At 39.2% G+C, this 72,089-nt stretch overlaps 1 protein-coding gene across 2 annotated transcripts; it reads right to left on the reverse strand.

The window, feature by feature from the left end:
- Nucleotides 1-5,786: 5,786 nt before the first annotated feature.
- SYK (spleen associated tyrosine kinase) lies at nucleotides 5,787-54,754 on the reverse strand. 2 transcript variants are annotated; one of them, XM_027721970.2, is made up of 14 exons: nucleotides 54,377-54,754; nucleotides 35,720-36,165; nucleotides 34,103-34,263; nucleotides 25,820-25,958; nucleotides 24,202-24,283; nucleotides 23,004-23,053; nucleotides 20,654-20,722; nucleotides 14,243-14,333; nucleotides 13,442-13,619; nucleotides 12,039-12,248; nucleotides 11,435-11,624; nucleotides 9,964-10,104; nucleotides 9,632-9,744; nucleotides 5,787-8,045 (listed from the first exon to the last, which is right to left on the reverse strand). In XM_027721970.2, the coding sequence occupies exons 2-14, from the start codon at nucleotides 36,131-36,133 to the stop codon at nucleotides 7,973-7,975; spliced, it is 1,911 nt and encodes a 636-aa protein (XP_027577771.1). In that variant the 5' UTR covers nucleotides 36,134-36,165; nucleotides 54,377-54,754; the 3' UTR covers nucleotides 5,787-7,972. The 2 variants fall into 2 exon arrangements, with proteins under 2 accessions (XP_027577771.1, XP_027577772.1); XM_027721971.2 differs by lacking the exon at nucleotides 20,654-20,722 and having other exon boundaries at nucleotides 54,377-54,676.
- Nucleotides 54,755-72,089: the final 17,335 nt, after the last annotated feature.

Raw genomic sequence — 72,089 nt, forward strand, 5'->3', positions numbered from 1 at the left:
ACCTTGTCTTTTGGGTCAGAGAGAGGTTGGATGAGGCCACCTGTTTGGACCATTCAGATCTACACGTGTGTGCCCCAACTTTAAAAAAGTAATTTGCTGTAACTAAAAGGGGGGAAAAGTTCAGTTCAAAAAATACACTCTGCCACAGAAAAGAGACACCTTTCCAGAATACAGGAAATAAGCCCCAACCACGGACATGTATTTGCTCTGCATATTCATTGTCCCTGTGATTACATCTAGAGCCTCATTTCTTCCCCCGATTTACTTGCACAGACAGGGAAACTGGCATTCCCGCTGGTACAGCCCCACAAGAGGTCATCTGAAATATGGAAAGAGGAAGCCATACACCGGCCTGATCAGCACTTGCCTAAAAGACAGAAAGAGCACTGCTACCAATGCTTTGTCTGAGGTTTACATTGGCATCCTCAGTCTCTGCCCCCGGCTCACCAGTGGCACTGCAGAACGGCTGTGCTGCACAGCTGTGATGCTGCTGTCACCTCAGTGAGACAGGATTCCAGATCCTGCTCCCCAGCAGTGGCAGAAGGTGGTACCGGGTGTTTTCTTGCCGTTTCACCCTGGTCTGGAGCATTTTCCCACAGCAGACTCTCAAGGCAGACAGCTGTCCAGTGCCCTTCGCACAACAACCTGCCAAAGGTCAAAGGAGTTTCTCTGGTGGCAGAGGAATTGGTGATGAGTTATGGTCAGCCAACAGGAATACAGAAGGCCATGGAGAAACGCAGGAGCAGTGAGCATGGAGAGTATCTGCAAGCTTTTCCTCCTTGAAACAGGTACAACTTGGACAAGTTTGTCCTGCTGCTGTGGGCTTGCCGCAACCAACAGCAAGATTGGAAAATGCCTGTTAATTAGTGGTGAATAATGTTTATGAAGCAAGGCGTATTTACACATGGTTCCATGTTGCTAAGCACAGCTTAAGGAGAATAAATAAATCAGCCAACGGAGGCACATGAATTTAATCTTGCATGGTCATAATTTTTACAAGATGAAATGCCTTTTTTAACAGCACGCTATCACAGTGCCTCTACAAACATGGTGCAGCTTGCTAGAGTGCAAGTTGAGCCTCATTGGTGGCCTGAATGTCCCAGACCCAATTTCCCCCTAGTTTAAGTTTCTTAGCTTATGAGTGGACAAGTGCATTTCTTAGATTTTCTTGCAAGTGTGTTGTGTCTCTCCCGCTTCCCATCCCATCCTGTCTTTTTAGAGTTATTGATTGCCTGGTGACCCCCAAAGGTGTGCAGGCACATTTCCTAGCTAGGGGACAAGCATGCTGGCAGCAGATCAGCTCCTTGGAGAAGAAGGAGCAAGGACTGACTGCATTTACTAGTTACAGGGATAAACACCACTTCCCCTTGAAACACCACATCACATTTTCAGGGTGTGATGCTCATGTTAGGTGAAGAGGGTGCAGTATTTGGGTTTTTATTCCACAAATGCTTATTTATATACAATGTGCAGTAATCAGCAAGGTCCTGCCTAGGCTTGGTGGCCCAGCAGTGAGACATGCTGGCTTCATGTGCCTGGCAGCATACCTCCACCAAATAAGGCAGTTTTCAAGCAAAACATGTAGGTCCCAGCAGTCTCACAGCTGTATCAGGGTCCAGTTTTGGTGTGCCATCTCATGTATTCATTCCTTTTAGCTGCACTTCAAACGTATTGGGACCTTTTTCTTTTTGGGGGAAAGAAAGATAGAGACTGTTGCCAACCCAAGCAAACCTTGAGTGCATTTCTTTGTTTAGGCCTCAGCTTCCTTGTAATTAAATGACTCATAAAATTGCTCACATACAGTTCTGCAAACAAACACAAGAATGTGTTATATTAATAGTCTTGTTGGGTTTTGGTGTTTGTTTTGGTTTTTATTTTTGTGGGGTTCTTTTTTTGTTGTTTTATATAGCTGGCATGGAAAAAGCTGTGGGAGCTTTGGAAACAAACTGTGAGCTCTGTACTTGTGTAGTGTGAGTTCTGGTTTGCATTAACTTGGTACAATGTGACACTGGAGGGTGAATTTCTGAGACATGATTCAATCTGTACTTTTTCCTGTAATCTAAATTGTGTAGGACTCCAGCACTGACAAGAATCACTACTTGTCCTGCCTATTCCTTATAAGTAAAAACCACAAAAAGATGAGGAATGCTGTGCTCACTCCCTATGGCAGCTACAGAGTGGAATGAAAAAGGAAGTCATGGCTGATTGAAGAGCTTAAAAATAGTGCCTCATTACTGTATGCCCCTGGCAAAGCAGTAAGAACAGTGGATATAACATTTTAAAATAGCCAGAGATGCATATATTGATGACAGAGTCAACAACATATTTATAAAAGGGGAAAAAGAAAAAAGGGTTTATGCTCTAGTTCTTTAGAAGCCTGCAAAAAATGAGGTGGCTCCTCAGTGCAAGGTGTGTGTGTGTGGGTCCTGTTATACCAATGTAATCTGACAATAAATATCTGTACCATTTTTTATTTTTTGTCTTAAAGGGGTCTATGTTGTCTAAAAAAAACCAGACATGCTGGGAGAAGGAGACTGGGAGCCTTCCTCTTGGAGGTGACTGAACTTTATAGTGCATTGCTTCTCTGCATTGTTCTTTGCCTGTCAGAGAGAGCACGAGGGCAGTTTGCTGGTGCTCCTGTTGTAACTTAAGCGTGTGTTTGCACACTAGTCAGGAGAATGAGGCCCATGGAAGCTGCTAGAACACCATCCCCCTAGTTTGAGGGATTTACTGGCAACAGTGGAAATCTTTCTGAAACAAAATGACATTGATAATCTAGGTGTTTGTACCCAAGTATGGCTAAGATGTGTCATTACTAGGGAAAAATAAGGAAGGATTGGTGCTAAATATGTGTGTTTTGGGAAAAGAAATATCTAACCAAATTAAACAGTCAGTTTACAACTGCTCCAAAGTAGAGAGGAAAAAATACCCTTAAGTGCTGCTCTTTGACAAGCTCAGTGAGTTCGCTTCTCTTGTGCATCTCTTGATGTATCCCTGCTCCCCACAGACATTCTCTTCCATCTATCATCTATCTTTCAGCTGTCTTCTAGAGATACCACTGATAACCAGTGTTAGTAATTCTTTGCCAGCTGGCCACTGCTTTAGGTTACTGGAGGTGGGACTTGATGCACCAGTCAGACTGAAAGCATTTAACAATGCTGATGAAATCTGTACATAAATCAGAACAAGACATGAAGATACAGCTACAGTGATTGTGAACCGAAAACTGAGGACAGGGCACTATTGGACTCAGGTAGCAAAGGATGACAATAAACTGCATGCACATATACGTGCATATGTGTGTAATGTTTTCAAAGAAAAGTCTTCAAGCTGTGCAAAAGGCAGCTATACATGTTTTCTGCTACCTGTCCTGCTGTTTGGTCATGAAATTATATTCTTGGTACTCTTGTTGTTGCCGCAACTGGCACAATTGCACTTTATCAAAGCAGGAAGGAGAAAGAACAGATGATGTCAATGGAGTCACTGACTGGTGGCAATGTAACAGGACAGTGTCATCGAACTGTTCTTCGCAATTTTTTAATTTTTTTCTTTTTTTTTTTTTGTTTTGTTTGTTAGTTTGTTTGTTTGTTGTATGTTGCATTTCTAACATGACAGAGGCACAAGATGCCTGGCCCTTAACTTACCAAACCACTGTCACGTGGAGCGTGACAGGTGGGCAGCTGTAGCTGTGGGTGCATGGCTGTGGGACTCCTCCACAAGCAGTTTGACACAAGTTAAGCAAGGCCTGGACCTAATGGTTTCTTACCCTGACAATTTAAGGCATTTGAGATGGTGGACGGATGAGGGGAGTTAGGGATCTGTGTGCATTTATATTGGACTGGCCACTCAGGTGCTATTTGCATTCAAAGTCACGAATTTTCATGGACAGCAATTAATGCTTTCCCCAGCTGCCTCTTGTTTCCTCTCTTCTTTGGTTATCAAGAAATGTGAACATCTTCACTGCCTCAGGGAAGCAGTGATCAGACTTTGTGCCAAGGAACCTGGTGGGCCTTCGTCTCAACTAACACATATATGACAGAAAAGAAAAAGTACCTGTTGGAGATAGATGCATACTGCTAGCCTTGCTTCAGAGAACTCTGAGGAGTTGGAGGACTGTCGACCTCAGCTGAATTTGTGTTACATCACTCTGACTGTTGTTTCACAGTAATCCATTGTGTAATACAATTCTGAAGGAAGATGGTAATTCCATAGGCTTGTCTCATTTTTCCATCACTATTAATAGGGGACAATACACACTTTGCCTCTCTGATATTTGTTTCATGCTCCACCCTCCTTCCTCCCCTCCTTTTCCAGCTGTAAGCCTTTGCAGGTTACCTGGTGGCCCCAGTAAAGGTACAGTTACAGCAGGAGGCATTTGGCTGTTAAGTCTTTCCCGTCAGCCCTACAATCCCTTCTTACTACCCCTGGGACAATGATCCATCCCTGCAGGGAGAACTGGGCCCCAGTGTGGCTGTGCCACTGTCTCCCACTGCACCATGGTGACACGCTCCTGGGGAATGGTGGTACTGAGTCTTGAAGTGGCTCTTTTCCATCTGAGTCTGGGATTGCTTTAAGTCTGCTGCTGTGTTTTTTTGCTGTCAATAAATCAGATGGTGTATTTTTTCTCCTTTTTTTTTTTCTTCTTCTGCATGACTTGCATTCTTTCTGTTCTCACTAAACTTAGAGCTCGTAATCAAAATTGCTGGCTTAATGTTTTTCTGTATTATTCAACCCAGATGCCACTCTCACTCCCTTCTGTGCCCGTGTGGGACATAGTCTGCATCTTTGTGCGTGCAGTCTCTTGCTGCTGGTATCACTTAAAAGACAAGGAGACACAGACTCTCAGAAGTCTTCTGTTTTCCTTGAGTGTTATCACCTGCTCCTTCTTCTCCACCAGCATCTTACTACATGCTGCAATTTTCTAACCCTTAACTCTATCATGATAATTACTTGTGGGCCTACACCACCAAGTGGCATTTCTGATACAAGCCAACCTAAAAATAAAGACAACTAAATCCAGACAGCCAGTAGATGACAGCCCCTTCATATCAGTTGATGGTGCAGTCCCACAAATGCGAAGGTGCGAAAATTAGGACAGATTTGCTACCCAGGAAAACAATCACAGCAGAGCAGTGTAAGCCAGTCACTGGCTGATGCACCTCTAAGGTATGTACCTGCTTGAAGAGTTGTCAACCTTTCTGCCTTTGTTATTAATTATTCAAATTCACATTCAGACCCATCCAGCCTCTGCTTTCCTGAGAACTTGGGCATGCAGCAAAAGCTAAATGAAAGACTAAGGTATCACTGTTTTTATATTTCAGAATGCCTAGAACAGTTGTGTGCGCCTATGAGGGAGCTCCATGGTCGTAAACATGACTTAAATCCTGCACAGCTGACACCTGTAAGGCAGAAGTTCTTGGTTATCTGATACACTGCACTGACTCCTGACACCTCTAACCTTCCAGATCCAGCACTGTATTGTGGTAAAACACCATCTTGAAAAGAGTTAGTTGTAGTAACAACATGCATATTTTGGGAGTTTCCTACTAGCTCTGTCTTCAGCCCAGACTTCACTGGGCTTCTCTGTCCTGTCACATACCTTTCAGTGTCAATAGGAGAATCTCAGTCTTCCACAACAGTCACACTCCTGTGTGACTGTGCATATACACACTCTGCACACTCTGCACAGCACCAGCATTTTCTAGAAAGCATACAAATATTAAAGGATTCCTTTAAAAAACAACACAATTTGTAAAAATGTCTTTAATTTAAATTTTAAAACCTAATCCATTTATTTCACAATTCTTTATATTCTCAGTGTAAACTTTTATTACGTAACAGTGAAGTTAAAAATAATCAAGTAACACTGGAAAGTGATGTTGACATTCACTCAGAAGAGAGGACATGAAATAATCCTCCAATTTTGTTGTATCGGACATCGTTTTTAAAGAGAGTGAGAGATACAGAGAGATATATCTCTCACTCAGGGAAATTGAGTACTGTCACTTGCTGGTTAATAGAGATTTGTGCGATCTGTGCAATTTTTTATAACTAATATCCCCATAAATATACTAATTGCACATGTAGAAATAGCAATTTCTCTGCAACACAACTAAAGTGACGAAATACCCACGTGTAACAATGGCTAACTTCTACTCAAGCTGGTCTTGTACAAAATGTTTCTTAAAAACAAAACAAAAAATAAATCATCTTCAGTATAAGTCACATTTGGTCACATTTGAAACATGATCTATTACACTTAATCTTTTTCAGTAGTATGTGGTTTCTGAAGTAACTTGCAATGGACACTCAAGACTGAACTACCAAAAGTAATCAGGTATTATTTAACAAATAGATCACAACCTTAGTAAAAAGAAAAAAATTCAGTAAATCCTACATTTGTTTGTAGTCCTATCTGTTTCTAAAATTATTTCACACTTTCTCACTTTTTCACATAATATCTTTTCTAGAGAAAAAAATATCACTCCATCTCTAAGAATATCCTGTTCACACGAAAATGAAAGACATATACTCTAACCAGACATATGCAATAAATATATCTAACTCTAAATCTTATCCTTTATATTCTTCTAAAATCTCTTTATCTAACAGATGTAAGGTTATGTAGACTCCTGAGATATGTGTAAATGACAACAGAGTAGCTGCTTGTGAGTAATAAGTGACAGAAATTTTGATATTGATAATATTTAAAATGAGATTGGACAAGCAAAGCATAAGGGTAAAAACAATCAGGAGTAGATTATACTATTTGTAATTACTATTACTAAACTTCCAATTTAATGGGGATACACCCTAAATTACAGAAGAGTGATAATAAAAATACCCTTTCCTGAGATAGCCACAGTGATAGATAGCAGGACAAATACTAAGATTTTGGAACAGACAAAAGTAATCTTGAGGTCGACATGCCTATTTTAAAGAATTTGTGCTAGAGGTGAAATTTAACTTCAGAGGTGATAAGGTGTGGTGAAATTCTGACACATGCTTTTCAATAAAGATTTGAGAAAAAGGCAAAAATGATTGCTGCTCAAAACACAAAACAAGGGGCTTTGGTAAACCCAAACAGATACATGGAAAAGGTATGTCTGGAGAAGGATGAAACAGCATACAGAAAACTAGGTGCTGCTCCATCACAGGTGTATTTTCAGGAATGCAGTGGCGGAGTTTATGTTAAAATCCAGAATCATTCTCTTAGGTGCTGGTATGTTTTCTTCAAAGATGAGAGCAAACCCCTGAGTTCCCAGGTTTCACCAGGAAAAAGAATAACTCCCTGAGGAACAGCTGGGCTGCACACATTATATGAGGAACAAGAGAAGCTGGTCGCATTTGAAGGAGGTGATGATGTTAGAAAGTCAAAACTTCCAGTTCTCCTCTGCCCGCTTTACCACTGAGAAGAATATAACCTGATTTTAAAGGGGCTCGGTGATAAAATCAAACACACCGTCAGTCAAAGCGACTGACACACTTTCACAGTGAATTTCCTTCAGAGTGAGAAATGTTTATGCTATTCTTTCTTGAGGAGCAGGAAAGCTGGAAAAACTAAATACATTTGAGGACTAAGAATATTACTAGGAACATCTAAATTCCAATTCGCATTCCAGTACAGGAGAGGAAGGAAGTTCGAAGTCATTAAATGGTTTTCACAGGACTGCAAAGGTAATGAAAATGAAGCTGTAAATAAAATGAAATTGGATGTAGCAAAAGTCTAAGCATCTGCTCTCTGAGAGCCTTGCTGCTCACTTTGAGTCCTCTACACTTTCAACACTCTCTTTCTGTGCTTGGATATTGTGCAGAAGGCAAGAAAAGGCAACCTTACAGACCACAAGGCTCAGCTCTGCGCTTTGCAGGGTGAAAATGGAAGTACAGAAGCCAAAGTTGCTTGGTTTTGGAAATCGAATTGCTTCTCAGAGGGTGCTGGCTGGAGGCAAGGAAGCTGCTGTTCTTCAGGCTGTTAGTGGGAAATGTCGTAATAGTAGTTACGCAGTCTCAGCTCGACCGCGACAAATCCTGGTCGGTCATCAACGCTGTGGAAAGACGACAAGTATCACTGCACAGGAAGAAGAAAGCTGTAAGGGTGCATGGGCCTTATAATGCTTGGGACTCTACCTCAGTGACAGCTCACTTAAAGCTGCTCACAATATTTGGAGGCTACCAAAATGAGGTTAAAAATTAATGCCAAGTGGCAAATGTCGCTACAGAGCATCCAGTGAGTGGCTTTACTATCATGCGTGTTACTCTATGGTCGGTGAAAGTGCTAGAAGAAAGAAATAGCAAATCAGCTCCATTTAATTTTCTACTTCATTTACTTTAGTAATAATCTAGAGAAAAGAGTATTTGAGGTGTAATATCTGCCTTATAATTGGCACTGCAGTCACACAGAGAGGCTTAGAACCACTGAGAGGAGCCTACCCACACACTATGACTGGATGGTCTTTCTTCTATATCTGCAACTATTTCTTTATTTGGAGAACACAATTAAACTGACAAGCCCCTACAATATTACATTACATATTGAGATAGTTACTCTGCCTGACTTGAACTTTTCTTTTTGAATTTTTCTTCTTTCCAACAATAAAGATCTTTGAGTACAAAAAATAATAATGAGCCTGGTTTATGATACATTTATTCATCCTAACAAAACCTGATCCATTTCACTGTAGAACTGTTACAGCATTCTTTGAGTCCAACAAAAAGGCAGGAATTATTGTATGGCTGCACATTTATTCTAGAGTACAAGGTGTAACAAAACTAATAAAGAAGCAAGGTACCTAAAAGTGAAGTACCACAGCTCCTTAAATGTAGATCTTTGTTGGACATTCATATTCTCTAGATGATGAACTGGAATAATAAGTGACATTACAGTCACTTTGGGTACTTCTTGGAGCCTTCCTATAGCTAAAGGTAACTTCAACAATATAGTTTAAAATGATAAATCATAAAATAGTTTTAAAAAATTTTTGCAATATACTATTTTAAAAAAATCAGGTAGGCTTTATTTTTTTTCTTCTGTATTTCATAATTCTAACTTCTGAATTGTCAACCAGAAAAAAAGTTTTTGACATATGAAGTATGATCTGAAAAGGAAAAGATGTTTAGCCTCTGACTGGTTGGAGGTCAGTGTGGGAGCCAATCTGAGTATGTACAGAAATGAGAGAAGAGAAAATAAGTCAAACCATTTAACTATTGAAGAATGGAATAAATATTTTGGTAATACGACTTTGAAATTTCAGTAAAGATAAAGACTTGGAAATGAAGATTAAACAAAATGCAATCCAAAATGAAACAAAATTATTTGCTTAATTTCAAACGTTCTTTTCAAAATATATTAGACTGACCTTTGTGTGGAATTACGTGGTTTTTATGATACCCTATATTTTTTATATAGCTGTTACAGCAAACTCTGTTTTGCAGAATCAGCTTCTTGTAGTGCACTGTATAACTCAAATAATTTTCACCTTAAAGGGCAACTGACTCCTTAGTTTGGAGGATGGTTGTAATGGAAAAAGGGCTAAAAAATTGCATTTTGAAATAATCCTCTCATCCCCTTTCTGGCTACTAACCATGTAGATTAAAATATACTTCTATTAAAAGACCATCGCGTCACACTCACTTGTATGTCCAACACAATTTCATTAGACTGTAGACTTCTGTTGGACAGACCTCAGGACGTTCCATTCGTTCTCCTCTTTCAATCATCTGTGCAACTTCACCACCTTTCATTCCCTGGAACAGGGTGACCAGAACAGTCAGTCATCCAAGTTGCAAATACTTACAGTATGTGTGCCAGTATGAATCAAACAGAGGCCCAGAACTGATTTTTGAGCTAAACCTTTGACTCATTTGCTGCAACGACTCTTTTTAGGTAGGAGAAGGCACTGGTTCAAATTTGCTCTGAATTTTTACAGGGTGAAAAAAGAAAAATGACCAGGTGTAATCACTCACCTTATATGGCTTTTGCCCATAAGAGAAAGCTTCCCACATTAAGACTCCAAAGCTCCAGACGTCGCTTTTGCTAGAAAATTTGTAGAAATTCATGCATTCCGGAGCATACCACTTGACTGGCCATTTTCCATGACTTTGTGCCTAAATACGTCATAACAGAAAGGGAAAAAAGCAGGCTAGAGACAATGATAAGTACTAAACACCACCAGGTTAACTTAGATCTGCACACATTTGTGCTAAGTACCATTACATTTCTGATGTAGCTAGCTTTAGAGAGAATGGGTAACAGCCACTTCAGAAGTGTTACAAAATTGTTCTTAATCTTCCACTTTCAAAATAATGCACTGAAAGGAAACCTGCAGTAAAGCAAAGCTCAGTTAAATGACACGGAGTAATTTTTTAGTGGCATTTAGTTTAAAGGTACTCTTTAAAATTAGTTTGTTTTTTTTTTTTTTTAATTTAGGCTCTCCACAGAGGGTAAGAGATGCATACCCTGATACTTGAAGTTGAGGCTCTATTTCAAAGCAAAGTGACTGCTTTGTGGCAAACCACAGTTTGATTAAATTATGCCGCAGCACTGCATTGCAGCCACTCAAGCCTCAGTCTACCCTAGCAGAGTGCTAAGATCTAGTGATAAGACACCATCCTGTGGAATTGTAAAGAGAACAGACCTTTGATATTAATTCTCAAGCCTCTGAGGGTTGAGATTGACAAGCATCTCTGGGCAGGCTAGTGGCAGTGATTTCAGATGCCTTTTCTGGCAGTAGTTATTATTCCTGTAAGAAGGTCATCAGAAGGGAGCATGTGCTTGCTCCTCCTCTGCAGTGTTTCATGGTCTGGCTTATTAGCTTTAAACAGCTGATGAAAGGGAATAAGCAGAAGGAACAAATAATTTGAACTGCAAGAGTTATATATCAGAAAAAAAAAGGGTGCAGACATAACTACAGCCTTTGTCTTCCACCCTTTAAATGTGGCAATTATTTTACCCCCTTAGCTGTACAGATGTCCTATGAATTTAAAACAAACTAAACAAATTCAGCTTACGTTAATTTATAATTTACCAATGGTATTCTTTCAAAAACCTTCCCTAATTCAGTTCTATTAGTCAATAATACAGTGCATTAGCCTGTGTTTTCCGTGGACATGGTGAGAACTGGTCTGCAACAAACACATTTTCCCCCTGTTATATAAGGAAGTATCTCATTTCCACCATCATTTTCAACCTTCTAATGACAAGTTTACCAAAAGTAAATGAAAGTAGGCAAGGAAAAGAAAGAGCTTTTTCCTCCCTACACATCTCTTAATGTTAATAACCAATTTTGAAAATTGGTAACCTAATATCAGGCTATAAAATAGTGGATGATACGTAATATTTTTAATTTTCAACTTGCAAAACAAACTACATTTCCACTGAAAATAACCTTATTAAGCTATGTTACTATGCAGCTTTCATGTCTTGTTAAAAACTTACCTTATAATAATTTTCGTCTGCACTAAGAGCTTTGGAAAGTCCAAAGTCACTAATTTTGGCATAATGTTGGGTGACTAATAGCACATTCCTTGCAGCCAGATCCCTATGAACAAAGTTATTCTCCTCCAGGTATTTCATCCCCATGGAAACCTGGTGCACCAGCTCTGTTATGTTCTTCTCTGTGACATGTCTGAAAATCATAATTGAATTTTAAAGAGGTCAATAGTTCATTTTTATGACTCTTCATGGAGTTCAAACACAAATCTTTACTATGAACTTGCCCATATCACGCTGTGAACCTGATGCACTTACATTTAGCTAAGCTTTAATTGGAAAAGGCAGCCTAGGCTACCTGTCCTGGGCAAGATGGTGTGTGATCACATCAATAAATGAGCAATTGAAGGATATGTGAAAATTCTTTCATTTATTTAAAATACACTATTTTGGCAGAAATGTTTGACACACGCAAGATAATAATTTCCAATGGAGAGTAACTAGAATCATTAATTATTACATTAATGACATGTTAATTTATAATTGCCCTTAAAGAAAAAAATAGAAGAAAGGACCTGTACGCTATGAAATGGAATCAAGGCTTACATACCTATTTTTTTGCAAAAATCTGTTCAATGGCCCAAGCTCAGCCATTTCCATTACTAACATCCAGGCCTCAGCTTCACATATGCCTATCATTCGGACAATATATGGGTTATCCAGTTGCTGCATTACATTTGCTTCTCTCAGCAATTCATCCTTTATGGCTGGATCATTACTCTCGTTCTTAAGAATTTTTACAGCCACTGGTTTGGCACCCCTGCAAAAAAAAAAAAAAAAAAAAAAAAATCCAGTTCTGGGACAAGCTGCTGAAAAAGCTGTGTGCTGATGCACAGAAGCTTTGTCTGATGGTTCTGTGCACACGGTACAAATCGTGACAAAAGACAGAATTGACATTCAGAGGAGAAAAAACCCAACCACAACAGGAACACTGCTCTGTCCAAAGCTCGGAAGACAGTTAAGCAAAAGAGGGAGAATGAAAAGAACCCGAGAAAATTAAAAATTGTCACCAAAAAAATATCTTAAGAAGCCTGAAAACAAATGTACTGGACACAATTTTCATGCCCATTCTGGCAAGGATGGCATTTTCTTGTCAGAAAAGCTATAAAGAGCTTTCTAAGCACTAAGATGTTTCAGGGGGTGAGACTAGAACAGCATTGCAGGACCCTAGGGCAGTGCTCTGAAATCCTGAGAAATTAAGCCTACTTCTGCAACTTTCAGTTCATACAGCTACCTGAAAGAGTGACTGATGACACTGACACACCTCAAGTGTGAAGCAGGATTAAAAACACACGAGCTGAGATGAGAGCCCTTCAAATCACTACAGACTATACTAGAAAAATAAAAATCTCTCCTGCCTCTGAAAACCTCGGTCAAAGAAATGACCCCAGCTTCAAATGATGAGTGTATACATAAGCAGTCCATGCACATAAACAACATAAAATAACATTTTCCTATGAAAATGCATGAACAGTCAGGTAGGAACAGGGTTTGTTCCTATCGACATGATGTGATAAAAGAGGTTACAACACATTCTGTCTTCTTGAAAATCAACACTCCAGCTTCATGGAGCTGGTATTTATCATACTTATTTTAGGCAAAAAAAATCTCTTTGATACAGGTAAACTGTCCACGGGGCTCTACACTATTTCTGAAATAGATTTTGTGCAGATGGGAAACATTGCATAACACAACGGCCCACACAAACTGTGGAGGAAGGCAGTGGACTTCCCCACCAGGAAAGAAAATAGTCATAAGGAGCACTTCCCTGCTTTACTAACAAAAATGAGTGCATTATGTGTAAGAACAATGAAAGAAACTGGTGAATATTAGCCCAAATTACTTAGGTACAGTCTGTCACCCAAATGACACACAAAGATTACTGCTGCTCCAAACAGTGAAGGCTAGAGCTTTTACATATTAGACACCATGAAAACAGAAGGAAACACTTACTTTTTCATCCTATAGAGCCCTTTCTTTACAGTACCAAAGTTGCCAGAGCCAAGTTCACCTTCCTCCAAGGTTAACAATTTCCTGTCAAGAGTGACATTTTTTGGTTTAATTTCATCTGGATCAGCATACGGACTTTCATAGACCTCAGTATCCATGGGTAAGGCCTCTCTCTGATCACCTGCAATTCAAACAATGAAAAAATTGGACATGATTTTAGACATTTTTTGCTGCCATAGAGATAATATATTCACCTTTTCTATGTTCAAGACCGTCAGTGTGTTTGACTTATAAGGGCGTTATAAAGAGATCACATACAGCCCCTCTATATGCACTTCAGAACATCCCAAAAGACAGTGACTTCCTCCTGGTGACATGCTTTAACTACTGGACATTTGTGCAATGTGAAACCAGGACGTTCCTTGACAGAAGGATTAAAGAAGGGTTAAATTTTGGCCCTTCTCCTTACTACTTCTCACTAGTTACCTCAGACAATTCTTCACTCAGAATGTTGCCTTATGTGTGCTTCATTCTCAGGCACCCTACTTTAATTGCATTATACTTGGCACTGTGGATGCAACAGGGCAGAATTCTTTCTATGAAGCACAAGGATATAGCTTTTTAGAGTCAGGGAAGTAGGTGGTAACATCTGGCAGTTTCAGCTACCGGGCTTGAGTTATGGCACTGGCTGCACCAACACATAACAGGGTGTGAAATACTTGCAACAAAAAAAAAATACGGGTTGAGAGAGATCTCTGCCATAAAGAAGAAAACTGTATTAATTATATAAATTACTCTGCCTACCTCTTTCTTCTTCTGTAGAACCTCTCTTTCTCTGCAGCACATAAGGATTAAAAGGTGCTTCTTCGAGTGAGTGGCCAATAGTTGACTGAAGCTACAGCACACAAATAGAGTTTTTTTGTTTAACAATGAATTGGTAAGTTAAAAGCACTTTTCTCCCCCAAGAATTAAGGCATAATGGTTGCAAGAGGCACATAGGTGAGAATCAGAAAGTAAGAAAGGGATACAAAAGAGTTTACTTCATTCTGAAGGTTATTGCTAAAGCAAATATCCAGGTCAAATGAAACATACACTGCTAAAGCACAAAAATATATCCAAAATATTTCAGAGCACTAGATACGAGAGAATTAACTGTACTGGGTCATGCACAAATCTTATTCTGCAGATATTAAACTTACATGATCTTTTCAAATCTGCCTTGTAATACAAGTAGTCATAAGGATTTCTCTTTAATCTGTCCTTTCTCCCTGTCCAAGTTATCTCTCCCCTTACCTAGGCCATGGGGAAATTGCTAGCACAAATGAAAACAAAAAACAATTCCCTTTTTTTCCTGTAGATATTACAGAGTGACTCCACTTAAAAGAAGTGGAACAAACTGGAGTAAAAAGTTATTATTTTAATAGAGTTGTGTAACATCAGGGACAAATATAATTGACCAGATACTAGGCCAGTCTGTCTCTTCTGAGAGGGGAGAAAATGCTTTAATTAATTGAGCATAAAGTATACATGCTCTATTCTGTCTTTGAGCATGGAATTACAGAATATGAAATTACAGAACTTATTTCTGCAGTTTAGTCCCTTTTCTTTCTCAGTGTAGATTTTACTCTACTTATTAATTACCTCGCACTCCTAAGAGAGTGTTTTAAAATGAAGAATTCAAACGTCTTTGCAAGTTTGCTCAGTTCAAATAGGAAAAAAAAAGTATATTGCACTTGAAAAATACTGGATAGGGTTATTTTGAAAATATTTGAGTATATAGGTCTTCTTTTTAATAACTGAAGCTTTCAGTGTCATAAGTTCCTTCCAGAAACTTTGCAGTAAAGAGAAAGAAAGCTCTAGTTTTGTTTCTCTAGGCTGATACACCTTGCCAGCTTTGCAAGGAGGAACTCTGTTTCCAAGACCTGTGTCACTCTACTTCACACAGGTAATTCACTAAGCCAAATACCCCAGTAGGATTTGAACTCAATCATAAACCTCTCAATTTGGGCTGGTAGTTTCACTGTGAATACTTAGGGCAGTTTTTTCCTACACTGTAGGTATATATAGGGAAATGCTTCTGTTCAGTCAAAATTATTAATCAAATTTTGCTTTGCAAAGAATTATACTTACTGATTCCACAGTGATTTTATCTTGTGTGTTTCACAGATCCTGAATTGCTTCAGAATGCATCAAGAACACTTAAGGGGTTTTATCTTGTTGCTAGTTACTATGACCCACTCAGTATTACTACCAAGAAGTGATTGTAATCCCACTGGACAGCTTCCTGGATGTATTCTTGGTTCCTACATTAACAGTATTTATACTTTGAAAGGGAGATCATTTTACATTCCAGAAGTCATTTGTAGTCAATTAACCGAGTGGATACAAAGCAATTTGGACTGCCAACAATACCTGTTGTTAGACAGATACAAGTGCAATGCAGACAGGTACAGCTTGCCACATTGCATAGATTTCATGGAAGTCTCTGAAGTCTTGGAATGTCCCATAGTATATACCTCGCCTAAAACACCACAGAAACCTTTTCTGTAGTCACAACTAGGTAAAGGCATACAGGTGTACCTGTAGCTCCAAGCTAGTTAAATATTCCTGACCCTAAGTCTCAATTTATAAATTGATCTGCTTTGAACTGGCCAAACATAATGTACATCAAACTCATACACCTCAAGAATCTATTCACCAGTGAAGAACAGTTGGTGAAAATACAGCTCTGGTCAAGACATAGCTGAGTCCTTAGGTGGAACATACAGAGATGTTTCTGCCCTTTGCAATTCAAGAACAAAATAAAAGAATCAGAAAGTATTGGATGCTCTTGTTCAGGAAATGCATTGAAAAAAAGGAGCACATCAGTTCTGTGCTTGTAAATAAAGCGCTGTAACTGTGAATTGGAAATCACACATCGACACCAAATAAAGTGGGTTCTCTTTCTCAGAGATCTCCTCATTTTTGAAAAGGATATCTTATGTATCATTAGTGTTAGCTTGGTAACTAATATAAATGTATGCATGGAATGTTACTTCTGATTGTTGCAGATTGACTAAATAGCTTAATAATGTCTTTTTCATTTATATTGCTTCCTTCTTCTCTGGAAGGAAACGGGAGACCTGGCTACCCTGAACAAAGAAAAGGCTGAGGTTCTCAATTACTTCCATGCCTCAATCTTCAATGGCAAGTGCTCTCCAGGCACGCTGCCCAAGTTGAGAAAAACAAATGCAGGGACTGGGAGAATGTGCACAAGTCCATGGGAACTGATGAGATTCATCCAAGGGTCTTCAGGGATCTGGCAGACAAAGTTGCTAAGCCACTATCCATAATTTTTGAAAAACTGTGGCAGTCAGGTCAAGTCCATGATGACTGGAAAAAGGTCAATATAACCCCCCATTTTTTAAAAATGGGAATTCAGAAGACCTGGGGAACTAGAGATCAGTCAGTCTCTCTTCTGGGCCAGGCAGGACCATGGAGCAGACTTTCCTGGAAACTATGCTAAGGCACATGCAAAAAAAAAGAGGTGATTTGCAACAGGTAACATGGCTTTACCAAGGGAAAATCATGCCTGACCTTCTATAACAGGGCTGCAGCATTTGGTGGATGGGACAGAGCAACCGATGCAGTTTATCTGGACTTACACACAGAGCGTTTGACACATCCTTGTCTCAAAATTGGAGAGACATGGATTTGATGGATGGACCACCCAGTGCATAAAGAACTGGATGGATGTCTGCATGCAAATAGTTGTGGTCAGTGGCTCACTGTCCCCACGGAGAGCAGTGACGGGCGGTGTCTGTCAGCGATCGGTGTTGGGGCCGATGCTGTTCAGTGACGGGGACAGCGGGATCGAGGGCACCCCCAGCAAGTTTGCTGATGACACCGAGCCCTGTGTGCAGTTGCCATGCTGGAGGAAAGGGATGCCATCCAGAGGGACCTTGACACAGCTGAGAGATGTGCTTGTGTGAACCTCATGGAGTTCAACAAAGCGAAGCGCAAGGTGCTGCACCTGGGTCAGGGCAATCCCAGGCACAGCTAAAGGTTGGGTGGAGAAGTGGTTGAGAGCAGCCCTGTGGAGAAGGATTTGGGGCTGATGGTTGACGAAAAACTCAACATGAGCTGGCAGTGTGTGGTCACAGCCCAGAAATCCAACTGCATCCTGGGTTGCACCCACAGCAGCATGGCCAGCAGGGCGAGAGAGGGGGTTCTGCCCCTCTCTGCTGCTCTTGTCAGATCCCCTGCAGCATCTGTACAGTTCTGTTGCCCCCCAACATGAGAAGGACGTGGAACTGTTGGGGTAAGTCCAGAGAAGGGTTGCAAAGTTGCTAAGAGGACTGGAGCACCTCTCCTATGAAGGCAGGCTGAGAAAGTTGGGGCTGTTCAGCCTGGAGAAGTTTGTGTAGAGACCTCATGGCAACCTTCCAGTGTCGGAAGGGGCCTACAGGGAAGCCAGAGAGGGATCCTTGGTCAGGAACTGTAGTGACAGCACAAGGAGTAATGGGTACAAACTGAAAGAGGGGAAATTAGGTTAGATATTAAGAAGAAATTCTTCGCTATGAGTGTGGTGAAACACTGGAACAGGCTTCCCAGAGAAGCTGTGGATGCCCCATCCCTGGCAGTGTTCAAGGCCAGGTGGGAGAAGGCTTTGAGCAACCTGATCTGGTGGGATGTGTCCCCCCCCAGTGACAGAGGGGGCTGGGACTAGATGATCCTTAAGCTCCCTTCCAACACCTCCAACACAGAATTCTATGATTCTGTGATTTCTGGTTGAACTGCAATTTAATATTTCACAGGCACATTCTCAGCTCATAATAGTAACTTGGGAATGTTGTGCAGTACTCAGAAAACCTCAAACATTTTTCTTTAGTTCTGCCACTCATGTAGTCATGGCATGTAGCACCCTGCATGCCTTTGAATAAGATTGTCTACCAGGAATTGGATTTTCTACCAGGAGATGGAATTTCTTCTCTTGCAGTCAAGCAAGGCTGATTACAAATTATGAAGGAGGTATGAACCATTGAATGTACAGTGATCTAGGTAATAGTACAATAAAATTTCCTTCTATTTAACTATCATTTAAACCCAGAGTCCTTTCTGCCCTACACTTTTAAAACATCAAGTTTAATTCTACAGATCTTTTTTAGATAAAGGGAACTTTATCTTAGTACAACCAAGACACAGGATAAAAGATTGCTTCTTCTATTCTTACATGAAACAAAAAATTGGCAAAATGACCATGGATTTCTTCAATCAGTAAAAAGGAATACAAGAAAGGAGTCCACTAGAGGAGTCTGTTAAAAATGTCACATATTAATGAAATGGCTCCAATTACTCTAAATCTGACTTTTACAGTAAAGATTATAACTTCATATAAATAATATAGTAATATTCTTATAAAGGCAATCCGTACAGCAAGAGTAATTTGTTTTCAGGTTAATAATTCTGATTTGAAAAAATGTAGACTTATATGTAGGATCATAAAGTCGTCTTACTTTGCTAAACCAAACTGAACACCGAAAACTGCATAACAAAGATCACATTACCCAAATCCTCAATGAGCTTTGGCTAAGACATCTCAGTTGCCACTAGGTGGCACGAGTTCATTTAAATTGTCTAAATTACCAATCTTAACACTAGTAAAACAGCTTGAGAAATTTTGATCTGGATTATTTATATATAATTTTAGTATTCAGGTGAAAATTTGAGTTTGTGAAATTAAAAAAAGAATTCCAAATAATGAGTAAATATAATATTAAAAATAAGTGGCTTTTTTAATTTACTCTCTGAAAGTTTTTGACATAGGAGAAGTAACTGCCTAATTAACCAGGTGGAAAGTAAACTCTCCATGTTAGGGTTAATGAATGGTAAATCTTGGAATTGTTCAGAGCAGGGCTTTTGCCCAGAGTCTAAAATCTGACAGTATGATGAAACTTGTGGGTCTGAGTATTCAGGGTTAAGTACACGTAAATGGTGATCAAATCAGATTTCTGAAATTATGTTTTTAAATGATTGGTCCTTCTCTGCCAATATGCTTCAGGCTGTACTCTGTGTCTGTTGCCCAGAAGGGAGGAAACAGGTATTTGACAGCGGGAAGTGACCAGGGTGAGTCACAGGTTTTACCAGGTGAACAGACAGCAGTGTAACCAAAGCCATGTCTACTGAATTCAAAACCCACACTCACTTTTCTGAATGAAACCAAAATGTGTGAGAGTATGGGATGGTATTTCAGACGGTTTGGAGCAGGTCCTGACACTGCATATATATTTGTACAAGATAAATGCACACTGAAAAAGAGATGTGAGTCCTGTAAGGATATACAGATGACAACAGCTATTGGTACTTCAGTATAAAAGTGAACCAAAGCAGTAGAAAAAGAATAATTGTTATTTATCAGGATTATCAACTACAGTACAAATCAAATACAGTTTTTCACTCTGAACAGTAGCACACCTCTAGGGCTTTTCATGCCTGATCATTTTTGTTGAAGAGCAACCAGAAATAAATAAATAAACATATACTCATGGATCAAACAGGGACGTACATGTTATTCTCAGTATGCAAACAAGCTCCTAACTGTGTGCTTCAGAGCTACACCAATTACTGGACAGCACAATTTTCTGGACATGCAACAGCATTTTCACTAAGACAGGGCTGGGCTCCCCTCGACTCCCTGATATCACCTTTCCCATTCTGCTTGGTCTCGTGACATCTTACACTTGCCTACATGTAATTCAGTGCATAACAAGATTTGTGCACATAGGTTATGTAAGAATATATTTTATTAACAAATTGTTCTGCAAGTGTGCTAAGTAATAAAATAATTATGTAAATAAGACAATTTTCTGATCAAGAGGGATAGTTCAGAGTAGAAATATAATTTTGTTCTTCTGTAAGTGAGTGGTTTTGAAAAACATTTTATCATTTACATTTAACTTGCAGACATGTTGAGATCTCCACAAATATTTTGTGAGAAATTACTTAAAAATAGTCCCTCTATTTTTAAAACTTCTTCAAACCCATTGCTTTGCTTATAAAATCAAGCCCATAATTATGCAGATGATTAGGAAAGAAACAGAAAGCTTACAAAATCTTCACAACCTAATTGTTAGTAGTCAAGACAGCAAGCCAAAAGAAGGGGGAAAAAGAGTGAAATTAGTCATGTAAGTCTTTTTAACTCAGTCAAAAACCTAAAAAAAGCCATATATGAGGCACCTTTTTGCTGCCAGCCTTTGGAAAGGTGTACGATTTGATTCTCGAGATAATTCCACCTCCTGCCCAACTCTAGAAACCACAATGTCAAAGAGGAACAGTGAATGTGTCATGAAAAAATAGCTAAAAATATTTTACAAAACAAAAGTGCTCTACAAGAATAAAACACTCCCAACCCTTCTCTTGCGTGCCTGCAAGTACGTATGTGATGCATCAAACAAATGTAGCATAGGAAACCTTAGCACTACATTTTGTTTCAACTGTATGCTGTCAAACCACCTTGAATCTGTAGATACACCTTAAGGCAGTTTTTAAAATTCAAGTGCACTGCCCTTTCCCCAAATCTGTATTTATACAGTATGTTTCATGTTTCTCCCGCCTCTGTTATTGAATTTTAGCCACCCCTCCCACCATATTTAGCAATGTAAAGCAGCTGATTACTTTGGTATGGGGAAGTATGACAATTGTATTGAGCAAGGCTTGAAGCGCATCTTTGTCTTACAACAAACAACGTGAAGTAAAAGGCACACAAAATGATATTAATTCCAAACAAAAATGAACAGGCTTTACATTTTTTACACTGACTTATGTTCTGTATAAAGATACTTTTAGAAGATATACAAATATGTTCTATAAAAATGCATTAATTTAATTAAACGTGACAAATTAGCATTTTCAGGGGTCACTGAGAGATCATACCTGACTACTTAAAACTGTGATGTAGTACTTGCAGATTAAACATTTAGACTGATGCTGAGGTTGAAATAATGATCTGAGACACATCCTCAGCTGCTTTAAAGAGCCTTTGAACAGACTTTGAGGGAGAAAAAAGTAACTTACAAAGTTAAAGGAGTCAAAATCACCTTATATCTGGCCATGGAGCCTCTGGTGAAAGGCAAGGTCTGGTTCATCCAGATCAATTTTTCAATTTTTTTTTTTTTATTTAAATTTTTATATGTATTGCAGCCTGAAGTACAGTGGTGATACTCTAAAGCCTTAGTGGAATAGTTTTAGCACGTCCAAATCTGAAGTTGCTTTGAAGATAAGAAAGTGTATGAACACTGTAGAAAGATCTGCTGAATGATATGCAAGACAGATTGTCCAACTAATTTAATGGCAAACTGTTCACGTATAAGGGCTTGGAGTAAACTTTACATCAGGGAAGGGATTTGTGTTGCATTTGCTACTGAGCAAACTTGGAGTAACAAAGTGTAAATGTTTCTTGTAACATGGACATCTGCTTTTTAATGATACTAATATGCTTCCTCTGCAAAAGGAAGTAGTTTATGGTTCAAGTCTGTAATGGAGGTTAATTTTTCCATGTAGAATGTGGAGGCTTGCTTATTCTTGCTTCTCTTAGAACATCATGGATAATATGAAACATTTGTAGTATTCCCACATTGAGTGTGTTTGATCCATCTCTGTAACTGCAAGTACACCAGATGATATACATGGGACCTCATGTGCTTAAAATTCGTGGACTTACTTGTAAATGGCACAGATCCAAACCTTGAGGCAATATTTAATAAAAAATAAGGGACTGATTTTGGTTGCATTATTTCCAATTATTTAAAAGGGTACTTCTGATTTTCAGAAGTGAAGGAATGCGAATGCTTGTTCACAGACCTGCAGGGGCTCAATAGTACCCAAATAAATATAATTGCCTAAAATATTTTTCTATAATGTGGAACAACATCAAGATAATGATTTAGATGACTGAGCTCTCCGGGGAGACAACTAAATTAAACCCTTTTTTTCTGATGAGACTGACTACCTCCGAATAAGATAGTGTTACGTGATTCTGTGTACGTATCACACCTCGGGTGGCTCCTCTAATCAATGGACTCTGAGAACTTAGGCAATTAGAATAATAGATTGGTTTGCTCAGTCTTTGTGGAGTTGGAGAAAGAATTGCCCCTAACTCACTGCACAAGGAGTCAAACCCTCGTGCAATGCCGGATGTTAACTGCACACAGCAAATAAGGTAAATTGAACCTCCATTTCAGCCAGCAGATTCTCAAGGTGAACAATGTCAATAATACAGTATCTCTTCTTCTATGGCTGATACAATCACTATAGAACATGATCACCAGTGAGGCATTTTGCCTGTTTTTTTCACATACATTATATGTGTAAAAGAAGTTAAAAATTAAATGATACTAGAATATTCAAAACAATGATGAAAGCAATACTACTGTAGAGTATGTTAAGCTTCTTTTCAACTTACTGCTTATATCCCTAGAAAAACAAACTCACAGCTGCAATAACATAAAAGATTTAGGATTCCCAAAGCAGTATGTGACTGTAATCCTTCTCAAATAAATGCTGTTGTTGTATCACCACATAATCTTACCTTAGGAAGTGTTCCAGAGGGAGAAGGATGAGCATTAAAACCAAAATTATCTGTAAAATAATCAAATGTAGAATGATACTGAGCAAGGTGAGAAGTTTGTGTGAGAATGCAGAATTTTACATAGGGAACCAACTCTCTAGTTTTTAAATCACATTACAGTGTTTCTCTTGGACCATATTCTTTGCTCTTGTTTCTTATATGCAGCAGACTCTGGTATCAGCTGCCACAGAGACAAAAGCATGTGCAGTGCCTAAATGATTCAAAGGAGAAGAAAAAGTACAGGTGGGAAAAGTATGTAATGATTCAAAGGAGTAGAAAAATGAAAAATTAAGCTTTAGACTTGGTGATTTTAAATGTATTTTCCAACTGTGATTCTATTCTATTCTATTCTATTCTATTCTATTCTATTCTATTCTATTCTATTCTATTCTATTCTATTCTATTCTATTCTATTCTATTCTATTCTATTCATCTTCTCACCATGGCACTGGTATCCAGCCAGAATGACATAAGAAGGCCTTGGAGAGAGAACACCACTTCTGGAGGGGCACAAGTTAGACACAAATCCATCAGAAGCATCTCTTTTCCCCTTTCAGTCAGAGCAAGAGGGAGGGCAAGGTCTTTTCAGTATGACATGACATTAAAGAAGAAACGGGATAAAAAGCACACTGAACCTTAGGACATGTCCCTCCACCCCTTCTCCCCCTTCCCCCTCTTTATCAAGGAGATGCCTCTCTGATCCCCATTTCCAGCATCTGGTGCAGCCAATCCATTGTTCTGCCCTGCCCTCCCCAACAGGGGAAGCAGCTCTTCATCTTCCAGAGACTCACCTGCTGGGTGCTCCCAACCTGAACACCCAGGGCAGCACTGCTGATGTGCTTCAGCATCTGGGGTGAGGAGCATTGGAGCAGTGCTGGGGAGACCACCTTGTCTGTGTGTGTCGTTCCAGCAACACTCGCTGCCCCTTTGAGCAGCAAGGTACGTTTCAGATCTGACACTAATTTAGAGGCAGCAATAATCTGAATTGCTAGCCTGGAGCTAAAGGATCTGCCTCCATCATGCGTGGTCTGGCAGGTATTAACTCGTTTGAAAAGCAGAAAATCTGCACCCAACCTACATGTCAAGTGGAAAAATGTGCACGTCTTTATCATAATTGTCATGTGTGTTCATAAACATAAAAATAATAGGAATAACTCACCATTTTCTGAGCCAAGTTGTGGACAAGGAGTGGTAAGGACCCTTAGTAATCCATCTGGCTTGTATGAATAATGTTCAACTAACTAACAAAATGAGAGGGGAGGGAAAAAAAAAGAAAGAATAAGAGAAAAGTATGTGAAAAGGTAAGGGTGGTACAATTATATATTGTCTCTTTAGGACTGTGTGCATATGTATAATCATTGCTATATATTACAACAAATGACCTGGGCATACAGCAGATCTTTACTGCACATGTTCTTATCTCACCTATACTTTTATTTAGCAGGGGTTCATGTTTCTGAAGTAACCTTATGGATGAACCTTGAAAGTGATCCAGGAACTGGATTTGTAAGACTCCGCATTCCCCACTAGTTCTGCTACTAAACAGGTTTGTAACTCTGAGAAAATAATTTATTTTTATACCTTTGGGTTTTCATCCTCTTCTTCTTTGTGGTGTGTTTTTTTTTGTTTTGTTTTGTTTTTGGTTTTGTTTTGTTGGTTTATTTTGTTGGGGGTTTTTTGTTTGTTTTGGTTTTGGTTTTTGGTTTTTTTTGTTTGGTTTGTTTCTTTGTTTTAATTTTTGGGGTATAGTTACAGTGCAAGAATTATCCTAATACACAATGCTTTCTTTGGACCTCAAAGTTGCAATGAGATGTATGCAGTTAATAAGTGTATAGCACAAACAGTTGTCCATTTGTGCCCGAATTGTCCTCTCCATGTCATTTTGTTACAGATTTGTTACTTCTATTTTTACTTTGGTGCCTTTGGGTAGAAAGGAGACAGCCTGTGAGAGTAAGAGTTGCAGACATGTTCAAAAAAATTGTAAGACAACAGAGCTGCTTTAAATTTCCAGTGACACCAGGAAAGAAATATGCAGGACATTTACAAAAAGGCTAAGAATTAATATATGCAAACAAAGAATCATATTTTAGATTTGTGAGTCACTTTATGTATTTTAATAGATTTTTAAGCAAGAGGACATAAGAGATTTCTATGGGGGTTTCAGTTCCCTTAGTACTTTTAATGTATTCATTTCACTAGTATTCAATTTTAGTATTAAGAAGTATGCACTTCTTAGTTATTTAATCTTTACCAATGTTCAGACATATTTTGGTGGTAAGCCTCAGCAAATTAACCTTTTGCAGATTTGAAGGTAGAGAATTTCAAAGCTAAAGACTGCATTATGTGTACAGCATCTCAAATCATTCAGTTTGTACTTCCTGGAACTCTGTTTGCTGCTGTCATAAAGGTCATTAACAAAAGACTACACCAAGCATAGCCATGAATATGGCCATTTGCAAATGCAAATGGACTTCCATTCCAGAGAATGTTCAGCCAACTGAATAACTAATTACAGCAATTTTGAACTCTAGGCTAGGCTGCAACATCACATTTAGAAATGATTAAACCCTCTACACTCACATAGCTGCCTATATTAACACACATTTTCCTCACGTCTAGAAGCCACACAAAGTTGGAAACATATAAAAAATAACCTGCCAGAACACACTGGTTTTGGCCAAAGGCTTATTGCAACATGGCAAAATAAAACAAAGCTGCCTTGGTCAGTTACAGGGAAATCTGATGACAGTTATCCACGTGATGAAAATTTAACAGACCTGCCAGAGGGTGTCAAACCTTTTTCCGTCTGGTATGGAGAGCTTTCCTGTCTTATCTCTGTCAATTCGGTAATGCAGTACTTTTCCATCATTTAGCAGGCACAGGGCATAGGAACCATTCCTGTCCCTCTCTCGGATGCTGTAGGAATAAGATTTTCAGGGTTACGATCTAACAGGAATATTTTTTAGATTTTGAGTTAAAAACAAAACAAAGTCAGCATTGCAACTTTTGAAGACATTTGGTTAAGCTTTTCATTTATTTCTTCGCGTAGCTTGTTTTCAGATAAATTCCCTGAAGTTTCCCTTCTTTTCCCCAAAATGCAACAGATTGAAACATAAAATCCATGGCTGCAGAACACTGTGCAATGCATAAAGAATGCTCTAAATAAGCATTCGAAAGCTTCTGCAGTGCTGGCCTACCTCTCTTGTGTATTTTATTTGACAGTAAGAGCAGAAAATAAAACATTAAAAGAATATAATGTGAAAATCAAACAAAGAGAAAATATCTGTGCTCTGAAATAGATTTTTTTTTTCTGGGAATGCACTTCTGTAATCATTAATTCTTAAAATTTCAGTAAATACATTGCTTTGTTGCAGATTTCATGCAAAATTCATTTGAAACTCTAGATGGCATTGGCACATATATATCTAAACTTCACCATGGACAGATCATGAAACGCAATATAAAAATTGTGTCTAAAATTCATAGGTAGCCAGGATGATCTCCTTTTTTCAAAAGACCTGCAAACACCATCTGAGATGCCTGTGAAGTGTGGCAGAGCTGTTTTATGTGTACTCAAGGTCTGTGTATTTTGGTGACTGGACTCAGAGGAGACAGGAATTTGCCACTGGCTCCATCACAGTCAGTGCAGTGTTTCTGAGTTTAGAAAGTAGGCTTTTTCTTTTAGTTTGAGTTGCCCATGTGCACTTACTGCTGATAGTGAGACAGCAATAGAGTTAGACCAAAAATTTTCTGGCTTTTTTAGTGAAAAACCCAGATTCTGCAACAGTGAAATATTTCTTGCTCCAATGTGCATAGAAATCTACTCACTCTCTCTTGAATTTTTGAACAGCCCTGGAAAAAAATACAGCAGTATATGCTCACTAAGATGTTGAGAAGCTTTGTTGGTGCAGCACTAGTACTTGTTATTGTATCTCAAAAGATTGCAGAGGCAGGTATTACATTCTGTTCCTCAGCTGACTCACTCAACGCTGAAGTAGAACTATGTTTTGTCTGAACTACTCATGCACCTGCTTTTTTTAAGTAGAGTGATTCTTGTTGCCTAATATTGAACAGGACACTGGCTAAAGGAAAAGGGAAGTAATGTCAATTTTTTTTTTGTTTTCTGAAACCAAAGTAGCTTGCCTAAGTCTCTAAGGCAAATTGAAACACACTGTGGTTTTTCATGATAGGTGTTTTCTCAGCATGTTGATTTCCTGTGCTGACTGACCAGTGAAGAGCAACGGGCTCTGCTAAAATGAAGAGTGGCTTTTACTTTGTCTTCCTCTGACTTGCTCTAAGCAAATAAGGCTTAGAAAAGGATTTTCAGAATAGAGGACATTGCTTCTAAAACACAAACTTTTTTGCAATCAAACTTCTCCTCAGAATAAAGCACAAGTAAAACTAGAAAAATGCAATGGATTGCTTCCCAGTAACAAATGTCCTTCGTATTCCACGTGAAGAAATGGTGGCTCCAGTGCAATTAGATCTATTGAAACTGACTATCATTTGCAAGAGTTGATACTACCACAAGAAGCACTGTAAACATTTCTTGAGAGCACAGGCACCCATAGGAGAGGAGAGCCCTGATTGCTAAAGACCATGGCACAGACCCAAACAGCTCTATCACAATTTAGTGAAGGATTTAGGCAGAGTTCAGGTTTATAAGGTTGCAGGTGCATTTCTGAGCGTTTTCTTCCCCTAACCCAACAGCTACATAACTCTGAAGACATCTGCAGTTCACAGCCAGGGCAACTTCTGTCAGACTGCTCTATCACCCCGCATCCTAAAAGAAGTCTCTATTCTAACATTTATGATTGACCAGGGTCCAGGGGGAGCCTTGTTCTCCTGGGGTTATAGAGCAGGTGTTTTTTAACCTGTAGGAAGTCAACTCCAGCACAACCTGGATCCCTACAAAAAAAACCCCCAAAACCAAAAAACAAAACAACAACAACAACAAAAACCCCCAGACTCCAAAACAATCAAAAAAACCCCCAAACCCCAAAACAATCAAAAAAACCCCCAAAACAAAACACACACACACACACAAACAAAAACAAAACCACAAAAAACAACAAAAGAAAGCATTTTGGCAAGGAAGCCAGTACTGAAATATCACCTGGTCTTTCACTTCATGCTATAGCAGAGAATTACAAATGTACAGAAGAAAAACATAAAGATAATAAACACCTGTAGATAAACAATATTGCCCTTTCATCCACTGAAATTAATCAGAAATACGAACAACTTCATTGAGAAAAAAATTGAATTCACGGATATTTTCGAGAAGTGCCAAGCTACCTAGATTTTTTAAAACAACACAAAAAGGAAAGTAGAATCACAAACTGTTACCTTATGCAATGCAATCAAATTTAGGTATTGGTTTTCTGTTTCATACAATCTATGTTTGAGTAATTTCTATGTTTTTGTGACTGTAACCCAGATAGCAATCAATACCTATTTGGAGCATCATTACAGACAGTGTAAATATCTATCCATTCCCTCCTTTGGTAAAGTCTATTTTTCTTTGGAAGCAAAACGAACAATGCCCCAATTTTTTTCTGCTTCCATCTGAAAAACCAAATGATCCCTCTCTTTCTAAAGGAAAATATCCCTGAGGGTAAAAAAAAAATAAATTGCTACTATAACATGACTCATTTACTGTGTAGAAAAAAAACCCAGAAGTTGCAGCATTTTACAGCGGAGAATAATGAAGAAAATAAAGGAGCAAAATGCTTGTTTTAGGAATGGTGTGACACTGTTCTTCCTCCTGAATCCAAGGCCAATCCAAGTTTATTCTATGCCTTGCTTTGCCTTCTCAGCGATTACAGCTTTGTTGACGCCAGAGATACTGACATTCCTCACTGCTGATCGAGCTCCAGCCATTCCCTGCTTGTCTGCCCTTATGACCATCTCTCTGGTAATGCTATTAGCAACATGGCTACTCATTATCACTTCAAAGATCTGCTGCACACTGCACATGTTCCAAGTTTTAAGGCAATAAGGAATGAACTTGGTGCCCTCTGTATAGAAGAATTATATAAAGGACAAAATGGATCGACCTCTGCCTGCATTTGCATCATTTCCTCTCCTCTGTTTGGTAACACACTCAAAGCTGCTTCAGAAATGTCAGCACAGTATAGAATTTAGGAGATAGCTCAGCCTCACACTGTTGCTATCTACAACGGAACCTGAAAATTCACCTCCTCCTAAGGCTGCTGCACAGTTACAAAATACTTTTGCGAGAAAGATTGCATCACACTGGTCTGTTTAGCTGACTTCACCCTGCTGGCAAAATAAACTGTGTTCCACCAAACCCCTGACAAATAGCTTTGCTGTAAAACTGCACCCCAATAGGGCACCTTCTCAGCTCAGCTACCTTAGTAGGGGACCGCGGCTTTTTTCACACCTTTGGCTCTTCCTGCTGAAGCAGACAAAGAAGAGCCAGCTTTGAGAAGCCACAGTCCCACTGCAGTGTCACTCAGCTATGCACCTAACTGAAGTTCAGAACACAACTCTCCCAAGCTGCCGTGGAGTGGAAGACAGCACCCCCAGAAAGAAGGTTCACTGTCTGTGTTTTGTCTTGAAACCTTTTTCTGTCGTGTAAGTCCATCAACCACTTGGCACTTTGAAGAGGAACTGCATCGTTAATTAGTAGCCCTGAATTGAAGTCTCATTTTCACCTTATTTGATGTCAACAATGTCCAGTTCCATTTGTGGATACAAACTTAATATCAATAGAATTATTTAAAGAATACTCTACAAGGTCAGATAAATCTAGATCAGTATGCACCCTAGTAGTGGGAAAGCCCCAGAAGGCAGTAAGATCAGTGTAAATATAGACTGCTAAGTATAATAGAAAAAGAAATTTTTGATCAAGAAAAAGACAAGAAAACTCCTACAGACAACTGCAATTCCAAATTTGTTATTTTGAAATGTTTTTACTAGTGTTAATTATTGTGACATATAAGAGACAGTTTAGTTTCTAGATGTCATGGGATGCCATGACGAGCATCGCTGTGAATCATTCTAATAGTCTAAACTACTTTTGTCCTCTTTAGTAATCTCATTGCATACTGAAGACATTCATATGATACCAAAATAGTTTCCTACTTTCTTTTTACATAACTGTTCATATTTTATGTGAACTACATAACACCCGTGAACCCATGTAAAAAGTTTACAGAGACTAAACTGCTAATTATGCAATGCCTTCACTTACATTTCTGTAATGCTGATTTTTAAGTTTAACAGTCTTTCTGAATATTCTTTATCCCCCTCCAACTTCAGAACTTCTGGTTTCTAATACATATGCAAGATCACATGTTCATGTAACTGAAGTGGTCATTACTGGTGATAAATCAAGATGTGCCAACACTTACCACATAACAGAGCTGTTTCCTATGTGAAACTGTAGACAAAACTGACTTTTCTTATATTGCTGTTCTGTCACTGTTAGCACAGTTACAATTATTTTTAAACTGGTTCACATGTGTACAGTCACATACATAATATTAACAATATTATAAATATGTTATGATACATTATAAATATAAACACTATTACAATATCAATAACAGTATTACCAATATTAATAGTTTGATCTACGATCAATGTGTCCTACCAGGCAAAATCTAGTAAAACCCAGAAGTTTGGTCAAGAATTGTCATACAACATAGAATGCAAAGTGTGTTAATGAATTTAACTGGGGCTTAAAGTTTTCTATTTCCAGTTGTTCTTCATGTTCTTTTAGAGATATTTTACTTTTATTCTACTGCTATATTTTTTTCTCCAAATTTTGTGCCAAGTGGCAATCTTACTTAAGTGTTCTTCCCAGAAGAGAAGGACACCTTTTTATTTCATGTCATTTCATGACATTGTTGCTATGCTTGGGTTTGAAAACAAACTCTTTAGCATTCACATACATTCTTACTTTATTGACTCTTCACTCACGAAAAACTTTAAAAAGACCTTTGAAAATTCCCTAGTAAAACACCCAGTTAGCTCAGAATTTTTCTTTGAGTGAGTTGTAGTGTTGTCCTTATGGTGTTATTCACAGTATTTTGAACTGCAGTCAGGAAACTTTTCAACTATTTCCATAATTAATGTATTAAAAATAATTCTAGATTTTGTAATCCTGTAGTGTTGCAAAGCAGTGCTGAAGAAATCTAGATTTAGATATGTTCTCAGAGAGACTGCTGTGCTGGATTTTGTTTCAAGGCAGTTAGGTCAGACAGATAGCAAATTTCTGGTGCAATGAAGTTTCAGAGACTTGTTAAAAATATATAGAAATATTCTAGTCCTCTAATATTTATTATTTTTTTCCATGATAAAAATATGATTTTTGTCATATACTAGCATTGGTTTGTGGAATTGTTAAATAGTCCTGGAGTACTTCATCTCGTTAAAAATCTATCTTCCCTCTATGTTCCCAGGCTCCAATTCCTACCTCAACAAGCAAACTTGTCTTAGACCTTGACTGTGTTTAAGTTTTACTTTTCAGTCCGCAACCAGGCTTGAGTACATCAGCCAGTGTAAGAAAAAACAGTCCCTGAGCAGCCACATCCACAAATTCACAGTCTTCAATTCACAGACGTACAGAATACTCTGCCAAGCACTGCTGCTTGGTAATGTAAAACAATGCACCACTCTCACACACTGCAGCTTTGCTGATGCTGCTTCAGGCAGCCAGAAATGAGTGGTTTATTTCTCAACACCTTCTGAGCAAGCCCATGTTAAAGCGAACTGCTGCAGAAAACCTCTCTGAGTTAGACAGTCCTTTTGCTGTTTGCTGTGAACCTCTAGGTCTATGGATCTAAAAGCTAGAAAGGCTCAGGAAGACAAAATAATGGATTTCTGACGCAAATGAGCAACACGTTATTTCTCTTGCTGCTCTGTTTCTTCCCTGAGACCATAAAAGTAAATGGCAGGCAAGTGGTTACTAAGCTCTAAACTGACCAGATAGGAAGTCTGTGCAAAGACAATCAATGTATTGGAAAACACCCTACAGATGCAGATTTAAACATTATTATGCTTAATAAGAGGGACCCAAGCTCAACACACTAGCAGTTATATACTCATATTACTTAAGCTCCTGTGGCACTTCCTATGGTTTGAAGAGAGCCCTAAAGTTGGCATTTTCTCCTCTATGGGTTTATCTACCTGATATGAAAGCAGCCACCTGAGTTCCAGCAAAACTATATAAGGTACAGACCCACCAACACAACTAGTCCTGTGGGACAAGGCCTGAATGCTCCCCACACAGCTCACTGAGCATGTCACTGCAGACAGCAGTCTCCTAGGCCATCTTTAAGGAACACAGGGAAATGCTGGGAAAGTATTTCTATTCAAAGCAGTAGGAATGCTTATAGAAAATTAAAATGAGATCAGAGTTTATAATAGAAAAGGTCTAGTCTGCTAAAAAGTCTCACTCCCTTACTCCAAAGCCTACGCCTGTTGTTAAGAAATATTAGCCAATGGATCCTTTTCTTTGGAGAAAAATTAGCTTCTTTCCCCCTCCCCTCCCCGTTTTTGGCCACATAGAAATGTGCATGAGGCAAACTGGAAAAGCTGCAAATTTTAATATATGATCCACATCGTTACTCAGCTGCTATAACATCAATTTGGTAAGGTGTTGAAACAGAAAGCAGTAAGGCAATATTTTTTTAGGAAAAAAGCAAAAAAAAAGATCATTAAAAGAAAGGATTGATGTTTTATTTCAGATTACATATCTGCCTGACCCTGTGTCTAAAATGTAGGAAAAGAAACTAGCAAAGTCAGATATCAAGCAAAAGGAGTATTGAATGGTAATGCTGGGCTGGTAATCTAGAACAGCAACTATGTACATCAAATCCATGAAACTCCTGTGTGGTGGCACTGATAAAAGATGAATCTGCAATAACTGAAATATATGGCTCCACGAACTTTTGTAACACTTTTTTACTACAGATGTAACAAAATCTGTGACAAATTTATGCCAAGGGTTTGTTACACTTGGCAATGAAAGCAACTGGGTAAAGGACCCTCTGGATGTGAAACTCAGAAATACAGAGTAAGAGGCTAAAAATGCAGATGCATGGCTAATTGCATGAGACACAAAAAAAAAATCCAAGGACTGAGAGAAGAAAAGAGTTTTCAAGAAATGAGATGTTACTACATTCAACATATTCATAGGTAAGACTTCATAGGAATTAACTCCACTGAAAATTAAGATTTAGAGGAGTTACTGGTTCCTGTGTGGTAGAGTTACAGCAAATCAGTAAAGCGAAAGAGCTGTTACACACATAGGTGATGAAATTTCTCTTGGAAATTACACACCTCTAAGTGAGCCTTACCCAGCCATGACTTTTAAGGTTCGTTTTCTATCATTATATAATTATTCTCTTGTTTGGAGTGGGAGGGGGAGAATGACAAAAGGTGGCTCTTTCAAAACACTGATATTTTCCAAATGAGGACTTTCCAAAAGAAAAGCTTTTTGGTTAGAAGTCTTTGTCTGGCTCTAGTCTGTACTGATGGCTGTCTGTCACTGTCCTGAGCGGCACATTTCTTCTCAGAAAACAAAACAACATCAGGCCAGCCAAATGCAGATGGTAAGCAGCAGACACAAGGTGGTGCTGTCAAGGAGGAAGCAATTCCTTCTTCCAATATGCTTACCCACAAAACAAAGCATCACCACTGTCCCTGGGACACCTGGCAGATACAGATCCCAACAGTTGCCAAGATAAGCCTATAATTGTACCAGTTTAGTAAATGTACATATTGGGTACAGGTAGTCAGGTTTTGGCAGTGGGGCTGCAGAGGCCAGGGGCTGTCCTGGGCTCCAGCAGGTCCCAGTGGACACCCCTGCAGGTATCCCATGCTTTTGCTACAGTTTCCCATCTTTAGTTAGGTGAGGCACTCGCTCAGTGTAGAAAGCATCATGTCACGTCTGTCATGCTGGACTGGGTTCTCTCACTGCGAATGAGCCACCCTTCAGGGCATGGTCTCATCTGAGATCTATTCAGAAGAATTTTACAGTAGCCCTGTAGGCAAACAAGCAATACCACAGAAAAAAATGTACTCACAGAAATTTTCCATTGTTTCTTGACCCAACGAGGATACGGTGCTCTGACTCCTCCCGAGAGATCCTCCCGTGGAACCACGGCATCTTTTCATGGGCTGTGGTGGCAATCAACTTCTCCAGCTGAGGCTTCTGACTAATGATAGCTTGTTCAAGAGCATGCCCCTGGAAAGTAGTAAAAGCACGGTGGAACAGTCAGACTATCTTCTGCAATAAAAACATGGCAGGTTGACTCCCAGCCTATTGGAACTGATTCTGGGACATCCAAAATCTGCATGTATTTTCTTCAAAGGTCTGGTTTCTGTAAAGATTTTAAACCAAAAACTAACATATGGCAATCTAAACATCACGAAACTGGGGTTCTTCCTGTGCCTCTGAGAAAAAGAAGAAAAATTAGCCAATAAATTAAGCCCTTAATATAGCAGAATTTAACTGTATTATAATATGCTATACTGTGATTTAAAATAAAGTCTTACTTTTATGCTAGTGAGACATACTTAAGTAAACAGTGTCAGTGGGAGATTTCAAACATACCTCCAAATTACATATCTTATGGCAGTGTACTGATATAATCTGAACATGCTTTTCATTGTTGCAGCATGTCTATGTCAAAGACATCAACGCAAACTTCCCCAGAGCAGACAGAACAGTCCCAATTTTAGAGAGAAGTGATAATTCTAATCTCATCTATAACCTACCAATTCTAAACGAGGACCAGAATCTCATGGTAAAACCCCCTAGTTTCATTAGTTTTTAGCTTGAGTTCATCAGCCTCCCTTTAGACTGGGTTCAGACTCTGCAGAAAAAAGATTGTGAGCCTCAGCACTTGCAGAAAATAAGTTTCAGCCTTTGCCAGTTTGGGAATTGTTCCACATATTTCACAGCGCAGAATTCACAGGGTTACTTGCTAGTAGCAAAGGAGATTAAAAATCTTGTGTGGATCTGTGAGTTCGTGAAGGTAACTCATGATGGCATTCCAAGGTGAGATAATATTCCTGTTGCAGTCTCCTGTACTAGCGTTGCCATGTTAAGACTGGCTTCTTCATAGTAATTCTCAGGAAAAAAATCCATCCTTCACATGGAACATTCCTACTTGGCACATGCAGTACTGAATGTACTGCAGTTCTACACTGGACTGTAGAAACTCCCCTGTTTCAGGAAAAGCTAGTTTTGGACATAATCTAAATTAGCATCACGGAAACAAGACCAGCTAAGAGGATGCAAAACAAGTCATCACGTCACCGTGCCTCTCTGAATATCACTTCATAAAAATTCAGAGCTAAGAGCAATCAAAGAAACAATTTTTGTATCTTGTTCATGACATCTATTAATTTTTGGTCCAAATCTGATGAGATATGTTAGTGCAGTAGGAGATAAGATTATGCTAGCCCAAGACATCACAGAAATTCTAAGTTTTGTAAATTTCAGGGAAACTACACTTAGGGCCAAGTTACTGCATTTCTTGGGGAGAAGAAAAACAACCCACTGTTCAAACTCAAATGGCTATGATTCCATTGTGAAAAAATACTACCTAGCAACAGCAAGAGCTAGAAACAAACACCGGAATCTCTTTTTCTCCCAGCTCAAAGACCACTTCATGGCAAGATCAGTCTGGTTTTACCTGCAAATTCCAAGTTTGTTTGACATATTCTCTGATGAGGTTCTCTTTCAAATCTTCAAAGGGTCCTGTTTTGGGTTCAATGCCTGGTGGTCGGTTGAAAGGTTTCCTCAGTAGACAGATAAGGCCATCAGCTTCCTCTGAGTGATACTTAACGAGTTCAGCAGGACTGGCATGTGACTTGCCTCCTGCAATAGCGTACGAGCCACTCAGCTCCCTCTCAATTGTATAGTGATGGACCTTCCTTCCGTGGGCCAAGGATAAGGCAAAGCCCCCCAGGTAATTCCGGCTTTGGCGGAGCAAGTACAGTCCATCACTTGCTCCTCCTTGCATCAGGTACTCCTCGGCATCTTCACGTGTGATGTTGCCGAAGAAGTATGGCAAGTGGTTAGCAGGGTTTGCTGTGTTGGAAGCCATCCCTTTTCTTTTCCGAGTAGCAAACCCAGTATCTGAAAATACACAGACAGAGACGTGAGTATCAGTTGAAAAAAAGCGGATAAACCAGTAAATGGTGGTTCACCTGTGGTATGTTAACAGAATCACAGAATTATTTAGCCTGGAAATGACCTCCGAGATCAGGGATTCCAAGCTGTGGCTGATCACCACCTTTGTCAACTAGACCATGGCACTGAGTGCTCTGTCCAGTTGTTTCCTGAATGCCTCTAGGGATGGTGACTCCATCACCATCCTGGGCAGGCCTTTCCAATCTTTAACAACTCTTTCTGTGAATAAATTCTTCCTGATGTCCAGCCTGAACCTCTACTGGTGCAGCTTGAGGCTGTGTTGGTAATGCATTTGTTGGTGATACATAGGGCTGGTAATTAAAAAAATTATTTTGGAATGAAGATCACACTTGTATTTTAATCTTGTTAGAAGCTGTGTTTTTAAATCTTAATAGAAACTTTTTCCCTGTTATACAGTAGTACAAAGATTTTCTATAACCGCCCAATTTTCTTTTAACTCTTTCCCTGTCTGCTCTGTTGCTTAACTATACGGAGGTCCTGACATCTTCATTTGTCTGAGTGTCTCTGTCCATTCTTTTTATTTGCCTCCTTCAATAAGAGGAAATAACTAGGTAAGAAAGACTAACTGAGAATAGTTTTATGACATATAATTTTGCCTGTAAGAGAAGTGTATGCAAGCATGTGGGTTGAGTATGGACAAAAGCCATATCTAAGCATGAAATTAAACAGTTAACATTTCTCTCCACAGAGATTTATCAGTTGTTAGTTTTTTTAATGGTAAAAAAAAAAAAGTGACATTGTCTTTTTGAATAGTTTCAATTTCAAAGAGCTCATATTGAAATAATATGAAAGTGAACTACCAACAAAAACATAGATGAGAATCAAATACAGCATCTCTGAAGAATACTAGTGATCATAACAAAAATATCCTCAGTTCTTTTATTCATAACAATAAAAACAATCTCTAATACGTGTTTAATATATCTTACAGATAGGGGATTATATTATTATATGTTATGATATGCTCTTTTTTTGTCAGATGAAGTGTCCCATAACCACAATTAACTATGTAATCGCAAGTTCACCAGTCAAGTCATTAATAATTTCCAAACATTATGGGTTATTCATATACTTTCCACTCCAAATGCTTCCCCAGTCCAACCACTGCTTAATCAGGACTGGTCAAACCATTACATCTGCAGTTTATGGTGCATAAAAACGAAGGCATGCCATTTAGGAACAGCCAAACACCTTTCTGTCTAAACAGAAAAGAAAAATTCCACAAAGTATTACTGTCTGCACATCTGTAAAATCCCCCAAAATTACTTTCAAATAACACATTAAATGCTGAATAAAACTAGCACTATGTGCTTATGTTTACACTGTCTGTGTTAGATAACGTTTCTCCTTAGGAAATAGCTCACAACCTCATTGCCAGCATTTTATTTCCTTGTCTTTTAAGTTCATTTGTGACAATTTAATATCAAAATATTCTCAAGTATACAAAATAGGTGAGAGCTTCTGTTATGTGTAGTGTATTACGTGGATTTTAGGCTAATTAAACAATACTGCAAGTATATAAAAGGAAAATAACTTGTTTCTTTGTATCAGTAGACATCTTTTATTCTTGTTTTCCAAAATGTATACTAGGTAGTATGCATATATCCCTAATATGAAACCCATGAACATCAATATACTAAATACAACGTACTAAATACAGTATGTGTTATCTCTGTTTTGTTCAGGTTACTGCAGCTCTCTTTTCCCACCTCCTATCACCTTGGCTAGAAGTGGACAAAAGGATCAGAAGTTCAGATTCTGCTTCTATTGCTGTGAAAGACATAGGAGTAAAAATAATTAGCACTTCACAATAACATGGAAAGCATGATTTTAAAAGAAGCCATGCAGCAGTCTGTGGAGTCAGCATTAAACAGTTCAGGTTGTATGTGAATGGGGTCAGTAGCCATTTGGCTTGCAGCTGGCCAAACTGTGCAACGGTCTTCTCCCTCCTTCCCAAAGAAGGCAGACATCAAAGTTGCAGAGCTAATGCAACCCTACAAAACAGAGCTTCATGTAGCATGTTTTTTATTACTCTTGTGGTCTGCAACCAAAAGTTACCGGTTTGAGTTCATATATTGATCTACTGACATAACTTTTTTTTCTATTCATTGCAAAAGAAAGTTGTAATTGAAGAGATGCAAGGCAGCCCTCAGTAAGTCACCGCCAAAAATTGATTCTGCATAAAATACTATGCAAAATGACTATTTTGACTGTACCAGACAAAGCTCTCCTTAGATGGAATGGATCCATTCATTAGCATAATGCAGGGCCAGATGATTCCAATCAATAACAGAAAGTCCAGCTGGAGGCCAGTTAGTAGAGTTGAAACCCAGGATCAGGACTGAGGTCAATATTATTTAAGATTTTCATGAGGGGAGTGGACAAAGGGAAGAGTGCAGCCTCAGTAGGTTCACAGATAGTACAGGACAGGGAGCAGTGCCTGAAACATCACAGGCATAGGGTTGTGTTGCCATTCAAAGGGAAAGGGTGAAGAATTGGGATGAAAGGAAATTAATAAAACTGAACAAGGGGTAACATCCTGTGGATTAGTCTTTGCCCCTTTTGGAGCATCTGCTTCCCTGATGGGGCACTGCCTGGCACTCTTGTAACATCACCTGTGACAGTCTGTGACCTTGATGTTTTTCAGCAGTGCCTGTTCCCCCACAGTTTGTCCAGGACTGCTGTGGACACACACACAAGACATGCAGGCTCCTGCGGGATGTTCAGCTTGTTCTATCAGCTTTGGCAAAGGGGACAGCAGCAGCTCTGGGTTCCGTGCAATTGCAGCCCCTTCCAGTGCCTCTCTTCCCTCTGTCCAGCTGCACAGTGCCATGGGTTCCATAGGAGACTGTCCTGGGACTGTGAATGCAAGAGTGCCAGGCACACTGGTAGCAGGGAAGATTCTCAGCAAGTTCTTCTTTCTTCCCTGACCACATCTTCCAGGTACCCTGTGGTAGCCTGGTGGTGTCTGGGGGATGGTGTGGGGGCTTGGAATTTTGGAGGGAGCAGCTCATCTACCAGGGCCCTCTGGCAGCTTGCCAGAGCCTGCCACATGCAACTCACACACCTCAGCCTGAGCACTGGGGAGGTGTGGAGGAGATTAAGGCTTTCCTCTTGCTCTCAATCCCTCCCATCTCTCCCTGCGCTCCAAGGGGATGCAGAGAGAGGGGCACAGCCTGGTCCAGCCCCACATCTCTCTGCCCTGCCCCAGGGCTGTGGCTGCTTCCTAGCCTTAAAGAGGCTCTTCTTTTGCCTCTCTTCTCCCAAAGCCTTCTGATGCTTCCCAGACTTTTCCACTCTTGCACAAGGCAAAGCTGTGTCACTTTACATGTCTCTCTTGGCAGGACATGGCATCAGGCACTGAGGAAGCCATGGGGGAGAACAACTCTGCTGCAAGGGACAGTAGCATGGGCCAGGCACTCCAGGCAAGGTTGGTGTCAGTCTCTTGCCATGTGTTATGTGATGAGAGGAAATGGCCTCAAGCAGTACTGGGGAGGTTTAGAGTGGACACCAGAAAAAATTTTTTGCTGAAGGGGTTATGAAGCGTTGGAACAGGCTGCCCAGGGAAGTGGTTAAGTCACCATCCTGAAGGTATTCAAAAGACCTACAGACATGGTGCTTAGGGATACGGTCTCATGTTGGATTTGGCAATGTTAGGTTTACAGTTGGACTTGATGATCTTAAGATCTTTTACAACCTAGATGGTTCTGTGACTCTTTGATTCTATTACTCTGAAAGTCATTACAAGTACGGAGATTTCGAATGCTGTAGTTCCTGTTTCCTTCATTCCTGCTTGCTTGTTTCCCACAGAAAAACTTATGTTACTATGTCATTCTTTTTTACTCCACTCTGCACCACACCTACTGCTGGTTAGGAAATGAACATACTTCACCTTACCTCTGGCAAACTGGTCCTTGAAGGTAGGCTTCAGGTATTCAGTATCACTTTCAGGAAGGGTGGAAGAGAAGAGATTTGCTGCTAGGTATATAGGAATGAAAGAACTTGGGTGGATGAACAATTGACACTGGCTCTTCAACACCACTGCACAATGTACTTGGAAAAAAATGACAAAATAATCCCAGTGTGTCTCATCCCAAGAGTGGTATTGCACTGGTGTACCTGTTCAAAGCACCTTAGTAACACTGTAGTGAACAAATGTCAAAATGAAAAATACCATCACACTCTTTATCTATAGAAATTTATTTTCATGGAAGTATTTAATAAAAGTTCCTTTTTGCCATATCTTTATTTTTAGAATTAAAAAAATGTTAGAACTTTCATATCTTAAAAAGATAAAGAACTTTAGACTGAAAATAAGATCTACCAAAATAAAAGTGTGTTTGTCGATGGGGAACAGAGGGAATGGGCAGGGCTAGAGGAGGTAAACTCACCTTCCCTGGCTACAAAAATCCTGATGGCTACTGAAAGTTAAATTCACTCTGACTTTGATGTGTTTCAGATTAGGCTACTCCTCAGGGTATTTTTTAATCTCAGATTAATCTCAGCATTTACTATACTCTCTTCAAGATGATTCGTTCAGACACAAATTCCTAAAACAGAGAGGAAAAAAAATCCGCTGGTTGCAATTTAGATGAAATGCCAGTAAAGGTATTGATGAGGGACGCCCTTTTAAATCTTCAGAATGTAAAATAGAGAAGTTCAACGCTCAAATAAATAAGAAGGCCTGCTATAAAAAGTTTCTAAAATATAGAGAATATTTCTCAGTTATGGAAAGAACCACAGCAGGATTCTTATGGTATCATAGATTTCACAAGTGATTTATTCATTACTGTTTCAGACAACAAAGGCCTGATTTACTTTTGCAAAGCAGGTTAATGTTGATAGATTTCAGGCAAGGTGTGAAGAATATTCAGTGTTTAGCAATGGTAGGAAATGTTTGGACTGATGTATTGTTCCCTGGGATGCAAGGAGCCAAATAAACACACAAAACTTGAGATAATGGTTAAAAATTTCTTATCAATTTTGAAAGAATGCGTGAATTTGAGATGGATGCTCTCTTTGGTTGGACTTTCAAAATCTTGCCTTCCTTTCAGGAGTACAATACCCTTCTAGGGCCACTAACGCAGCAGAAGAACACATATTTGGATTCTCAGTTTTCTCCTCTTCTAAATTCCTCCAGGTGACAAATAGCGCTGAGTTTTTCAAGTGAGCAGAGCTACAAATGTGTGACTGTAAGACGGAGATTAGGAGCCTGAAGGGTTGAATGTAGAGCTTTACCCTTAAGGGGGCTGAAGGAAGTGTGGCCAGTTACCCAGGAGATGTGTTTGGGCATAAAAACAAAAGAGTGTCTGAAGTTCAGTTCTCCCTTTGGCCGTTAAATTTGATTTTTAAGGAAGCTACAAATTCATGCAAATATCAAGTTTATCCTACATGAAAGAAAATGTATTATGCAAATACACAGGAAAATTAGGTACCCACTTCCTCTCAGGTAGCTTCCTCATCAATGTTGAAACGGTGGGTACTCCAGACATAGCACAAGAGTTTAGTATCTCACACATTCCATGCATAAAGGGAAGAAGAACATTCTCTCAAAGCAGAAGAGCAAAACTCAGGAAAACCCACTTGGAAAGTGTAAGGAAAAAACTGCTACCCTGAGTTTACTTCTATTTCATCTTTTATATTTAGATGAGGATAAAGAGAGAATAACTGTTTTGTTGAAAGGTTTGCATGGCAAACAGTATAATATTATTTACCTATTGATCTCCACTTTAATATATCTATAAGAAAATTATAAATAGGAGTATGAATCTTTCTAAAAAACACCAAACAGAAATGTGGAAGGAGACTTAGGGACTTCTGATGGATCAGTTTACTCATCCATAAGCAAAATGACTGAAGCGTGACAGAAGATCAAAAGTGGTGAAACAGTGTTACAAATAACTTCCTCATTTGAACAGAGTTATTTTTTTATGTTTCCTTGTTTTTCAAAGTAGTATTCTGCGAGGAATTATGAAGCTAAAGTTTAGAGCAAGTATCTTTTGCACACATAAGGGTGCATAAGGCTCACTAGACAGTGCAGGATGATGAAAATATGTGTCCTGAAACAATCTCTTCTAGGACAGGGTGATATTTTAAGCACCAACATAACTTCAACAGTTCCCTAGTCACACACAGAAAAACATCAGTAATAACAGAACATTGCGAATATGCATTTTTTCTAAGGTTCTTATTTAATTGGGATTCCTGGAATCAAGATGTATGCCTCTGAGAAAAACACTACAAGTTTTTGTTCTAAGATTCTTCTCTACATTTTCAATTTATGTAACACACTTGAAAGCTGAAAGGAATTCAGCATGCATGGAATTAGAAATAAACATTGAATGGTGACTTCATGCACTATATTAAATATTTTGGTTCTTTCAGGATTTAAGTAGAATCTTAATGGTATACTCAAAACTAATGTAAACTCTGACATAAAGTATTAAAAATCCACTGCTATTGCCTCCCTGTTAAAGAGTTTACATTTTTATAGTATTTTAACAAATAAAATGGATTTAAATTATTGTTCTATTCTCATTTTTTCACCTTTAAAATCACTTTCCACTGTGTACAGGCAGCTGAATTGTGGCCTTAATTTGATTCATCAGATTACTTTTAAATGTCTTCTTTACCTTTCTGCATAAACATGAAGATTTAATCTCTATCCAGATCTTAGGAGAGGACTTTTTATGAGAGAATTACGCAGGAATAAAGGAAGAATACAGTAAATAGCAATTATGGAAGGAAATTAAGCAGAATATAATTTTCTCAAGTAATTCAAACTAATTGGAGCTTGATCAGGACACTAGAGTGAATTTTCTGACCTACTGAAGAAATCTGAAATCCTATGTAATTCAGCTTGTAACACTGGTGATTTTTGCAACTTGTGTAGACATTTCCAAACAATGTCCCACCCATCACACTGAAGGGGATGTGGCGTAGTACTGTCTAAAAGGGAAAATTTACATACATGGGATCACCAACTTATTTCTTTAAGTTTGCTGACCTTCTTCAGGGAAGTGCCCTTGCTGGGTGCTGATTTTTAGGGCAGTGTGTCTCAGTCTGCACCTACGGTGCCTCTAACCAGCTTGCAGCCTGCAGCAACATTCCCACCACTCATGTGCTTGGGCCTCCTTTTCCATGTGTTTTCTCCAACTTCTCCATGAGAAGTTTTCCTCGTACAATCCAACACTCCTCTCTGAACTCTGCATCCTTTTACTGATGATATAAGCTATGCTGCACTGTTTTTTACCTTACTTCAGACCCTAAAAATATGTCTTCTTTTATCTCCAAAGGCTCTTCTGTGGCTCCATGTGTGCTCCTGGCCAACGCTGTCAGTTACACAGAGGATGTGTTATTTTTTAGCAAATTTCACTTTTATTCTTTCTTCAACACTGGCCTCTTTCCTTAGCACTTTTATCAGACATAGCAGTCTTGGGTGTCAAGTTCCATAGACACTCGGGTGTCTAGTTTCAGAAGTATTTTCTTTCTTTGAGATATTTCTGATTTATTGCAATGCTTTAAGGATAACCACAGTGTTTCTGGTAGGGTTTTTAAACACTAAGATGTATTCTTTATCCGAATTGTAGATTCATTAAAGTCTGTCTGGGAAAAAATGGGGAATGTGGTAGCTTTGGGCCTAGAAGGCTTTTCTGCTGGGGAGTTCACAAACTGGGTTTAATAACACCATCAGTTATCACCAGACCATTGGGATTGTCCAGTCTGTGGGAGGTTCCTGTTAGTGGCCTCGTTAGCACCTTTCTCAGCTCAAGAGAAAATGGTGTTTGCCCTTTTTCGTGTAAATTTTGGCCACATCAGAACAAAAACAAAAAAAAAAAAAAGTCAGCTAGACAGGTGGCATTGCTATTTCACCTAGTAGGTTTGGGGAAAACACCGTTTATCTCCCCCCTGTGTCAAAGAGCCATTCATAAGAGGAATTGAAAAAAAATATTGTGAACACAACTAAAATTATCATTAGCTTAAAACCTCTGTGATTTTAGAAATATTTTCCCTTGGATTTACTTTCTGGAGTAATTTTAATCTATACTGAGGACAGATAGATAGATATTTTCTACTCAACTGAAGCATGCCAGAAATGCCCTCATTTACTCTAAATTGCATCTGACATTCTGATATCATCAGACTACTCCAGGCACTCTAGCTATTGAAATATTTCCTGAGGAAATACTACTTGACTTGTCAACACAATTACTGCCCTATTATAAGGCAAACAGATGCTTAGAAAAAGCACCATAACATTCGTGTTCTGTTCGGGGGTTTTCTACATAAACTTCTGTACTGATCTCATGGAGGAGCATTAATCACTAAAAACCATTCTTCACTGATGCTAGGAATCTATTGTCTCTCTCACAGAACCTCTCTTTTAGGACTCTCATGTCTTTGGTAATCTTTCTGTGTGTCATAATTTTCCTCTAATAAGGTTTTTCGTCTTTGATCTTTTGAAAAGCTCAGTATGGTATTGAAAAACTGAGGGGGGGGGGAAAGCCAGGTGTTTATGGATTGCAGTAATTCCTTCCCTAGAAGTACGAACCCTATGATTTTCACACATATTAAAAACACCACAAAAACAAAACAGCAACAAACCAAACAGAAATCTGAAAAATCTACTTTTTTTTTTCCTTTAGAAAAAGAAAACCCAAAACTGTTTATACAAAAATATCAATACTTCCTTCTACATCCTCATCATGGCCTGTTAGTTTTTCCCTTGCCTCTGTTTCAACTCTTACAACTGTCACAGATACAAACATTGGCTAAAGATGCCTTGTCAAAGCAAGCATTTCAGCCTACAAACAGGTGGCATCATCTGTATGGAAACCTGCTCCCTTTTGGACAAAGTACTCGACTGTGATCAGTCCCTATAAAACCACCATGTAAGCAATGGAACCATTAGGGATGAGCTGGAATCTGAAGGAAAACATTCAAGATATTGCAGGCAGACACTTCTCCAGTCTCTCATTTTCCTGCTGTGACAAGATGTGAACAAACTTCTTTGGGCACAGACAGACCTCCACCAACACCAGCTGTGGCTCTGTAGTGACCAAAAGAGAGTGCAGGGATAACTGTTTCTTCTCAATGTTGGCCAAATATATATATATATATTTCCTTTCTGGTTTTGTTTCAAACTTATTTCCTTTCCAGAATTATGGTAAAAAGTAAAACTCTTTTACGTGCCACAGAGGCTACTTTGGCTGCACATAGGGAGCTGTGAAATGAACTTATAAAGTCAGTGAACACATGTGAAGAGAAAAACAAACAAACAAACAACAAAAAAAAACCAGCTTACTTGAAAGGAGGTTCACTAAAAAGGGATAGAACTGTCTACCCAATGGCCTGGATATTTTCAGGTTCACAGTTGCAGTGACATTAAGTATGACAGCACTGCATGTTTACAGGTAGAATATATTTTCGTTTTTACAGGGTCATCTATGACAAAACTGTTATGGACAGGATAGCACAGTAAAACCAAGACACATCTAACTATCACTAAATTTTGCCCTGCCACAAATTACTCCAAAATCATCTTTCAAGGTTCACTGCTTTCAGTTGCTTTTCACAAGTCACAAAGAAGTTGCCAGACAAAGGAGATCTACCAGAATGTTACACCAACAGCATTGCTGAATCAAAATACTTTTTCCAGGAAGGCAAAACTTGGAATATCTGCCCCACTTCCAAATACGCACACAAAAACCAGAAAAGTGCAGCCCCAAGCAGAGAGCTGTTGATACTGTGAATTTTTATTACCATGAGAACTGAGAAAGACTGGGTTCATTAAGAAGGATCAGGCTCTAAGTGTGGATGGATGTACAATCCATACATTTCTTTTGCAATCCTTGTGACATTTTTAGCAAAATCATTGGTAAACAAGGCATCCCTGAGAAATAAAGCATCATCAGTTCTAGAAGGAAGTTGCTACATGAAACAAAAGGTGAAAGAAAAGCTCCATCCAAAAAAAACCACCAAAATCACAGCAGAAAATCAACATTATTACAGCAGTCTCTAAGTTTGATAGCCATCACAGGACTAAAGCAAAATGCCATGTGTGTCATTCAAAATTCAGGATAAACACCACTCTGGTTTTGCTAGTGGGCAGACCTAAAAGATAGGTTTAATTTTAGGCTCCAGTATCTTAATTTAATTTTTTTTTTAAGCTAGTTTTTTAATTGTTGCAGGCTGACATTTCCAAAGCTATTATAAGGGTATGAGCTTCACTTCTTTGTGCAGTTCTGCCTCTCTCCACTTGGTTCCTAGTCAGGAGCTACAGATGTAGGCAATGGTCTCAGTTGCTCAGCCATGAATATTAGCCATGGCTTATTATTAACCAAACAACACAACTATATTTCCTTCATTTGTCTGAGATCACTGAAGCCTTTGCTGAAGAGATGCCTCAGTGGACTGGGCTCACTGTGAGTCAGAGTGGCAAAATTAGGCAGGTTCCTCTTTCAATTATTTTGTGACCTGAAACAGTCTTCAGTGTCCTGCTTTATATATAAAGCAGAGAAATGGCAAGAACAAAAATAACTTGCTTTTCATACTCTTAGAATAGGAAAGTTTCTACAAAACCAATCAAGCCCTTCCAGCACCCCTCTCTAGTCTATGAAAACCTTGCTGTGTTACATTATTCTTTGAAAAATTCCTGCTAGAAGCCTTTAGCCAGGTTAATTTTCTGCTATAGAGGCACCGTAAGCACAAATAGCTCATCTCCTGCTGTCAATTACATTCAGAAAGAATTCACACCCCCAGAGTTATGGAAGAATGGGCAAGTAATTTTATTTTTTGAAAGGAAGATGCGATGTTAGCTCACACAGCCTGACTGCCAATATTAAGGACCAGTTTTTTAAAATCTATGTAATAATTAGAATTATAGAACCATAGAATGTCTTGAGTTGGAAGGGACCTTAAAAATCATCTAGTTCCAACCCCTCTGCCATGGGTAGGGATACCTCCCACTAGATTAGGTTGTTCAATGTCCCATCCAGTCTGGCCTTGAACACTTCCAGGGATGGGGCATCCACAACCTCTCTGGGCAACCTATTCCAGTGCCTCATCACCCTCACGGTAAAGAATTTTTAATTTAACAACTTTTTAATTAGGAGACAGATCAAAGGAATCCTTCTCTCCAAAAATAGTATCCTCCAGCAAGGGCACCAGCTCTTCCTGACTAGCTTTTGTGAGGACACACACATCAAAAAAGACAGACTGCATAGCAAGAAAAGACCCCTCACACCAACTAGTGCATCAGTCAATCAGCCATCCAGAAAAGACCAAGTCTGCGTCTCTCCCCATACCAACCTTCATCCTCAGAATAAGCAGCACAGATAAAACTTACTTCTTATTGGTATAAAGAGTGGATCAAACAGCCTCTTAGTGTGCAGGAACCCATTTTAGCCAGCAAACAACCAACTTGGATTAACTCCAACCTAACCCCATCCCTCATGTAAAACATAGAATGGTCCAGAAATGCTAGACAGAGAGAGAGAGAGGCACAAGCCTTCTTGTCTCCTCCCCTCCCAGAGAGTCAGCCCATTTGCAACACCTGGACCAATTAAACACCCTCGACAAGGCCTGTTTATCACTCTGGGCAGGGAGAGGATGCACCTGGCCTGGGTGTGTTCTGGGCCAATAGGCAGTATTTCCCTATCTCTTGCATGACAAACTGCCAGGCTGTTAAAAAATAGCTCATGGTCAGGCTTCTTTTCTCATGGTGTGCTGTGCTCTGCACAGCATCAATGGTTACGTTGCTGAGTGGTCCACTGGTGACTGTACCTATGGACAGCTGCTACATCATGATGAGCAAAAGCTGCCTTCATTTGATGAAACGTGTCCCTCGAGAGTTGGAGTCAAATGGATTTCACACTTAGTGACATCATTCCCTCAACACTCCACTGCTTCCAAGTGAACACAGCTCTGCACCCTTGGCAGAAAGCGTGTTCCAGTAGTTTTGAGTTCACTCATGCCTTAGTGGATTGTTTTTTCCCTGTACTTCTGTGCATGGAAATATTTGCAGGTCAGATCTTTGATGCATCCACTGGATGAAGATTGTCGCACAGTTGTCACTCGAGGCAGCATGAGATTCCTTACCAACTGCACATGATAACATGAGGGCAGAATGGTTACTCAAAGCCTCCCTAGATGACCACTTCCGTTCTGGGGTGTCCTGCTGTGTGCATGACCAGAACTATTCAGAGTAGTGCTCTAACTCTTGATAATTATTTTCAATAAATGATCATTCTCAGAGAGCTGCAAGATGCTCCACTCGTTCAAATACCATTGTCTGATTTGCAGAAATAATCCTTATTTAAACATCCTGCTTACTTTACTAAATTTTGAGCAAAACACTGTGGAATTCATATGTGTTCTTTGTAATACAGCAGTAAAATCTAACACTTTATGTCAAAGATGATCATATTAACGTTGCTTCCTTTACTTAACATTCCCCATATTTCAGATACTGAGCAACTTGATCTAGTGGAAGGTGTCCCTGTCCATGGCAGGGTGGTTGAAACTAGGTGATCTTTAAGGTCCCTTTCAAACCAAACCTTTCTGTAATTCTATTATTCTATGATATTGAAGATTTTCACCTTGATAAAATTTAGTTTAATTTTTCTTTTATTTTCCTAGAATGAACTTCTTGATTCAAGCTATCAGATTTGGTCTGAGTTTCCCAGAGTAGGAACTTATCCATAAGCAACTGCTTAGTACACTTCAGTGTACTAAGTACACAACAGCTTCCTTTTCTATAGTCTTTCAAAAAAAACAAAGGATGAAAAGATTTTTTTTTTCAGTTTATCTCTAATGTATTTTACAAGAATTTAAGGTGGGGGGAAGATTATAGCTGTTTTCTAACCCCAGGTTTTGAACCTAGACTAATAAATTAACTTTTCAGGCAACTCTACAAAAAAAAAATAATTCAGAAATCTAGTTTGTAAGAAATATGTAGACATTGTTTTAAACTGAGTCAATTTTGATATCGACACCAGAATTTTTTAAAGCAGAATGACCCACTCTGTGTACAGCAGCAGCACAATTTTAGATCTAGCATCCCACAGATGCTCTCAGTCAGAGTGGCTTTAGCTAAAAGACAGTACCTTGGCTTCTTTATGTTCTAGACGCTGTGGTCTTGAAAGTTTTGTGGGTTTCTCCTCTTTGGTTTGTTTGTTCTTCTTCTTTTTTTTTCTTTCCCCTCACCTACTTCATTATTTCACCCAATGAGAGAGGAAAAAGTAAGAGGAAGACTATCCAAGAGGTTGTGGCTGATGTACTTAATGGTGATTCCTTACTCATTTTACTGAATCTGTTGTTTAAGACAAGGATTTATGATGTTAAGATATTTAAGTGACTGTATCTGTTTTCTTGATACATATCCTACCTTAACACTTCCTGAATGTGTTTTCTCTAGTTATCCCCAGTTACAATTGTGTTTCCCACCAATTTCAACTTCACCCCTGACCTAGGCATTGCCTCAGGGTTTTACATGTCTGGACCTACATACTACAGTGCCTAAAGTCCTGCTTCTTTACCAAAGCTTTTAGCACCTCACATCTTACCTCTGCTGAGTGTCAGTGCTGAAAGATTCCTTCTGCTGCCTCTTTACATTTTGAAAAGAAGAACAGTTGTTGGAAATATCACCAGACATTTTGTCCATTCAGGACACCTGGCAATCCATACCTGTTTGGAGGAATGCCATCCCAAAGCAAACTAGGACAAAGCTGGAGGAATGACAGGGTAGTCCTAGCTGGTCAACCAACACAATGCAGCCTCAGTTTGTTGCACACTGAGTGATAGTGAAACTGGACAAACTATTTTTATCATACTCCTGTACCTGGTATTTAGATTCTAATACATGTTAATTTTTTCTTTAGTTGCTCTGGTACCTGTTATAGACAGAAGGCTCATGGCACTCCGCTTATCATAGAATCATAGTGTGGCTTGGATTGGAGGGGACCTTAAAGATCATTTAGATCTGTGGACAGGGACACCTTTCACTAGACTGGTTTGCCCAGAGATTCGTCCAGCCTGGCCTGGAACACTTCCAGGAATGGGGCGTCCACAACTTCTTTCGGCAACCTGTTCCAGTGCCTTACCATCCTCACAGCAAAGAATTTCTTCCTAATATCCAATCTAAACCTACTCCCTTTCAGTTTTAAGCCATTGCACCTTGTCCTGTCACTTTGCCCTTGTAAAATGTCTCTCTCCCTTTTTCGTGTAGGTTACCTTCAGGTACTGGAAGGCAGCATTTAGGTCATTGTGAAGCCTTCTCTTTTCCAGGCTGAACAAAAACAATTCTCTCAGCCTCTCCTCGCAGGAGAGGTGCTCCATTCCTTTAATCAACCTACTGGCCCCCTTCTGGACTCACTCAAACAGGTCTAAGTCTTTCCTGTGCTGAGCACCCCCAAGCTGGATGCAGTGTTCCTGCTGGGGTGTCCCAGAGCAGAGGGACAGAATCCCCTCCCTTTCCCTGCTGGTCACGCTGCTTTGGATGCAGCCCAGGACACAACTGGTTTTCTGGGCTGTGAGTGCACATTGCTGGGTCATGTCCAGCCTCTCACCCACCAGCACCCCCAGGTCCCTCTCAGCAGGGCTGCTCTCGATCCCTTTATCTCCTAGCCTGTGCTGATACCAGGGTTTGCCCTGACCCAGGTGCAGCACCTTGTACTGGATCTTGTTGAGCCTCATGAAATTCCCATGGACCCACTTCCGACTTTGTCCAGGTCTCCCTGGATGGCATCCCATCCTTCAGGGTGTAAGTTGAGTTGAGTGTCAACTCAACTGCACGACTCAGCTTGGTGTCCTCTGCAAATTTGCTGAGGGTGCACTCAATCTCTTCATATATGTCATTAATGAAGATATTAAATAACACTGGTCCAAATATGGATATACTGAAGTTTCTTTAGAACATTAGGATCCTCATAAGTCTCAAAAATATTTTTACCTTTTCTTTCATTTTTAGAAGAGCTGCTTTTAAAGAAGTGGCCACTTAATAATCATTGTATGTGCAGGTACAGGAAGTTACAATCTAATTTTAACTTTGGAACATAAAGAAAAACTACTACATTGTATTTTATTTCTTCGAGGCAGCTGATATTTTTGTGTCAAACACAATGTATATTTATCAACTGTCCTTTCCTACAGCAAATCCTGGAATTTTTTCTTTTTGGTGCAGGAGCATATAGGCTCCTTCACACTTCTTGCACTTACAATGGTGACGTTTTCCCATCACCCCAACGTGCAAGGCAGAAGTCAGTGGCAAAAGGTTTTCTTCTGCTTAATTGTATGCCTACACATTACCCTGTGTCACAAAATTAAAAGCTAGACAATATTAACAATTAACCTTGCTGCTGGAACCTTAAATGAAAGGAGAAAAATGCAAATACAAACCAAGAACTTTGTGATCAATTTTTTTTTTTCACTATGGCTCAGATAAATATCTATAAGTGTATATTGTACTATGCTCTACCACATAAAAGAATAGGGAAGGATGTTGCAAAGCCCAAGGCTTCTTTTTCTCGCAAGAGTGGTCAAAATGCTTAAATCCAACTGCAGAAATTAATAATGCTTGTTGGTAAAAGTGGTGCAGACATTAAGAATGTTTTTCTGTAAAAGCGTTTCCAGAAGTGCCAGCTGAGACATAAAGCAATCTGCTTTCTCCTCCTCCCCCAAGATTTTCTTCTTTCATCAAATGCAAACAAAACTACTGTTAAAGTGGATTACAAAATTGTTTCTCTATAATAAAATACATTTTTATTTTTAATTAAATTAAACATTTAAGAATCTGAACGCGTAAATCCTTGCAAGGTGAGAAATTTTTATTCTTATGACTGAACCTTACTACTGACACTCACAAACACCTTCAAGTGTCTCTTCAGCTATTTAACAGATTCCTTGAATCTGTTAAATACAGTACAAGTACAGTACAATAGTAGTACAAGTACTCCTGTCCCATCTGAGCAACTCACTTAAGCATGTTTGTACATTTAAGTAAAAAAGAAGTAGTTTTAAACAGCTCATTGGAACGATTTTTCTGTGAGTATTACTCACATTTAAAGATAAGTCTTGTATTCCTTGTAATTATGATATAAACCTAGACAAGTTCCCCTTTTCAGCTGTGCTATTCTGGAGCTAAACACATGCAACTGAAAGCAGATTCTGGCACAATCTGTACACAACAAATCTTGAGGCTCTTATCCCAAAGTCTATAAAACTGGGAAAAGGATGACACTACCTAGAATCTTCAGTGAATTCAGATGCAAATCTCTTATAGTCACAGTATCCAAAACAGCAACAACAACAGACTCATTGTTTTCTGCTAAATACTGTATATTGAAAAAGGATTAAAAAGGAAAAAAAAAACCTCAAAAAACTTATGGTTCTGAACACAACATACATTTCAGAAGTGATTTCTCCCAATTCCAGTGCCTCTGGCATAACAGATACCAAAGAAAGGATAGGAGACTAATGAAATGATTCTACATTTTTTTTTTTTTTGGTCATTGGTATCTTTAAAGGTGCTTAAGACCAGTTTATAATTTCACCATCAGTCTTCCAATCTGTTATTTTGTGCTCAACATAAACTTCTAGCTACTTCTGAAAATAAATTTCAGTTTTTGTCTTCCTGTGACTGTGGATCTAATTCTTCTCTTTTATCATAATTGCAACACTGTGCAAAATGGAAAGCTGCACAGTTCACCTTTGCTTTGACAAAATGTTAATATTTTTTAACAGAAGTAAAACCAGAACATGTCAACTCTATTTCTCTTGATATTTCACAGTTATCTCAAGTGAATGTGAAACTTTTAATTATATACTTTTATCTATTTCAGCCATTTTTAAGCATCACAGCTGATTTCAAACCTTTTAGTTCAAATATACATATATATAACTATAACCTTTCTCCTCCCCAGGATAACTGTCACAATATAAACAGCATTCAAACTTCCTTATTTGTCTATCGCTGAACTGAGAGATGAAGAAAAAAAAAAGAAGTCACAGTTCCTCTAAGTGGACTGCCTTAATTTACCCTACACTTCTACTGTTTATGGCCTCCAAGCCTGCAAAATTACACATGCTGATAGTAGTTCTATACTGGATGCTTTTTCCCATGAATTATTCTGTGGATTCAACCCAAGGGCTCAGGAGATCTAAGATTCTGTGGACAAAAAAGAGCATGAAAGAAACCTAACAGAAAAGAACATTAAAAAATGTAGAAGATATTAATGCCCTTAAGAAGAATAATTTCGTTTTAAAACTGTTTTCAGTAATTGCTTTATCATGTAACCTGATCAGACTGGGAGTCCACTTGACACTCTTCTACTGGATTGTTTCACTTAACAAAAGTATTGTTTATCTTTGTCCGAAATAACATCTGAACAACTGCAATATAAAGTTTTATGTAATACAGTGCTAACAAAGATAACTGAATAATGCTGGTAGAACACATAACACAAAGAGAAATTACTTCCAGAATCAACTACTTTTAGCACTTCTAGTAAAACATTAACTACAGTTTGTTTTCTGGGAAACAGAATAGGGAAGTTTCATAAGAAAAAAACCCGCATTTTTAAAGACATTTTGTCAGGCATCAAAGCTTTGACAGGTTATACACCATTTAGACACAAGCCCTATTTTTGTGTACACTTGTCTTTGTTTAAAACCTGCCGCCACAATAACGGACCGAGACACAGCAAAACCAATTTTTCTTTTTTTTTTCTTTTTTTTTGTCTTTTTTTTTTTTTTTCGCCTAAATTTTAGATTTAAATTTATGGCGGCGTTTATTTTCCCGAACCACTGGAAGCACAGGAAGGCTTCGGGCTGGTGGTGGTGCGTTTTCCAGCCGCCCGCTCCCTTCCCCGGCCCGGATGCCCCCGCTCCCGCGTCCCAGAGCGCTTCCTTCTCCATCCCTCCCTCCCGCCCGCTGCTGAGCGCTCCGGCTCCCGTTTGTGCCGGTTTCTCATCGCGCTTCCCGACGCCCCGAACCCCGCGGGATGCGGCAGCAGCGCCGCCCGCTCCCACCGGCCCGGCCCGGCCCCCAGCCCGGCGCGGCTCCCGGGGCCGGAGCAGGGGCAGGGCGGTGTCGCCGGGCCAGCCGGCTCTCCGTGCTGGCGGCCGGGCCGCTACTCACCGCTGCCCGCGGGTCGCTCGGCCCCGCTCCGCCGCCTCCTCCCTCGGCCGGCAGGGATGCAGCGCTGGGCAGGGCGGCTCTGCCGTGCCGAGCCGTGGAGGGAGCGCGGATGGACCCTCTCTCCGCGCCGCCGGATCCGCCGCTTCCTCGTTTTTTTTGCAGCCGCGGCCACTTCCTCAGCTGGGTGTGGACGAGCGCTGCCTCCTCCTTCGCGCCCCCCCGGACCCCTCTTTCGGGCGGCGGCCCCGCCGGGAGGGAGCCCGGGCACGGGCGGCTGCAGCCCCCGGACCCGTCGGCGTCGCTTCTCCCGGGGGTGAGGAGCCGTCGGTCCCCTCCGGACCCCGCGGCACGGGCTCTTCGGGACCCCGTGACGGGAGTGCCCTCGGCGCCCTGTGACGGAGCTGTCCTCGGGACCCCGCCGTGCCGGCTCTCCCTGGTACCCTGCGGTTTGGGTTCCTGCCCCGCCGGCATCTGGTCTTGGAAGACGGACATGCCGTTGCTCAGCACCACGCTGGGAGTCGAGGATCGAAGTATGTGAGGTCCGGGCTTCTCAGAAGGGAGAAGCGAGTGGGTGCGTGTTGGTGCACACACCGACTGGGAATTGGCGAATTCTGGAATACTGAAGTTCTGTGTCTTTCGGTACTTTGGTGAGAAAAAGATTTTTAGAGGGTTTCCTTCTGGAGCAACACAGGGGCCTACCATAGCACAGTATCTTCCCTCCTGTTATATTTCACACAAAAAAACATGCCATATTTCGATCAACTCCAGGTGTGGAGACTCCAGTGTACCCAGACAGAGTTGAAGGAAAGTCCCTCTTCAAGGCTTCCTCAACACCCTGTGTGACAGGGAATTAATTTCTGTGGCAGATGAGACCACACAGCCTAAAGGGGCCATTATCCTTTGCAGGGACTGCCCAAGGACAGATTGATCCTGATGTGGCTCATACAGGACTGATGAGTGGCACGATGGGCCTTGGCTGAGGCCTGAGTGGGCAGGTCTCCTTCAGCTGTGACTGTGATGCATGACATGGCACGGTGTCCCGTGATGGGCAGTGCTTGCAGGAGGAAAAGTCCACTTCCTTCTTCCCCATAATAAATTGGTGTAAGCGCTGATGTGGGATACAGGCGTTATTTTCTGTGTGAAAACACTGGCTCTCTTTCCTTATTGCAAAGTGGACCATACACCCACTTTATGGCTAATAGAGCTCCCAAAGTACAAATCTCTCATATTTCATACCAGTTAGAAAGGTCTCTGGTTTTGGTCCATTTCAATGAGACTTTTGGTAATTGCTGTAGTGGCAGTGTAGTTCTTACTGGCACTGTCTCCACATTAGAAAAAAAAAATAATAACTTAGAAAACCTAATTCTCAGACCTGTTTTGCTGGCACTGTTCTTCTCCTACCAACATCCAAATGTGAACAGAGCATAATCTGCAGGAAATAGCTTTTGGAAAGTCATTATTGAACTATGATCTGTTTTTTAAGGGGAAGTCTCAAATTGGTGGAAAAAAATCATCAATACTGCATAGCTTTAAGTTATACATAAGCAATTCTACTGGACCTGTCTGGGAAGGAATTAACTTTCATCACAGGAGCCAATATGGTGCTATGTCTTTGCTTTGACTAAAACAGTAACAAAAAAATAATTTGTCTATTAGTTTGATAGCAAACTAACAATTTGTCTGTTTCTGTATACTGCTTCGCAACGTTGATGTTTTCTCCATTTTTCAATCTGCCCCTGTCCCCAGAGGTGCACAAGAAGTTGGGAGGGACAGAGTTTGAACATTTGTCTGCAAATGACCAAAGGGATAGCCCCTATCATGCTTGACAGTCAAAACTGGGGAAAGATGAAGGATGGAAAAATGTGGGCTTCTTCCAAGGTGGCCACAATGACTTTCTGGTCATCACTGTGCTTTTGGGAGGCGGTGAGTGACCAACTCTCCATCATTTGGTTTGGTTGTGATTTTTGGTTGGGTTTTTGTTTGTTTGTTTGGTGGTTTTTTTTGTTTATTTTGTTTTTTCCCCCTTCACCTATTAAATTCTTTATCTTGACACATGACTCTTCTTGCTTTTGATCTTCCTATTCTATACTCGGTCCTACAGGGCAGAGAGAACTGAGCTGTGTGGGTTCTTGACTGCTGACCTGGGTCAGCTTATAACAGCAGGAGAGGGGAATACCAGTAAGGGAAGTAAACAGCTTTTAGGCTGTCCACAGTTTACTTTTTCTTTCGTTTCGCATGAGATTTAATACCAATGTCTGAGTTCTGCTATACTGATTTTTGGTAAGGCTCTCACCACAATGAATTATGCTATTTAATGTGTTGCATGTAATGTTACATATTAGCATAACTTAAGATATTTATTATCATTCCAAAGCTTTCCTGTGATTTGTGACCAACTCTATATAAGGCCTGTAATCGGTAAAGTAAAATAACTCCTTTTTTCTGGCAAAATTTAATCAGTGTAAATCCAGAATTTCAGGAAAGATTCAGTAAATTTTTGGAATCTCCTACCAAATATAAATATGTACAATAGAAACTAATATTTTTTACATAGTTTCCCACTAGGTATACAATGCAGTACGTAACTTTGTAATACTTCATACTTCTTCGGAGCATGTGAGGGATTTTCAGTGCTTCCATTATTGCAATACAGTTTGAAAGACTTCTGTTTTCAGGAGGCATGATAGTTTGCTTAAATGATTTAAAAGAATATGCCTGAATCTAATTTCCTTCCTAGGATTCTAGGATTAGTATAATTTATAAAAGCTAATTACATATTTGAGCCGCTCCAAAATTCATGACTTTGGAATTTTGAAGTTCTATTCTGTTGCCTTCCTAGTACCTGTTTTCATCGTTACAGGGAACAGAAAATACCAGTAGGTATGTTGAAATAAACCTTCCTCTGACTAAGCTACCATACTGAGAGGTTAATTTTTATTTCATTCTCCAGAGGGAATTTTTAGGTTGGTTTTTGTCTCACAGATGTGCTGCAATTTGCAGATGTACTTTTGCAGACATTGTTTGCACTGGCAGAATTCTGCTCCAGCGCAGGGGGTACTACTGTGACTTCTCTTTAGGTAATTGCAGGTTGAAGCTGACAATTTTCTAAAATGCCATGTCCATTTCCATAGTAGGGAATGCTGAAGCTAAATTGATGCTTTGTTGTCTGGTTGAATGTCAAATTCTCTAAAACACATAGCAACAAGAGAGACAATGCCACTGACAGACTGAGGTCCAAATTCTTGACATGTGACCATACCTACAGCTAAAAGCAAAGGGTCTCTATGATAGAAGAAATCAGTGTCAATAAGATGGGACTGTACAGACTGTCTCTACAAAATGAATGCAGAAGTGACTCCTTTTGCTTAAGACATATAAAATCTGTGCACAGTTCATTGAATTCACTCATGGTTTGAAAAAAAATATATTCTATTTGGGAGTTATTTATTATCTTCATCATTTTAATTAAATAATTAATTAAACTCTGATGAAAGCAGAGTTTCCATTTTAGCAAAACAGCAGTAAGCAACATTTAGAGAAAATCAAGTCAATAGCCTGAAAGCAGTGTTGTGACACGAAAGCAAATATCATAGAATCATAGAATCATAGAATCATAGATTGGTTTGGATTGGATGGGATCTTTATTGGTTCACAGTAATTGTAATTATAACTCTTTTATTTCATGTCTATATAAATATAACTATTTTCATACAATATTTTGGTATGCTGTAGCCACATTTATCTGTTTTTGCCTTAAACCAAGAAAAGCATCACACTTATTATACAGGCCTGTTATACAAGTGCTGAAAGTTTTGCTCACCAGTGATTAAGAGGAGTTTTAGGATGTACTTTCTACGCATAAAAGACCGGGATACGAGTGGGTGTGATGTCCACATTTAAAATGTTATGTGGGTCAGTGCAGATTAGAACTGTGGATTAGTTGAGAAAAGATGTGTTCTGAATTTACATGGCTTTAAATAATACATGGTTATGTTAAAATGAAGATGTAGGTTTGGGCCAGTCCAGTCTTTATGACTTCCTGTACCATATGCCCATGCCTAGTTACTGGTCCTAGCTTTTGTTTTTATAGCAATGTTTTGTCTTTTTAAGCAGATACTAAAGAATGGTGCATTGTTTAAGAACAATGGCTGACAGAAGGATAAGCATATACAATAGCAAGTTATGATGCGACAAAAAACAGGACTTTTTTAAAAGTAAATTTTTCTTTAAAATAATTACTTAATTGTAGCACAGAAAATAATCAGGCACTGGGCAACGAGGAGCTGATAAATAGCTTTTTAGGAAGACTTGAGCAAAACCTTTAAGAAGAATTTATTGGTATTGGTAATCTCTGCTTTGAATGAAAAACAGCATAAAGGCGGGGAAAAGGAAATAAAAAGAGGGAGCATACATAATAATCTTTTAACTGTCAGAAGATTGACTAACTATGGGAGAAGATTCTGTTTCAACACCATTTCCAGAAAGTATTTCAGTTTGTAAGATCTGTAGCCTTCTGAGAACCATCTCAGACTGTCACAATCAGCAAAAAAAGAACAGTATTGGAAGCTGTTATGTCAGAGCTGTCTGTTGTGTTGACATGAAGTTATACCATGAACACAAGCCTTTTTTTTATCATTGGTTGTGTACTGACATACTGGAGCATGGAGAGCACATTTTCTTCGTCCTGTCCCATTTGTGATTCTCCCTGGTTGAAGGATCAGTTAATGAACGGGGTAATTCACCTTTCCACCTATTGTATACTACATGATTAGTGTCTGTACGTAGGCATTCCTTTTAAGAAATATGAAAGCATAGCACTACTGGATGGAAAGATACTTAAGGGGAACTGCATTGGGTGAGACATGGGATACCATTAGCTGTCAGACCTCCTGGTCATATGCACTGGCATTCAAGCATGTATAATTTATTTCTAAGGCTATTATATATTCATATGGATAATAAAAGCAGCTACATTTATGTTGAATCAAGGACATAAGTAAATAGAGACAAATGGATGAAAACTTCAGGTCCTTAAGAGATTCAGAAAAAGAAAATAGGAAAATAATATTGCCATTTTTATTTTCAACTGAAACATAGTTGGACTTAGTATAACCTGTAAATAGTACAAATTAATTCAATAGCATTATTTTTATGCAAACACATACTTAGAAATAGAATGAAGCGACCTCAGTATAAACCCAGGTAATGGGACTTTTCTATGGTATTTCTCCTAAATTCTCATGTCATGACTTTGTCAATGAACCCTTTTCTAATCTCAAGGATCAGTGAGCAGACATGAGACAGATACTGCAAAAATCAGCTTGGATGCAGCCGTAGTTTTGTTCTGTTTGTAACATTTGTCAGCTGTTCCCTATAGACCCAGTCACTCAATCTTTGCACTGGGGTCGAGGACTTTGTATTTGCTTAAATGCTGTCCTGGCATCTCTGCATTTCTGATTTAACGTATTAAACCCTTCCAGAAAATGAATTAGGTGTCACCCATAGTGCTCAGAGCTGACAATCCAAAAAGGACCTGCATTACTTTCTGAGGAAGAAGAGAGAGTGTTCCAAATAGCAAGAAGTATTCCTGTTTGTGAGAACAGGCTGTGGAGACACCCAACACGTCTTTTTGTGAAGCCAGTTTATAATTGTCACAGTATCTGACTGATGCACAAAAAGCAGATGTGCTATTTCTGGATTAGTGCTAGCTCTGGAAGAGCTATGAAGCATTTCTGCATCACTGCACCTGAACTAACGAGTTCTGTCAGATCTGAGCTGACCTTGTAACCCAGTCATAAATATTCTTCCAGCCAAACAGTGTGGGCACCTCCAGTTCAGGATTCACTGTCAATGGATCAGGCTACACAATTTTATAAAATTGTAATTTAAAATATTAACTATCTTTCCATATAAACCACATTCCTGACTTTACAGTCAGAATAAATACTTAGTTAATATCAGAGTCCTCATGTACAGTTTGCTGCTGCATGGTATCTGGGATCTTCATGCCGAAGCAATACAGCTAAGATGATATAATCCAAGAGATATCTTAAAGTTGAACAAGTGGCACTTATTCTGTTTTCTGTGGTATTTTGTTTTCTGGGGCTTGACTTAGCGCTGACTTAACTTTTCCACAGACTGCCTCCAAATAAAAACTACAATAAAGTATTAAAAAAAAAAAAATCTGAACTGTTTCAAGTGCTTTGAACACCATTGTCTTAACTGTTACAGAATTGATTTTGAAATCCTCGGATTGCAAGAATGTTAACAGTCCTTCCAGTTTATAGGAGCAGCAGAAGTGTGGCTATTCCAATAAATATACCATTTATACTGTTACTGGTTACCTGATTTTGTGCATACAATAGAATTTTACCAGAAGGAAACTGTACTTCTAACAGCTATAGTAATGCATGTTGTCAAGGTGGCAGAGTTTCTGCCAAAAACCAGAAGTTTACTAATCCTGAAATTTTAGGCTGGCTTTCTAGTTTCTCTTTAGTCCATATGGTAAGATACACCACTCGGTGCTCTAACAACGTTTTTCTCTGTAGGTGTACAAATACACACAGATACGTGTATTTTAAGTGTCTTTAAACAGTCTCTAATGTTCTGTCTTGGACTAGATCAGTTTGAACTCAAACATTGCTTTTAAAACACACTTGCCTTTAGAATTGTGGCAAGCCATCAGAAAGAATTAAATCAGTGTGATAATAGATTATTTGGTTTTTTTCTCATTGTTACACTACAGAAAAGGTCCAGGTAGTCTGTGCAAGAATGGAAGCATCACATGACCATACAAAACCTTTAGAGCTTTAGGGGACAGCTCAGGAGCAACATCCATTTTAAATTAAAAATGAGGCTCCAGAATGCAAAACTTTGCATTTATTATTTACACTATTACAGTTAAAAAAATGTTTAGAATGAGTCATGGATATGGGACAGCTGAAAGATCTCGTTTGTCTTCCCTTTTGAATGCGAACATGGGAAAAACAATCTCAACCAAATTTCTGTCAAAGTTGACCTGGTGGTACATATAAAAACATTTGCATCTTCTTGTGAACTGAAACTGTTTGGAATCACATAGTTTGAAAACAGAAAGCAGAAGTTACTTAATTTTAATGTTATTTACATTGGTGTTATACAGCAATGACTTTTTCTGTGTCTGGTAGGCTTCTTAATAAGTGCTGCCAAAAATATCCTTTATGCCTATAATATGTGTTGTTTCAAGACAAAAGAAAAATCAAAACTCTTAAGAAGCTGCACTGAGAAGCTGAATGAACAAAATTTATATGAATAGGGAAAATTTGTCTAGATTATTTTTGATATGTAGACATCCTACTCGAGTCAAAAAGAAAAAAAAACAATAGTTACAGACCAGCAGCGGGGGGTCTTATTCAGACACTGTGTTCCTCATTGTGGGTGGAAGGGGAAGCACTTAACTGTGTCTGGCAGTGTTAACCACACATGAACAATGTCCTTTCAGAAGTGTCACAACCACAACACTTCTAATAGCATGTGAGTGGTAAAGAACCAAGGAATGCTGTATGCTAAGTATCAAAAGCTTAATCTTTTGTTGTTAGACTCTTCTAGCTTGTTTTTTTTTTTTTTTTTTCTGGAAGTGTGATGCAGCAGGCATAAATAACTAAAAGAAAACATTTTGAAATTTGGAGTTATTTAAAAGGACCAGGTTTCCTTAGCCTTGGATGGTTTTAGGGGTGGTTTTATCGGGGTGTAAAGCAGAAAACCAGTTTCCTGTGTTTAACATTTTTCAAGTGCAAATCATGAAGGTCTCTCTATGTGAATGCTGTATGTTTTTGGGCAAACCAAACTCTGAGACTGGAGACAGCTACACCACAGAAAAAGTTTGAAGGCAGATGTGTTCAAAAGACTTCTTGCTGCTCCAAATGCCCAGGCAGGATTCAGATCCAGTCTGGGGTGTTGGAGTCTTACTGAAGTACCTGGAGAGGTGATGCTTGTTCCCTGACCTGATTAGTCTCTTGCATGTCATACAACAGTGTAGAACCCAGGGTGATAAAGCAAAGTCTGCATCTGACGTCTAAATGATGGTTTTGCAAGGGTGGAAGACATGGACCATGGAAAACAGGAATTGAATTTCACCACGTTTTTAGAAAGACACTATAAATGTCTTTCTAAAGACACCATCGCCCTAGATTGTATTCAAATATTCTTCTGTCTTGTAGCCTTTCAAATAGTTTAAAGGCAGCTCCGTGGTGGTTGCTCTTTTTATCAATCTCACTAGCCAGACAAGAAAATGATTTTAAAGAGATGCTGATGGATGAAGGGGATTGTGATTGCAAGAATACAGATTAGAGAAATACTTACACTGCGACAGCTGTCCTTGGACTCTATTTTAAAGGGGCATTTCCATTGCATTTTGCAAAATGTACTGTATCCTCATTGTGGACTGCAATTTTATTCACTTCTAGGCCTTCTGAAATCCAGCTAGAAGAACATTCTGGTTACTTTTTTCCCCTCCCCTTTTTTTTTTTTTTTGTTTGTTTGTTTTTTAGATAAAATACCATTTTATTTACTCTTAATGAATTATTCACTTCTCTACATCGGCTGCAGCATTTACAACCAAATGCTAATTGCTTTCTCAACTTAATTCATGCACTTTCTATAGCTTGAAAAATGGATCAATAAAAACTGGGATGGGTGGCTGTTCCTTGTTGGCCTCTGGATCTAAGGAGCCACCCGGGTTGCTGATACCATAAGTTGGGTATTTCAGGGGTTTGGGACATCCTGAAGATACCTCTGGGTTTCTTCATAAAATGTGTTGAGAGAAACAGTGGACTTTTGTGGTGATTTTCATTATATGGAGTCAGCATTTTTATGAGGGATTTTAGTGAACTTTTAGGCTAACCCTGTGTTAATATTTTTTAAACCTGTAAGTGTCTTGGTTTACAACATGTATATAGTTGTAATTGTCATTTTCTAAGTTTCCATTAGGATATCTTGTCTCATGCATGTTTAAATGGTTAAAAGTCTGTGATGAGCATTGTTTTGAACATAAGGATTTCATCTTTATGTGTCTATATTGCTATAAGGAGTGGTACAGTCCATGACTCTTGAAGTATAGGGATACTTGATTTCCTACATTCATTATGATTTCCTACATTCGTACATGGACATGTGTCCATTTGGAGTTCTCGGAATGTTTCTCTCTCTCTCTCTCTTTCTCTCTTTTTCTCCCTCTCTACTTCTCCACAATATATATTCTTCTTTTGTCATATCTGTACTCTTGTCAGATGAATAAATCTTTTTTTTTTTCAGTAGAGTGAATGTCAGTAAAATGACAGCATGGGTTTTTGAACAACTGTGCCATTAATTAATACATACTACGACTGTTACCACCTATGAACTTCTGTCTCCTTTGTAACACCGTGTGCTGCATTAAACCAACTAAGGATAATTTTGTATTGAATACAACGAAGTACAGAAAAATGTTGTGTCAGGGCATCAAATCTGTTTTTAGTTGCACCAAATCAATAAATGTCTGTGTGACAGACAGAATATAAACAGCTGAAACCATAATATATGGGGTTTCCCACACTGTTGTACTCCAGGCCTTGGCATTCCCAGCTGCATGGTCACTTGAGCAAATCTACCATCCTCCTTGCCATTCTTCTGCTTTTAACCAACAACATCTAATTCAGAAGTTCCACAGTGCTTCTTAAAGTGACTGCACAAAATAAGCTTCTGATTTATTTTTTCTATTTACTGTTATTTATGTAATGTCACAGAGGTGCATGACATATCAGGGATTTATAAGGCAAGTATTCAGCCCTTATTTCCCATGACAAATAATAATGTACAGGTGTGTGGATAGGAACAAGGTGAAAATACAAAATAAAAAGAAAAAAGGCGTGAGACCTTACCTAAAGGAAACAGTGTACATTGAAGCGTATACAAATATAATACAATAAAAAGCTACTAAAGTCACAAAAGTAGAAACACGAAGTTAAGAAATGCTTGAATTTAAGATCATGTGCAGTTTTATGTCAACCTGCTTGACTACATCTGTCTTCTGAAATTACATGGCCCATGAGCCATCTTTTCCAGGAGCCCTGACTCATGACACAGAGAGGGTGGTCTTGCACTCGTGGTGACTGAGGTTAGGCAGAGACAAATGCTGCTGATGGAATACGTGTGGGGTTTTTTAGCTGGACTGGACATTATTTGATGGCAGAGTTTTGCCTATGAAAGGAGTGCGACACCTTTTATACAAGCAGATGTTTAAAGGGCAGTAGTTCTGCACTGAGCCTTCTCTGTGGTCACTCCACTACAGCTGGGAGTGCCTTTCTCTGTGTTAGCTGACTAAATTTTCAGAGAGGAACGCCTTTCCTCCCATCACCCTCTTCTCCTCCCTCCCTGTTCTGGGGGGGGTGGCTGTAACTGTGTGCACAGGAAGGTTGGAACTACAATCCTGTCAGCATGGATTATAGTTTACTGCACATTCACCAATTTAATGGTAGATGGGCATTAAGTATGGGATGGGCATTAAGAAAAAATGTAATATTGGTGACTTGCTTGCAAAATAACTATTAATGACCTTATAAAGTGAATGAAGCAGGAATCTTGCAAAAAAAGTTGTGTTTATACGACTAGGGGTTGTGTGCTGTACAACATAGTCATGGTGGAGTTACAGTGGGTTACACACGTGACTTCAGTCCTGAATTTTATCTTTTGAGATCCTAACTTTGTAAGTGTTACGCATAGCTTAGCCAGAATAAGAAGAGAAAACAGATACTTTTATTCTAGCATTCTGAGGGGAAAAAAACAAGCTGTTTCTGATGAAGTTTAAATGTGAAATTATGGAAGATTCAGTTTTATGCAGACAATGAAGTGTGTAAAAAATAGCTGTTAAAGGTCATGGTCTGATGAAGTTGTAAGTGACTGATGTCAGGGCTTTCTGGAAAGGTCATGAACCTCAGCTTTATATAGTGCTACAACTCCACCTACAGCATTTACCTTGTTCTATTTTTATTTTATATCTCTTTTTCCCAAAGACTAAAAATATTCAAAGATGATTTCAGGACTAGTATGTGAAAGTAGAGAAACTGGGTAAGTGTTTAATAGGACTTTCTTCTATTTAGGAGTTCTTTCATGTTTCACAGATGTTCCTGGAAGATCTCCTTGTCAATCTAAGGGTCTACAAAAAAAACTTGTGAACTATGTGATCAGCTGAACTGCTTCATTCCTGGAGTTCAAACTGAAGAGAGGCAATATATACATCAGGTAAGTTTGAGTAACATGAAGAGGATGGCTGATGACTGGTGGTTTATATAGAAGTCTTTAACTACTTGAAAAAAAAATGCAATATCTGCAGAATGAAAATAATTACCTCCACAAGGGTATTTAACTGATAGCCCAGTTGGTAGTTTTGAAGAAAAGGGAGAACAATGGGTAATGGGATCTACATATATTGAACACTAAAAGCAATTGAGCTGAGTTTTACCTGAGGCACAGAATTTGAATAGGGTTACCGAGCTGAAACTATACCTGTTCCGTAAATCTGTTAAAAAGCATCTTTATTGTATACTGTCAGTCCAGTAGGAGTAATTACTGCCATATCCATCCACACTTTACCCTTTTGATTTGTTTTCTTAATGGATGACAGTGTTTGATTGCTTAATAGGAACTTAGATGTTGAATGTCAAAATAGCTGATGAAATAGACCTTGGTGTCTAAAACTGCTTTTGGGATATACTTCAGTCAGTATGTCTGTATGCAATATTTAGCTATGCAAATATTTGTTAATTTAGTAAGAGAAAATATCAATGAAGAAAAGTCAGATGCTGTGTTGAGGAGGACTACCCTAAAGTCAATCTGACCTCACCGTAAGTGTGACTCAGTCAGACTAATAGGCAAAACCAACAATCTGCCTTCTCACTGTGCTTTGTATGCCTTAACTAAGCTCTGGTATGAGAAAAAGAGGGCCTTGAAAACGCCAGTGAGGCAGAGAGTTGTATGACACAACAGTGCACTTCATCACAGTAAATCTCTGTCTGCTGCTGTTTTATCTTTAAAATGTGGCAGCTGAGATAAAGTAGTAGTTCAGATAAAAAAGAACATACAAAGCCATAGGATATTTCAAACTTCCCTAACAGCAGTGATAACTTCTACAGCCCTTATCTCATACACTTAAAAAACTGTGGTTGAGTACGTTGTTACACAAAACTGCAGGCTTTTACTCGAGTGACAAGGTAGAACATGGAGCTCATGGCATCGTAATTTTTCTGCACTGAGTATTTATCCATTTAAGCCTGAATATAAAGAGTGTTTAGTAAAAACTGTGGGCGAAAAGAAACTGGAAGGCATCCCAGGGTGGAAAACAGTATTAGAATTCAAAATGGACAACAGATTGGAGGAATGTTTAGGAAAACTAATTCAAATTTTGACATAAACAAATACCAGGACCCACATGGAGGACGGAGTGGCACAAATGAGGGAGAAGAGTCAGCTGAAGATAACAGTTCTGAAAGTAGTTGAAAGGTTACATTTTATAACAGCCTCAGTGATAGTTAACAGTATCGTGATGCTACAAACCAATTCAGCCGTTGTACTGGAATTTAAGAGAAGGAGAACAGCCATCAAGGCATATGGAATACTCCTTCTACTCTAGACAGCATTACTAAAGCTGTGCTTGGAATGCCACTTGCAGTTGTGAGTACACCTATTTCCAGAAACACATAAGGGCATTGTCTAGAGCAAAGCAATTTAGAGGTAGGTCCAGTCCAGCCCATAGAACTGTAGAGAGATCCAGGAACCTTGTGGACTATTAACGTGAAGAAAACACTGAAATAAATACATGACCTTTATGTAACAAAAGGACTATGGAAAAAGAAAAGTTCTGTCTGTGTTTGAGAACTAGCTAGGATGAAAAGTAATATGGTTAAGCTGCAAGATGTCCAGGATAGGAACGAGGAAAAGCATTCTAATAAGGAGGGCAGTGAGTAACTGGAAAAAATACTGTGGGCAGGACATGGAATCACTGTCTCTAGAAGTACAGAACAAGACTCTGCCCTATACCTCATCCAGTCCTCAACTGGGAAAGAAACCTGCCATGGAAGACCTCTCACTCTTCCTTTCAGATTTAGTTTTCTTCAAGTTTGAACACACAAAAGTATTAAATTTTACTTCTAGAGTGAATTTGAGATTAATAAAGATTTATATTAGGTCGCTTTTTGTTTCCAGCAGGCAGCTGATGGCACCGTGGGAGCTCCTAGCCCCAGCCATAGGCAGATGCTCACAATGCTTAGCTGTTTCCTGGTTGTACATGGAGTGAGTTTTTGACCTTCCCGGTTTCAGAAGTCCAAATCAAAATCTAATTTTGCCAAATTGATGTAACCTAGAAAATATTTTGGTAACTGTTATTCTGGAAGTCACAAATTGCATAAAAAAACCTGGAAAATGTACCAGTGTAGCCTGTACCCATACACAGGTAACATCACTTTCTGCAGATTTCTTCTATTACCGTCACATCTTCCAGCAACGGTGCATGAACCATGCATGGCTCTATCTTTTGTAATCACATGCCTGGGTGAAAAGATGAATCTGTTGGGACACAATTTTGCATGCTAGAATTAGTATGTCATGCTTGACGGTGACCTACTTGAGCGGAATATTTTGTGATGTGTTGTGATGCAAATTTACGCAGTTCATACACTGCATGAAGACTCTATGCTAATCCACACAGAAAGGGTGAGAGTCACCCCAGCTAATTTCAGACATCTTTCATCATCCTAGTGTATCTTTAGTACGGATCAGTCATCTAGAACCCAACAAAGGAGAAAGGCAGTGCTGAAAGATGCTTAATTGCCTAAGTGGAGCAACTCATCTTCTGTGTATCTCACTCTTTCTCTCCTTGAAAACTGGAAGCAGTTTAGGCTAAATGTCTAACTTCTGAATGGCTGAAGTTATGTGACTGGGGTCCTGTGCAAGAGCTGTGATTCCTTCTTTGTTGCAGCTGGCTGAATGAAAGCCTAACTACAGGTTTGCCTGTGGAGCCATCTCATCTGTAGCACTGGGAACTCATACCTGTAGATCACACTGTTGGAAGAATACCAAACTAAAGTTATCGGACGTGCATTCTGACACGTGGGTTTCTGTTTCACAGGTTTCTAAAATCATGTCCTAACTTACCTAGATTCTTAAATATTAATGGTTGAGGAAAGAGACCAAAATCGAGGAATAAAAGATGCAAACCATTTTCTTGCTCTTGGAGTAACATACTGCAGATAAATATTTGTGCTGATAAAATAAATGAAGTTCCTAACAACTCAGACTTTTCAAATAGTAAAGCAAGTTCTCCTTAATTATTTGTAGACAAGGACTGTGATTAAGGTGACAAGACTGTAGCTTACTTACATGAATGAATTAATTTCTTTCAATGATGTGTGGGAACTTTCACTAATAATTGAATAAAACTACATGTTCTGTTGATTACGTACATTCTTATAAGTGACTAGGGATATTTAAATATTTAGTTAAAGCTAAGGATTATGACACTATCAATTCATTTATAAAGTAAGTGTAGATATTTAATATTGTACAATGTATTTCCTTCAGTATTGGTGGTTGTGAGCTTCAGAGTGCAATCTGCTTTAAAAAAGATTAATACCTTAATTGCCCAAACTAGTGTGTATTGTCTAAAAACAAAAGACTAACTTCTGCTTTGGGCTACATTTTTTGCATTATGAAAGAAGGTCAATGGACTTATCTGTAAAGTCAAATGGGGTTTGCAGAGTTTATTTTGACATTGCATCTGCTGTCTTGGATGTCTTAGCTGGGAGGTGTGTCAACAACAAATGTAGGTTCAGAAGATTTTGCACGAATTAACATGAGAAGCCTTTAGTCTCTCTCCACTTTTTTTTTTTTAATGTTCACCTTTTAACATGAATAGAAAGATTATTCAAGAACGGTGTCTTCCAAAGTATTTGGAAAGAAACGTACCAGTGTATTTTAATACCTTGTTAATTAGAACAAGTCATAATGAATAAAACCAGTGTTGATAGCACTGGGATGTGTTAGTTGTTGCTGAACAGTGCTTACATGGTGACAAGGCCTTTTCTCTTCCCCACACCATCCCACCAGCAAGTCAGCTGGGGGTGGGCAAGAAGTGGGGAGGGGCAGAGCTGACATCAACTGAGCAAAGGGGTGTCCCACACCGGGTCATACCATGCTCAGCAAATAAATTATTGGGGATATTGCCATGGGAGCTTCTACTCGGGGGTTGACCGGTCTGTTGGTGGTGAGCATTTGTTTTCAGTTGCATCACTTGTCTTTTTTTTTTTTATTTTATTTATCCCTATTTGTTATTTTCCCTTTCATTAAAGTATTATTATTATTAATAGTATTCATATTATTTCAATCATTATTTTCATGATTGAACTGTTTTCATCCCAACCCATCGGTTTTCTTGCTTCTACCTTTTTGATTCTCTTCCCCCATCTCCTCTGGGGTGAGCGAGTGAGCAGATGAGTTGGGGCTTGGTTGTCAGCTGGGGTTAAACCACAACACTGAGTATTGCTGTATATCATTTACAGGGAAAGATTCTTATTTGGAATATTGTCATACACAGCATGGTAGCCACAATAATTTGAAATAATAGGCAGAGTGACAGGTAGGCAGTGAGCTCTAAAGCAGCATTATACAGTGCTCCTGTAAGATCTTGGTGAATTCATAGCAAATACTCGCATATATTACCCATAAAGTAGAACTTGGTAAAGAGTCAAAAAATCCTCAGTTCTCAGTTCCCAAATGTGAAGTTTCACCTCCTGGTTTGCAACCCCTTTTATGATACTCACTTCTGCAAGTTTATTTTTGTTCAGTTCAACCCTCTACTGTTACATGCCACAGCTTCTACTGAGGTCAGTACCTTTATTTTGGGAACTGCTGCTTTTAATGCAGTGTCTTAACTGGCATTTCACACTGTAGAAATTAATACAATATCCAAACTGGTACGAAGAAGGCAGCTTTTATAGCTATAAACCGGTTGTTTCTATTTAGCACTTGCATTCATCCACTGCTACCTGTACTCCATAAATGGTTTATGTCCTCTACGAGCATTAATCATACTCTGCTGAGTCCATTAGGACACAGCCTTTTATCAACATTCCTTCAGGGAGATATGTTGATGGCTGCTATTCAGGAAAGGCTTGAAATGAGGACTGAAAATTCACCAGTTCTAAGGGTTATTTCTTTTTTTTCATCTGGTTTAAAAGGTACTTTCACAATCAGATGTCTGTAACAGTTGCATGCATACATACATTTTATAATACTGTCATCACTGAAGTACCACTTAATGGGCTTCATGGAGTCTCCATCTTTCCTCACTGTCAGTGGGAAAGCACTTGCCTGAAGTAATTTTGTTTGGTGTCTTTGTATAATCCCATGTGGAGGGGTAATCATAAGCTACTATTCTGGCAGGGGACATCATACTGAGATTTCTGTGGAAAAACTTAAATGTATGACTAGCAGCATTTTTATCCAGTTACAGCATGTTGTAATGAATTTTTATTAATATTGCTATAAAGTATGACCACTGAAAATACAGTCCATTTACTTAATCCATGTCTTTCCACTCCAGGCTGGTCAAAGGGTAAATTAATTTTTCTATCAAAAACTCTATTCAGAGCTTCATAATGTGGGACAAAATGTCTGGAAAACCATAAGTAATCCTTTTAAAATAAAAAATGCTTCCTAGCACATCATATTTCAATATCGAGCACAACTTAGCAGAGTAAGCCCTTAGTAAGCTTTAGCAGGAGTAAGATGTCATATTGAATATCAATAAGGAACTTCCCATTCACCTTAAAAACCACAGGAGTCCACTGAGATATCTCCTGTCCTTTTCCTCCTCTGTTTGTCTGCGTTTTTCTGAGCAGCATCACAGAGACAGAGATTTTTTCACCATGTCCTGCATATCTGTTTGATGTCATTTAAGTCACGTGAAATCCTCTGCTTTTCTGGATGATTATAGAATCTGTTACTGCATTTTATGTCTTGTAGGAAAAGGATTTCCTCTGGTGCTATAGAGGAATTGTCAGAGATCTCTGTAATGTGCTGTTTCACATTGTCAGTGTCAGGTAGCAGATCATGTGGTCCCTTACCTCCATTCTGCCATGCCAGGTGTGTGCACTGGGAGACGGCTCACATGCCAGGTTGATAGGGCTATTGCAAGTGGTGTTGGAGCTCAGTTCCTCACTCAGAGGTAGATAAATACGGTATTAAAGGAGAACAACACTAAAGGAGAGGTCAGCATGTTGCAGTTTCACTGTAAATAAGCCTCAACAGAGGAAATGGGCAGACCTTGCTGCCTCTCGATTACTCCTGGTGCTGTAGGGCTCAACAGCATTTTTAAAAGTTTCTATTTCTTCCTCTTCTCATCCCAGTTACAAAACTTCTGACATAGTCTTCTCACACCTCTTTTTTTTGACTCCGGTGCTGATGACATATAGACTGAAAAAAACTCAGCTTGACCTGGTTAAGTGTGTACATGTCTAGGGGTTCCTTGACGGCATCGTCTCCTACCCTCCCTAAAACCTGTTTCCTGGTGTTCTGTGCTGTGAGATTATCTTGGGTTCTATGAAGAGTCGCAGTGCACCACTATTTTGTCTTCTTGTACACACAATAGCAGAAGTCATATTTGGTGAACCAGGATCCTAAGTAATCTATAAAAGTTTAATCGCCC

This window comes from Pipra filicauda, unplaced genomic scaffold (genome assembly GCF_003945595.2).
Source record: "Pipra filicauda isolate LSUMZ 115617 unplaced genomic scaffold, ASM394559v2 scaffold467_size714961_pilon, whole genome shotgun sequence".
NCBI lineage: Eukaryota > Metazoa > Chordata > Aves > Passeriformes > Pipridae > Pipra > Pipra filicauda.

What these genes read in the sequence shown, in the direction of transcription:
- SYK (XM_027721970.2), bottom strand. Translation starts at nt 36,133, where the DNA reads ATGGCTTCCAACACAGCAAACCCTGCTAACCACTTGCCATACTTCTTC. An exon ending in CAAAGGCTGGCAGCAAAAAG is followed by an intron (nt 14,334 to 20,653) that starts GTGCCTCATATA and finishes TGTGTGCTGTAG; the next exon opens with CTTCAGTCAACTATTGGCCA. An exon ending in CAGACGAAAATTATTATAAG is followed by an intron (nt 10,105 to 11,434) that starts GTAAGTTTTTAA and finishes TGACGTATTTAG; the next exon opens with GCACAAAGTCATGGAAAATG.